Source organism: Stegodyphus dumicola, chromosome 3 (genome assembly GCF_044657685.1).
Source record: "Stegodyphus dumicola isolate Sdum_Otavi_A_Nest chromosome 3, ASM4465768v1".
Classification (NCBI taxonomy): Eukaryota; Metazoa; Arthropoda; class Arachnida; order Araneae; family Eresidae; genus Stegodyphus; species Stegodyphus dumicola.
The window spans coordinates 165,421,702-165,482,649 of record NC_140770.1 but is presented as its reverse complement, the minus strand read 5'-3'; the positions used below and the strand labels follow the sequence as shown (position 1 = coordinate 165,482,649).

The 60,948-nt window shown below is 34.2% G+C and overlaps 1 protein-coding gene across 1 annotated transcript; it reads right to left on the bottom strand.

Annotated features, from left to right (window-relative positions):
• Nucleotides 1-498: 498 nt before the first annotated feature.
• Nucleotides 499-51,624, bottom strand: LOC118193536 (uncharacterized). Its single transcript, XM_085813580.1, has 4 exons — nucleotides 48,660-51,624; nucleotides 33,697-33,772; nucleotides 2,971-3,034; nucleotides 499-935 (listed from the first exon to the last, which is right to left on the bottom strand). Exon 1 carries the CDS (start codon nucleotides 51,402-51,404, stop codon nucleotides 49,620-49,622), a length of 1,785 nt encoding a protein of 594 aa, XP_085669706.1. The 5' UTR covers nucleotides 51,405-51,624; the 3' UTR covers nucleotides 499-935; nucleotides 2,971-3,034; nucleotides 33,697-33,772; nucleotides 48,660-49,619.
• Between the last annotated feature and the right edge of the window lie 9,324 nt (nucleotides 51,625-60,948).

The following is a 60,948-nucleotide window of genomic DNA, read 5'->3' as shown; positions in this document are numbered from 1 at the left end:
AGAAATTCTTATGTGTAAGGAAATTAAAATTATTTCCTGTAAAAACCATTTGTCACGTAAAATTATGCAACTGCTTATATACTCATGCACAAATACTCTTTTAAACAATTATTGTAAATTCAAAAATGATAGCTTTTCTAAATATTCAGATAAAAGAAAACTAAAAACACTTGCTATGTAAGCATAACAAACAAAGAATATATTAGAAATGTACCAATATAATTTTTTGGCCTGAAAATAATTTTAGTGCATTTCACTTTTTTAATTTTAATTGCTCTCTAAACATGCATTAGTAAATATATGTGTAATTTTATTATTTTTGTAATTTAATTTCTTGTTTCTGTATTAAAATATTAAAAATTATGGAATTGTATTTAAATATGTTATATAAATAAATAATTTTAAAGACTTCATTTGTTGTACTGTATTATTTTATATAGGTAACAGCAATAGTTGTCCATTACATACCAGCAATTAATTTAGATTTATGTTAATGTTTTTCACATCAAAATATTTTTTCATTTAAAATATAAACTGTATGCTTGGATGTTACTTTTAAGTAATCTTTGTATATTATTATATATATGTGATATATTAGAAGTTTGTACGATGAGAAAACTTAATAGGTACTATGTGTATATATTTACATGCATGATATTTTAATCACAGGGTTAGAAATATGGATGCGTAAACCCAGAAATTCGGAAATATAATTGAATAATTTGGAAAGATCTTGAATTTGGGAGAACAGATGAACTTGGGGAGGGGGGAGAAAATAAAATTTAGGATAGTCAATTTTAAGGTTGCCAATTATTTCTTAACATAGCCATCATATTTTATTATATCTTACATATGTAATTATGTGTTTGTAGATGCATCTGAAGAAGCTGTTGGAAGCACCAGGATGGGAACCTACATCCAAATTGGTTTTCATTCTAGAAAATTAAGGTCTTATGAGCAAAATTATGCAATTACTGAATTAGAATGTTTTGTATTGGTGATGCAGATAAATTTTATTAATACTTACTCAGTAATTATTTTACTGTACACACTATCAGTAATTATTTACTGATCACGCTGCTTTAGTTTGGCTTAAGAACATTAAAGATCTTACAGGTAGGTTATTTAGATGGTCTTTAAAATTATCTATGCATGATTTTGATATAAAATATGAAAATAGTTCTACTAATATTGAAGCTGATATGTTAACTAGAAATCCTATTTGTCAACATTTAAGTTTGGAAGTTAATTTATTCTCATTAGAAGAAATTAAAGAGCATCAAAATTTAGATAATGTATATAATCCTAAGTATAAAGAAATTAATGATGTGTTAACTATTAAAAAGCAAGGATTATACAAAATCATAATAGCAATCTCTCTTTGTACTAAATTACTTTAAAAGGCTCATATTAATCTTGTCAATATTATTGGTCAGGAATTGTCTGTCCAAGATGCTAAAATTTTTTGTAAACATTGCGAAATATGTCAGTTTAATAAGAAAAGTAAACAAAAGAGATTTGGTTTAATGTGAACCTTTTGAATTATTATCTATTGATACTGTTGGTGGTTTAAACTATTATAATTATATTAAAATGTATATTCACTTAATTATTGATCATGCTACTCATTAAATATGGATTTTTTGCTTCTAAAAGTGTAACTACAGATAGTTACATAAATAGTTTAAGACAAATTTTTCAAATTCAAGTACCAAAGAAAATTTTAAGTTATAGAAATGCTGCTTCTTCCAAATTTAAGCACTTTTTAAGAAATCATAATGTAAAACAATTATTAACTACTAACGGGCCTCAAACTAATGGTAAAGTTGAACGAGTTACTCAAACAAATATAATTAAACTGTAAATTAAATTCTTATCAGGCTAATATTGCATGGACAAAATTGTTACCTCAAGTTACTGAATAATGTAATAATACACCTCATTGTGTTGCAAAATTCCCGCAATCTTATTTAATGTATGGAAAATTGCCTTATGATCCTCTACTTGAAAATCAAGAAGTCTGTCCACCAATCCTTTCTTAACATAGCCAGAGTATTTAATTATATCATATATATATATATGTTATAATTTCCACACATTTGAGAGTATATTTAAGACTAATAAATGTAAATTTTCCTTGATGAAATTTTAAATTCTGATTTTCAAGGAATATGATTTTATGAAAACATGATATGTCTATAGATGAGATAAAAACAGCATATCAGAAATTTTTAAGATATTGAGGAGTTTTGGTTTTCAGAACTAATTTTTAATTGAATGATTTGAAAATTCAGCATCTACTAATCGTTTTATAAAGCCAAATTCGATATTCAAGATCAAGTTTTGCTGGACTAAGTATCAAATCTTATTGCATTACATATGAAATTTTAATGCATCTTTAATGAGTTTTATTGCTCTTGCATTGTAATGTTCAAAGATATTCCGATAGTAAAATAAATTTTTTATTGCGGAAATATAGTTTCTGGATTATTCTGAGAGTTCATTATTTAATGCAAATTCATACTCGTATGCACTGAGAAATCGCTATCGGAAGTTCTGCCGTTTCATATTATACGGCCTAGTGCTCGTGACGTCACAGACCAGTCCGACGGCTTTATATCTAGGAGGCACTGGTTAAGCTAACTAGCGTCTCAAAACAGGGATGGCTGTGAACGGCTCCCTATGAGAAAATCTTTTGAACGATCTGCGCATGCACCGTTTCTTTTTATCGCCAACAAATGATGGTAAACCTATTGTAATTTCTCGCCAGCGTTTCGCGTTTCATTTGAATTAGGGTAGGTGTTGTCAGTGAGATTAATAACAACGATAATAAAAAAAAGTCATTTCAAATGTTTACGCAAGGAAATATTTTTTGCTCTTTTTCACACTATATATGCTATCATCGATAGAATTCAAGAACTTTTAGTAATTAGGTCAAAATTAATTTTAACGTGTAAATTTCAAACTCACAAATTTGAGTACAGATTTTCATCAGATGTCTGAAGGCAGTTACTATATTTCAGTACAGCAAATCCTGGAATATAAAAGAAAAAAAAAATTAATTGAAGTCTATTCTTCAGCTTCATTCTAATTCCTATCGATACATCTCTCTAAAACAGTTGTAAACTCTAAAACAGATGTAAAAGAAGTTCATAAAAGTATTGATCAATGAAATTATTTCCAATGGTCAGTGAAATTAGTTGCAGTTTCAGACACTGTTGTAGAAGTCTTCACATACAATTGCTGTTTATTGTGCAAGTAATATTGAAACTAACTAAAGTGCTTGCATAGATTTCTGCATCTTGGTGGAAAAAATGGAACATTAGTGGAAACAAATTATGTATATATTGATACTGTAAAATTTGGGAGGTTTCAAAGACCCAGCAGAAAATATGGTGGCATTGATATCAGTTGCATATTTACTTTTCCAGACTATTATATCTGAAAAGTATGAAAAGCATTTCATCTACACCATCAGCTTCTTACAAAAATAACTGAGGCTCATCTCAGTTATTTTTGTAACATAGTATGTACGTATTAGTAAAAGATGCTGTCAATGTAATTTGCTGTACAAGATAATAAACATGAGTTTTGTCAGGATTTCTAAATATATGTTTAAACAATTATGTACAAAACATTCCTTCAAATTCACTTGAAAGAAATGAGGAAACGAAACTGACAAAATTCAAGAATCAGTAAAAAGCAACGTTTTTTTTTATATTTGGATGATATTTTCTTAATGCTATGTTTAAAATCACAATTTCTTAAACTGTTTGTTTTAAGTATACATTTATACTTCTTTCAGGGTTAAAGTGGCCCTAAATCAACATAATTTATTATATTATAAATAATGAAAATTTGTCATTGTACATTACTTATATAAAGAGAAACATAAAGTGACATAGTATGTTAAGTTAGGTTTGTAAAGGTAATTTTCATTGTAGACTTATACTTCTAAAATCTAAATTTATAGTTGATGAAAGCATAAATGAAGAAGTACGTCATACTCAATTAATCACACTACATAAGAGAAACATTTACGAAAGTCAGTTAACTTGTATTGCCACTATTTCATTATTTTTTTTTTAAATTTGCATTTTTAAAATTCTCTAAAATGGGGCATAAATAATATAACAATAGAAATAAAATGACTGCATAATAGGTGTATAAAGCGGTTGAAATCTGATGTAAGAAAGTTAATTTTATTATATTATGCAACGATGAATTTCAGTCATGAAGTTGGAAGGTTTGTTTAGAAGGAGATTCTGATATAACCCTAGAGCTTCTGTGGAAGTTTCTATTGTTGGTCGTGAGGCATCCCTCCTTAAGGCAGATATCTGTAAAATACTTTTACATAATCCAAATAATCCTAATCTGTTAGTTCTCAGTGAAGATATTCCTTCTGTTAGGTAGCTAGCACACATTTCATCATTCTCAATTAAACTAGCAAACCTCTTTAAATGTAATAGCTTTGATTCCCATAGAACATTTTAAAATTTAGGAAAATATTTTTTTGTAATCTACATGAGCATTAAAGTTATATATGAATGGAAAATACTCAAATAATTATTCCAAAACTAAATAAATATGGTTATTAGAGAAAAAATTCTGAAATTTGTAGGGTTTTTTTTTTTTTTTTTTTTTTTTTTTTTTAGTTTGTTAAAGATGTCTTCAAATCAATCCATAATAAAATTATTACTTTCAGGTTAGGTTAACTTCATATGGACTATCTGCCTAAGGGAAGGGATGCTTCCATGGAGGACCTTTCTTAGGGAAACTAGCACCCAAAATATTTATTTTTATGACAGGAATTTATCTTATTTTGTTCTCAGAAGCACTATCATAATATTCGAAAAATGTCTCTTCTGCCTAGTGATGACTAGGAAACTGAACGTGAATGTTTTCACGGAAAGAATTTTAATATTTAACTGTTCAGTTTTCATTGTTCGCAATGAACTCTGTCTAAATAGCAGATCTTTCATTTTCAGCATTTAAAACAGTTATCATATTCGTGAAAAATATTATTTATATATAAAGTGAAAAAGGAACCACTCTCACATCCGAATTTTCCGATAATTGACAGAAACAACGCCAAGTGGCGCATAATAGCCAAATGTAGTAGCCCAATGATCATTTGAAAATAAATACATTTCACAATGTCCGTGAACATGCGCATAACAGGCCTTCCATAAGGAGCCGCTCACAGCCATCCCTGTTTTGAGCCGCTAGTGTTAAGCTGACAATTTCAGTGTAATTATAATTTGATAAAAGATTTTACTTTCACTTCTGCCATTGCACAAAAAAGGGGGGGACAGTTCTAAATCTCCCATTCTACTGGACCGAATGTCAAAATTTAACTTACGTTTTTCATGTCTTGAAAGTGCAACTTAGGATATATACAGTCAAAAGTCGTTAATTCGGACACCCATAATCCGGACCTCAAATTGACGCATGCGCGTAAGACCTTTACAGCAGCGAATATGCACGTGCGCATGCGCATGCGCATAATATGTTTACGCATGCGCATTTAACGTATAACGGACGGTATAAACAAAGCTAAAATTATCTAATTCAGTTAATGTTGCAGATCGCATTGTTCCTTAATCTTCGAATTGGATTCGGCTTATTATTTTTTGCAGACTGTTAGAGCAATTTTATAAAAGTAAGCTTGAACTTTTGATTATGTCAAATAGGATTTCCGATATATATTTACTAATATGTAAAGGATCTACAAAGCGAAAGTATGTTTCGAATTGCATTAAACAAAAAGTGGAATTGCTGCAAAAAATGGGTAAAGGCATATCATTTGTTTCTCCAACCATTCCGAAATCTGTTTAGCAATTTTATGCTGCTCTGCGGCAGATGTTTTTATTTTATTTGGCTTATAATTCCTTACTAAATGTAGTATTTCATCTCGATGTACTCCGTCTTTGATATGATTTAAATCAAATTCCTCGTCATTATAATTCGCTTCCGATAAAGAAGAAAGTGACACAGAAGTTATTGAAAACAAAAAAATTTCGATTGATAAATTAGTCGGTATTCTCGACACAGCAATTATAGGACTTGAACAGCGGAACTTTGTAACTAAACAAAAAATTATATCTGTTTATAGAATTAAAGAGAAAGTATTATCACATAAAACGAAGCAATTTAAACAACTTACATTGAAAGAAATGTTTAATAAAGTAAACAAATAAATATTAAGCTTTTTTTTTTTTTTTTTTTTTTTTTTTTTGTAAGTTTTGATACTCTTTAGATCATAATTGCTCTTTATTTCATAAATTACAGTTTCATATTTTTAATTTTATAATTTCTGCATGCCATCTTAGTAGATTTAAACTGATGATCTATAATCCGGAATCGCCGAAGTCCGGATTAACGACTTTTGACTGTATTAGATTTATATATAGCATTATTCTACTATAGGTATTTTGAAAAATCAGACTTTTTCTGCAATAAAAGTCCAATTTTTTCCCATATTTCAATTCTATGACTCAAATTATGCCTCAGTGCCAAGTTTTGTAAACGCACGAGTAGTTTTTAAAAATTTAGCTGTCAAAATTTTAGCTCCTCCATGTTAATTGAATTTGTGATTCTTCCTTTCAGATTTTTAAATTTATGTTCATTCCCACTTTTAATGATTTATTTTTAAATAATTTTTATAAATTTTTCAAAACAAATTTTGAATTATAACCTATAAAATTTTTACCATCATCTCATTTTTACCATCATACAGGAGTATTTCTAAACATACCTGGAAAAAATCAGAGTTTGTATTCAAAATTTCCTAAGATACATGTGAATTTACATATTGGCACAGTTCTGAAATTTGATACATTTGTTATAAGCGATAATACCGGCAAATGCGGTTTACGCCCTTTGTTAAAATTATTTAAAAGTATGAACGAGGGCCTTTTTTTCCGCTCATGTCCAATGGAAGAAAGGAAAGGAAAATAGGCTGCTATAAATTAAGAAGCTCAACAAGTGAATTATTCTTGGTGCAAAATAAAAAATACACCAAGATAAATTTTTAAATTTCTATACCCAAAAATTACAAAATTTATAGGCATAATTTGTCGTAGAATCAAAATATGAAAAATAATTGGTATTATATTTCAGAAAAAGTTTGATTTTTCATCAAAATACCTATGTTAGAACAATGCTATATATAAATCTTAATAAATATGGCAAAGCGATGCAGATTAATAACAATAAGCAATGGACTGTATTAAAACGCAATTTTATTTTCAAGCCCCCCAAAAAAGTTGCACTCCAAGAGCTTCAAAGGAAAATACAAGATAACTTGAAAAATTGTAAGAAAATAGTATAAAGACACAGCATAAAAAAAATTGTAAATAATCAAACTTAACAACGTAAAAAAGGCTGAGGCTGCATTTAGACAGGGGCATAAAGGGCATAAGTGGCTAAGGCAACCAGTTTGTGCTACATCACAAAATCTGGTTTAGGGTTTGTGGCTTAAGGTTCCAAGTGTTCAACTTTATGCCGAATTTGGGATAAGTATTGACCAATCAGAGCGAAGCGGCTTTCTGCAGACGATTTCGCTGCCACATCAAAGGGGACTTTTTTTTTAATATGAAGCACATCGTATCCAAACAGAATAATGAGTTGATCTCGCAAGAAATCTACGATGATGACATGCATTTTTTAATGAGTTTGCACAATAAATTGAAAAATATGGATGAAACTCTTAAAGTGAAAGTTAGGCTCAGTATCATGCACGCCGTGTATGATTGGTCCCATCCATTACTTTTCATTTTATGATGAAAATTCTTTAAAATATGCAAAATTTCATTTTTTCTGTGTAAATTATTAATTTTACTTTCTGTTTATTATTTTTGTATAAATTATTAATATCATTTTCTTCCTGTTTAATTATTTTTGTATTTAAAAACAAAATTATTGAGAAAGCTGGAAATATTGTATTGCTATTTGCTTCAAATGATGATTTTCTTTTCAAACTTCATGAATTAATTTTACTAAAACATCAAATCAATATCAAGAATCTGTTCCCCCCCCCCAGTAAAAATATTACTTAAAAAAAATTATTTTCACTTATTTAAGAATAGTCACAATAGTCAATTCAATGGTATAAGCTTTGTATAAGTAATAAAAAATTAATCTTTTGAGAAATGAAGTCCAAGAAGGAAAAAATTTAGTGAAATATCCTTAAAACTACAGTCAACAGTCTAGACAGTTTTGTCTCCTGATGATGTTCTGTTCTGTTTTCTAATTATGTTCTCCATGAAAGGAATTTACTTTTAATGAAATTGAATAGCACACATAATTCATAACACGGATTATAATCCAATAATTATATAACAGTTAACGTATATATTTCGTTCATATTATAACTCATAATGCACAAAATTTATTTTATCATTTAATGAGTAGAATTATCTAATTGTTGCCACATGTTCTATTCAAATACTATAATACAGCTAAAACGATGTATGAAATAAATTAAGCAAACAAAACAGAAAAGTAACATTTTTCACAGACAATTTAGTATTTCTCATTCAATTAATTCAGTTCTCACTTCCCGAGAAGGCAAAAATACATAAAAACTCAAAATATCTATATTAAAAATTACGAAGTAAATCTCAAACACTTTTTTCCTCGAAAAAATTCCAGAAAGAATTAAGCCTGATTTAATTGGCAATAATAAATGAATGCGTTATCTTTGTTGTTGCGAAGCTAAGTTTCTCTAGGTTGGCAACAAATCCGCTAGTCTCCTGTTTCAAATGTAACCATCAATGGCCGCCATTAAAAAAAGGCTTAGCGGCAATAAAACAGTTTTAAAATTGCTGATAATTCTAAAAATATTGCACACAGATTTACTAAAGGCATAAAATCCTTAACCGGAAGATAAAAACATAATTCAATCATTTTTAAAGCAAAAAATGTACAATTTACAAACATATAAGAGTGAAGAAACTGAGATCACTGAGCCGGGTAACAGAGTGGATATATATATAAATATATTTATATATGTTTGGTGCGGCCGATTGCAACCAAAGTACTAGGTGCACATCTACAAGTTATAGCAGTCCTAAATACAAAATTTTAATGTTCTGAGGTTACTCGTTTTTGAGTTATGCGAGATACGTACATACGTTCGTACAGACGCCACGAAAAATTCTCTTCAGAATTAATTTTGAAGCAGTTTTTTATAATTTTTTGAAGGAAAACAGTATTTTATTCTGTCCTTACATACAGATATCACGCAAAAACATCGTTAAATTGCATTCGAAAGCGGTCAAAGTGGATATTTTCGTTTAAATATGCTGCCTGAAACTTTTCGCGATTACAATGCTTCCTTTTTACTTCGTACAAGGAAGTAAAAAATGTATGGTAAGTATTGTTTTCCACTTAACTGCTTTCACACCTGCAAAATGGAAAAATATTATATACGGCTATCTGCCACTTATCGTCAAGATTTTTTTTAATTGGGCATATTTAGAATATTGTATGGTAAAAGTATAGTTTAGGGTACCCCTTGATGATTTTTGGCGGTACATGGATACCGATTTTGTGCAATTCTTTGAGTCGTTATTTTGGCTTGCGAAGCGGGCCAAAAATCGCTGCTACACAACGCCAAAATAACAAGACATGCAATTGCACAAACTCGGTATCCATGTACACATCGACTTATTTTCACTTAACCCCCCCTGAATTGCACAAAAATGGCATAGCGCACTCCTTTGACTTTATCCATATACACATCGACCTTTTTTCACTTAAAAAAAAAAATCCCCGAATTGCACAAAGATGGCATTGCGCACTCTTTTAACTTTATCCATGTACACATTGACCTATTTTCACTTAAAAAAAAAATCCCAGAATTGCACAAACTAGCATTGCGCACTCTTTTTACTTTGTGCATGTACACATCGATATATTTTCACTTAGAAAGTCAAAGGAGCACCAAAGTCAACAATATAGGCAAACAAAAAATACATAATCTCAATAAAATACATTTTAAACCAAACAATAAAATAACATAAAAAAGGGAAAACATGTTATACATTTAAGCACTACCAAAAGCAAATATTTACTTACCATGATTTTCGAGTTCGCTTCGTACACCCAGAGCCCCGTAAAAATTAAAATATCAATCATACTCAAATGACTTTTTTCAAACCAGGTATTCTTTGAACGCTTCACATAGTGACCATCTGAACCTTTCTTTCTACAAACCCATTCAAACCCATCTAAACGGTTTTAACACACACCACAGAAACGCTTACAAATCATCCCATGATTCAAAATTTCCCAGAATCATGCACCCAATTACGTCACAATAGGGTTTCCGTAACATTCAACTACTCAGGCTACCATAAATGAAACAACAACTTGGCGATAAATTAAACAACAACTTTGCCATAATATAAGGGGTACCTTAAAGTCTACTCTACCCATATCGTATTTCTCCTAAGAGAAAGTACATATGAAAATTGAAGAAGGTTTTTATATATACAAATATGCATGTGCATGTTTATAGTATAGAGAATACTACAGTGCAATGCAAAAATATTCCATACTGCTTTGCACAGATGTGGTGGTGGTGGTAGTAGATTTATGGCGCAAAGCTCAATAGGCCATATGCGCCAAACACAGGATTCTCTTTTAACATATAAACTAAAGGAAAAAAATATAAAGACAACAGCACACTTTTAAAATCGAGGCAAGTAAAAAGATATTTAAATGATGGGATGAAAATGCTGATTATGACTTTGATAATGAGATATGCAGTATAGATATAAAATCCTAAAACATCTGATTAATTAAAATTCCAACATAAAATCTCAGGACAAAAATCAAATTAAATAATAGAAACTTGTTTCCTTGAGGTAGTGAAACAAATTGGTATTGACCTCTCTTCCGATTAAACGGTCGAGAGGCAGGTCGCAGCTATTAAAATACTTCTCGGGAAGACTATTAAAACAGGGTTGCCACTCAAACAGGAGAATGAAATTCCCTGACTTTTCCAGGTTTTCCAGGTGTGTTTCAAGAAAATTCCAGTCTATCCGCGTAATGTACGTTGGCTGTGCTAAGAGGTAAATTAATTATGGTATTACTTGTATTGTGTAGCAAATTCACTTAATTATTCAATAAATCCCAGACGACATTTATTCTTAATTAATCTTGGTATACTTTGTTTGATAATTTTGTTTAGTTTTCCACTTAAGAAACTTAATAAAATTTAAGATATATATATTGGATAACAAATGTATGTTTTATTTAATTATTACTCATGATCATCACCAGTTCAACACGAGGCTAATCCGGTCCTTATAAATCACAACGCAATGCTAAATAGTTAGGTTAGATTTTAGGTAAATTTAGTTTGCGTGAGGTATGTTCTTAAAACCTTAACACTTGAAAACACAAATATAATTATAATAGTTGTTGTTTTCTCCACTGAAGATTGAGATTAGAATCTTCCCAATCTGGAATAAAATAAGGCTTTTTTTGCAAACATTCTGCAGCTAAACGAAAGAAAGAAATCTATTTTAATAAATTGAGGTATTTTATATTTATTTTGCAGCATACATAAGGAAAAAATATGTGCATTAAATTTCGTAATGGTATGTCATCATACTGCTATAATTAATTTCAGGATTATGCCAGAGAAAATTTCCTGAAATTTGGAAATATTATTTACTAATAATAAATAAATTTAGAGGGAAGAAGCATCATTAAATTATACGAATAACATAAAAATAAAGATAATTACTTAAAAATTGAATTAGAATAATCATCTATATTTTAGCGAATATAGTTATATTACATGGCTCTAGATGACTGATTACTATTTTTTTATTTTACTGCAAAATGGCAAGGTATTTATTAAAAAGAAAAAAAAAAGGGTTAAAAAAGATTTTGCGATAAAATTCTAGTATACGGTAAGGCTTTGGCACGATTTTGAAAATTGTCACCAAGACCAAAATGACCCGTTTACTGCGCATCAAGATGTCGCCAAATCCCATTATTATTCTAACCAAAGAACGTCTATGTAAAGAAGAAAAGGTTCCATACAAGTAAAATGCTATTACGCCGCTAGAATGCGGAGGGAAAATTTGCCAAGGGATTTGGCGACGGAACCTGGCGGTCAGAATTTCCCTCTCCGCGATGTGTACAGGAAATTGAGAAACACGTGTTAAGAAGAAACGCTCTTTGACAAAAAGAAAACTACGAAAATCCGTTTTTAAATTATTGCGAAAAATCCAAGAAGAAACGTTTTATCAAAGGACGTTTCTTCTTGGATTTTTCGCAATAATTTTAAAAACGGATTTTCGTAGTTTTTTTTTTTTTTTTTTTTTTTTTTTTTTTTCTCTGAAAATAACTAATCCATGAATTAATTTACTTGCGCCAAAAAATATTTTCTTTTCCTTTAGAGTTTAACCTCTTGCGCTAAGACTAAACTTCACGGTTGCGGTGCCGTGCGCTACAATATAACAAGCGGTAAAGTGTCTCATTTACGCCGCTCCGCATCTGCGAGTGCAATCCAGAGCTGTAACTCGAGAAATAAACAATCTCGTTGTTAGGCGACATGTGCACCACGTTATTTTCATTTTTGCGATAAATGCTTATCGACGTGGTGTTCACATCGCTCGCGGTTTGAGACAAAAGCATCTTGACGTGCGTGGCACGTCTTTTTAGCGCAAGTGGTTAAAGAAATTTTAAACGATATTCATTTTATGAACTCTTGATAACGTGACCTTCGAACTTCGACACCGGTTTCGAGCTTTGGTGACAGATATATCAGACATGTACAGCTGTTTCCCTCTATGATGGAACGGAGCCACAGCCACGTCTGTTGCAGAGACGTTTTCCTTCTTTACAATACATATTCTTTGATTCTAACCTCCATAGTACCGTATACTAGGATTAAACCCATTTTGTTTTATACGAGAACAGGTACTTTCTTTAGTTCATGCACTGCACATGCGATTCTCGAGAATACTGGAAACCAAAAGTTGCGGGAAAGTTGCTTTGCCTTTCTAAAAGACAATCAAATTGGAGCTGCGAAAATTGGCTCTATGCCAGCTACCCGAATGACACTCACATGATACATAATTCGCCAAAAAGTTACCTCATCCGACGTCGGCGCAAAAATCGCTTTTTTTGGCGGGATCGTTGTATGAACTTCCCTGACTTTTCCAGATTTTGACAAAAATACTTAAATTCCCTGACTTTTCCCTGAATATTTTGGTCAATTTTCGAATTCCCTGACTTTTCCCGGTTCTCCCGGTTTTCCAGGTAGCGTGGCAACCCTGTTAAAATGTGATAGACTGAAAGACAAACATTACAAATTGCACAAACAGGCTCGTTCTCAGCTTTCAGAAGGTAGTTATGTGTCACTCTACTGTGACCAATTCTAAGGCGAGTCAAAAGAACTTCCTCCCTGCGATTGCTAGTAGTATCCCAATGCTCTATTTTAGGCTTCACCCTTCTCAACTTGTTGTGAAGTTGAATGTACCAAAGTTGCTGCCATTTCTTTCGGATCTTCGTTTTTATGACACAACGGATATCTTTAAAACGGATGAGGCGACCGGACATTTCAACAGCAGATTTCGCTGCGATGTCCGCCAGCTCATTGCTCTTTATTCCTGTATGTCCGGGGACCCAGCAGTACAGAAGTTCAAATCCACCACGTGTCAATTTAATATTCAACTTGAGAACATCCACTATCACAGGATTCTCAGTGCTAGAAAAGGATTCTAAAGCTTTTAATGCACTATAGGAGTCCGTATATACAATGAATTTTCGATGGTGCAGCGTTGAGATGTACAAAAGCGCATAGTATATGGCAGTCAGTTCGGAGGTTAAGACAGAGGAAGCGTCGTGTAAACGTCTGCCTTCCATGTGGTCACCAATTATAAATGACATGCCAACATGGCAAGCTGACTTAGATCCATCCGTATATATGGAAAGATAACTCCTGTAACTATGCCTGTTCTCAGCAAAATTTTGTCTGTAGATGCTCTCATTAGTAGTTGTTTTTCCGTAATTGTGAAAAATGTCAAGAAGGTGGATTTGTGCATTTCCCCAAGGTGCAATTTCAAAATGCTGTACTGCCTGTGGGTAATTATCAGACAGGGAGAATTCTTCAATGAGGGTATAAACTCTGACAGGAAAAGAAGGCATGCAGGATGGACGTGCCTCAAATAAAAGGTCACAGCTATTGTCATGTATACACAAGTTATAAGGATGGTCAGGTTGAGATAAAATATTTAAATACTGTAAAAGAGACAACTCCTCACGCCTCAAACGGAGTGATGGTTCGTAACAGTCAACATAAAGGCTTTGGACAGGAGACGTCCTGAAGGCTCCAGAACAAATCCGTAGAGCCTGATGATGAACAGGGTCTAGTTTTAACAACACTGAAGACCGAGCGGATCCATAAACAGCTGAGCCGTAATCTAGTCTAGAGCGAACAAGAGCTCTGTAAATGCGAAGCATGGAGCAACGCTCTGCACCCCAGGAGGTGTTCGCCAGGCCTTTTAAAATATTTAGCATTTTTGTACACTTTTTTCTCAAGTTCAGGACATGAGGAAGGAAAGTCAATTTTTGGTCGAACATCACCCCTAAAAATTTTACTTCAGATGCTAATAGAATCACAGACCCATTAAGATATAATTCAGGCTCAGGATGGAGACCTCGCTTTCTACAAAAATGCACACAGACAGTCTTCTGTTTCGAAAACGTAAATCCTTGTCTTTTTGCCCATTCCTGGATCCTGTTCAAAGCGATCTGGAGCTGTCTCTCTACATGTCTCATATCCACACCTCGACTGCTAATTTGTAGATCATCAACATATAGAGTGAGTGAGTGAGTGATTATGGCGCAAAACCAGAGATGATTATGACGCGCCAAACGAAAGATGAGATGATTACAATTGATGACATTAAAATTCAATAAATAAGAACAAGTAGATAAATGTACCAAATCCAGAGGATGAAGTCATATAAACACAAGTTAAAAGCACATATTAAAATTCAAGAGACAGTCTTCAAAACAAATTACATTTGGTAATAAAAGCCAATATCTTTTAAATAATAAAATAAATTAGAATTGACCTCTCTTCCGATTAAACGGTCGAGAGGTAAGTCACAGCTATTAAAATATTTCTGGCGAAGACTATTAAAACATGGACACTCAATTAAAATATGACGAACAGATAAACAAACATTACAGTTAAAACAAACAGGCTCATTTTCAGCTTTTAAAAGGTAGTTATGTGTCACTCTAGTGTGACCAATTCTGAGGCGAGTCAAAAGAACTTCCTCCTTACGATTTTTGGTTAATTCCCAGTGCTCAATTCTAGGTTTTACATGTCTTAATTTATTTTGAAGCTGAACATCCCAAAGTTGTTGCCATTTTTTTCGGATCTTTTGTTTCACAACACAACAAATGTCTGCAAAAGGGATGAGACGACTGGACAGTTCAACAGCACATTTTGCTGTGATATCTGCCAGCTCATTCCCTTTTATTCCCACATGCCCGGGAACCCAGAAGTACAGGATATCATACCCACGATTCATTAAGTTTATATGTATTTTGAGAATATCCACTATTACTGGATTTTGAGTATTAGGAAAAGCTTCTATTGATTTAAGAGCACTATACGAATCTGTATAAATTATAAACTTTTTGTAGCAGCCTTGAGATGTATAAAAGACTATAATATATCGCAGTTAATTCGGATGTTAAGACAGAGAAAGCATTCTGCAAGCGTCTGCCCTCCATGTGGTCTTTAATTACATATGCCATCCCCACATGATCTTTTGACTTGGACCCATCTGTATAAACTGGAAGATAACTGCTATATTTGTTCCTGTGCTCAGCGAAGAGTTGTCTGTAAATAATCTCGTTAGTGCTTGCCTTCACATGATACTTAAAAACATCAAGAAGCTGAATCCGTGCATTTTCCCAAGGTGGGATTTCAAAATTCTGTACTGCTTGGGGGTGCATATCAGAGAGGGAAAGTTCCTCAATGACAGGGCGAACTCTTAAAAGAAATGTAGGAACACAAGATGGACGTGTTTCAAATAACGCGTTCCTCACATCATCAAGTAAGCACAGCTTATTTGGATGTTCAGGTTGGGATAGTATATTAAAATATTGCAAAAGGGACAATTGTTCACGCCTCAGATAAAGTGATGGTTCATTACAGTCAACATACAGGCTCTGGACAGGAGAAGTCCTGAAGGCTCCTGAACATATCCTCAAACCTTGATGGTGAACAGGATCCAGTTTTAACAAAACAGATGACCGAGCGGATCCATAAACAACTGAGCCATAGTCCAGTCTAGAGCGGATAAGCGCTCTGTAAATGCGAAGCATGGAGCAACGCTCTGCACCCCAGGAGGTGTTCGCCAACACTTTTAAAATATTTAGTGTTTTGAGACACTTCTTTCTCAGGTTTAAAACATGAGAAAGGAAAGTCAATTTCTGGTCGAACGTTACTCCTAAAAATTTTACTTCGGGCGCATCTGGAATAATTGTACCATTTACATATAACTCAGGTTCAGGATGGAGACCTCGCTTCCTACAAAAGTGCACGCACACAGTTTTCTGTTTAGAAAAAGTAAATCCCTGTTTGTCTGACCATTCTTGGATCTTATTCAGAGCCATCTGCAATTGCCTCTCTATGTATCTCATGTCTGCTCCTCGACAGCTAATCTGTAAATCATCTACATATAGTGATCCTAAGATGGTGGGAGGAAGTTCTTTTAATACAGAATTTATTTTTAAACTGAACAGCGTTACACTAAGCACACAGCCTTGAGGCACACCCTCTTCCTGTTGAAAAACATCCGAAAAAACAGAGCCAATCCTTACTTGAAAAGTTCTAGCGTTCAAGAAATTCTGTATGAAAATTGGTAGGTTGCCGCGCAAGCCACTCTCGTGAAGATCCCGGAGTATACCGTATCTCCATGCCTTATCATAAGCTTTCTCAATGTCGAAGAATATTGAGACAAGGTGACTTCTTCTGACAAAGGCTTTTCGAATAGATGTCTCTAATAGAAGCATATTGTCTACGGTCGTTCTCCCCTTTCGAAAATCGCTCTGATAAGGCGATATAATATTATTCTTTTCCAAGAAGTAGACTAGGCGGCTGTTTACCATCTTTTCAAACAGTTTGCAAACACAACTGGTAAGGGCAATTGGCCGATAGTTCGAGGGATTCCTCGGGTCTTTCCCTGGCTTCGCAATAGGAATGACAACAGCTCTCCTCCATGCACTGGGAAATGTAGGCTCCTTCCACACTCTATTGTAAAGTGTGAGAAGGGCACTCAGTGACTTATAGGACAGATGCTTTAGCATTTCATAATACACGCCATCCAGACCCGGACAAGACCTATGTGTCTGCAACAAAGCTCTCTTTAATTCAACCATAGTAAAGTCTCTATTATACGGCTCAAAGTTGGAAGAGTTGAAAGCGATGGGATTTTTCTCAGAGCGTTGCTTGATAGAAAGAAATGCAGGTGAGTAATTTCGGCTGGAAGAAACGGCAGCAAATGTCTCACCAATTGTATTTGCAATTTCTTCTATGGAGCTAATCACTCGGCCATCTTTTTCCAGAAAGGAAAGTGAGTGGTCTTTATACATTCCGCATGCTTTTCGAACTCTTTCCCAAACCCGCTTACTAGGCGTAGAGGATGTTATTGAGGACACATATGAAATCCAGGAATCCCTCTGGCTCTGCCTTCTTACTTTCCGTGCATTTGCTTTGGCTCTTTTAAAAACTATGAGGTTTCGCAGAGTAGGATATCTACGAAAAATACCCCATGCTTTTTTCTGTTTTTTCAGTGCTTCATGACAGTCGCGATTCCACCATGGTTTTGAATATTTTAGTAGTTTTCCAGATGTTCTAGGAATGGAGAGCATAGCTGCCTGAATAATAGTATTAGTAACAGCTTCAACAGCGTCATCGATATGCGCATCTTCTACCATTTCATCTGTGAGCTCTGCAATGGAAGAGAAGAGTTCCCAGTCTGCTCTGTCCAGTATGAATCGAGGGGATCTCGACATGGGGTTTGCTCCTCTTCGTGCAAGAGACACAAAAATAGGATAATGATCGCTGTTGTACAGGTCATTTCCGACACTAAAAGTGCAAAATGGCAACGGAGATGGTGAACAGATGGCAAGATCGAGAGCGTGGAATGTCCTTGAAGGCTCATGGAAGTATGTATCTTGCCCATTATTTAGGAGACAAAGGCTGTGATCTTCGATCATCTGCTCAATTTGTCTTCCTCGGCAATTTGTATCTTTGCTACCCCAGAGTGGACTATGGCCGTTAAAATCTCCTATTATAATAAAAGGCTCAGACAGCTGCTCTATTAGATTATTTAAATCTTGCTGATAAATGTGCTCATTTGGAGGCAAATACAAAGAAACAAATGAAACAACAATATCAAAATTTATTTGAGTAGCGACAACTTGGAGGGATGTCGTCAAAGGAAGTACATTTGAGGGATAATCCAGTGAGGAGAGGAGACCTACTCCTCCACTGGCACGCTCACCTGCAAGGTTATCCTTCCTGACGAAAGAAAACCTCCGAAGTTTTGCATGGTGTTCTGGTTTCAGATTTGTTTCCTGTATTGCTAAGCACACAGGATGGTACGCATTTATTATAGATTTGATGTCAAGCAAATTTCGGTGGAAACCGCGACAGTTCCATGACACGAGGGTGGCCATTAGAATGGTTTTTGTTTTTCCTGTGCTGTTCTTTTGTTTTTCGTGGAAGTAGATGCCTGGGAAATTCCAGACCCTCTTCCACTTCCATAAAGTCTGAATCCGCAGATTCAGAAATCATGTCATCAAGAGAGCTATTGCTGCCACTTCTATTTTTATTTGATATTTTTTGTGTGGCAGTTTTCGGCTTACTTTGAATAATTGTTTCTTTCTTTAGTACTATATGAGTTGCATTTTCTTTTTTCTTGATGGATGTAAACGGTTGGGTTTTATTTGGTAGGGTCTGTGTGCCTATTGATGTTTGGGTGGCAACTGTACGATATGATTTAACAGCACTGGCGTATGATGAATTTGGTCGAAGCTGTGTGCTCTGGACTAGTCTTCTGGCTTCGGCGTAAGAGATGTTCCTAGTAACTTTTGTAGTCTGGATTTCTTTTCCCGATTTCCATTTTGGGCACAAGCGAGAAAATGCTGGGTGGTCACCCTTGCAATTTATACACAAAGGCGCAGCGGTACAATTATCAGAATCGTGGCCAATCTGTGAGCATCGGGCGCATGTGAGGCTGCCACGACAAGACGTCTTAGAATGGCCGAAACGCTGGCATTGGAAACATCGCATAGGGTTTGGAATATAAGGTCTTACAGGAATATTTAGATATCCGGCCTTAATATTCTTAGGCAGATCAGGCGTGTTGAAGGTAAGGATCACGTGTTTCGTGTCTATCAACTTACCTTCTTTACGCATCTTGATCCGCCTTACACCGCAGACATTTTGTTCGGATAACTCAGAAGCGATCTCTTCTTCAGAAACATACAGAAGGTCGAATTCTGAGATTACACCACGACAATAGTTCAGTGACTTATGGGGTGTTACAGTGACATTCGCTTGCCCAAGTTTAGTAATCTGAAGTAAAGAAGCAGACTGGGTGGCTGAGTTTGTATCAATAAGCAAGTCTCCGGAGCGGAGACGCTTTATGTTTCTCGGCTCACCAATACAAGACTGGATGTATTTATTTATTACGAAAGGAGACATCTTATGCATTTCGCCAGAAGGACTAGAGATGACTAGGAAACGGGGACTATTGCGATGATTTTCTTTATTTGCATCTGTCCGTAATTTTTTTGCAGAATTTTCAGAACTAGGTTGAGTGACAGGTTGAGTGACTGGTTTAGTAGTAGACGTTTCAGAGCTAGGTTGAATGATTGGTTTATTAGTAGATGGTTCAGAGCTAGGTTGATTGACTGGTTTAGCAGTATACGTTTCAGAACTAGGTTGAGTGACTGGTTTAGCTGTAGACGTTTCAGAACTAGTTTGAATGACTGGAGTTACCTCGAAATCTTTAATTAAGTAGATATGAGAAGAAGCCATAGTGAAAGAATAAAGATTCGGGTCCGACGGCCCCGCCCACCACGGAGCCCAACAAGGGAACACAGATTCCTGTGTTAGGGCTAGCCGGACCTATACGTAAACTGAAGCCCCACAGTCGGCTTTCCCGAAAGCAGGTACTCCCGAGAGCTTGACCCCAAGCCACTGACACAGGACTAGTGACCAGCCGATTGACACCCGTGAGGACGACTAAGGTGCCTCCCGTTTAGCTGAAGCAGAGGCCAAAGTAGTGTGTTGGGGACAGTACCTCGCCCCTCAACTACCAGGACCCTCCTTTCCAGCGACACGGGTCTCCACGCACGGCAAACACGTGGGCAGTTTTCTCGCCACTCGAAGACTAGAGACAAGGTCTGTTCCAGTCTCTCGTGACGAGCCCCAAACTCCGTAGCGAGAAACCACAAGGGGGAAGGGAAGGGGAAAAAGTTCCAGCCAAGAGGAGAGGAGACGGAAAAGAGGAAAGATCACTGGGGCTCCAGGATAGTGACACCCGTCTCACCAAGAAGATGATCCCCTGAAGGGCTAGGGTACCTCGGGATTGCCACACCCGTACTCACAAAAGTGAGCCCCTGAGGGCTCATCAACATATAAAGAACCTGAAATGGTGGGAGGAAGTTGTTTTAATACAGAATTTATTTTCAGGCTGAAAAGAGTTACACTGAGCACACAGCCTTGAGGCACACCTCTTCTTGTTCAAAAACATCCGACAAAACAGAGCCAATCCTTACTTGAATGTTCTAGTATTCAAGGAATTCTGAATAAAAATTGGTAGGTTGCCGCGCAAGCCACTCTCGTGAAGATCTCGAAGTATACCGTATCTCCATGCCTTATCATAAGCTTTCTCAATATCAAAGAATACCGAGACAAAGTGACTCCTTCTTACAAAAGCTTTTCGAATAGATGTCTCTAAAAGGAGCATATTATCTACGGTAGTTCTCCCCTTTCAAAAACTGCTTTGATAAGGCGATATAATATTATTCTTTTCCAAGAAGTAGACTAGGCAGCTGTTTACCATCTTTTCAAACAGTTTGCAAACACAACTGGTAAGGGCAATTGGCTGATAGTTGGAGGGATTTCTTGGATCTTTCCCTGGCTTTGCAATAGGAATTACAACAGCTCTCCTCCATGCACTGGGAAAAGTACGCTATCTTCCACACACTATTGTAAAGTGTGAGAAGGGCAGTCAGTGACTTATAGGACAGATGCTTTAGCATTTCCTAATACACGCCATCCAGACCCGGACAAGACCTATGTGTCTGCAACAAAGCTCTCCTTAATTCCAGCATAGTAAAGTCTCTATTGTAAGGTTCAGATTTGGAAGAGTTGAATGCGATGGGATTTATTTCAGAGTGATGCTTGATAGAGAGAAATGCAGGTGAATAGTTTCTGCTGGAAGAAACGGCAGCAAATGTCTCACCAATAGTATTTCTTCTATGGAGCTAATCACTCGGCCATCTTTTTCCAAAAAGGAAAGTGAGTGGTCTTTATATATTCCGCATGCTTTTCGAACTCTTTCCCATACTCGCTTACTAGGCGTGGAGGATGTTATTGACGACACATATGAAATCCAAGAATTCTTTTGGCTCTGCCTCCTTACTTTTCATGCATTTGCTTTGGCTCTTTTAAATGCTATGAGGTTTCGCAGAGTAGGATATCTACGAAAAATACCCCATGCTTTTTTCTGTTTTTTCAGTTCTTCATGACAGTCGCGATTCCACCATGGTTTCGAATATTTAAGTATTTTTCCTGATGTTCTAGGAATGCAAAGCATAGGTGCCTCAATAATAGTATTAGTAACAGCATCATCGATATGCGCATCTTCTACCATTTCATCTGTGAGCTCTGCAATGGAAGAGAAGAGTTCCCAGTCTGCCCTATCTAGTATAAACCGAGGGAGTCTAGACATGGGGTTTGCTCCTCTTCGTGCAAGAGACACAAAAATGGGATAATGATCGCTGTTGTAGAGATCACTTCCGACACTAAAAGTGCAAAATGGCAACAGAGATGGTGAACAGATGGCAAGGTCGAGAGCGTGGAATGTCCTTGAAGGCTCATGGATGTACGTATCCTGCCCATTATTCAGGAGACAAAGGCTATGATCTTCGATCATCTGCTCAATTTGTCTTCCTCGGCAATTTGTATCTTTACTACCCCAGAGCGAACTATGGCCGTTAAAATCTCCTATTATGATGAAAGGCACAGGCAGCTGCTCTATAAGACCATTTAAATCTTGCTGATCAATGTGCTCGTTAGGAGGCAAATAAACAGAAACGACTGAAACTAGAATATGAAAATTTACTTGTACAGCGACAACTTGGAGGGATGTCGTCAAAGTAAGGGAACTTGAGGGATAGTCTAGTGAGGTGAGGAGAACTACACCTCCACAAGCACGTTCACCTGCAAGGTAATCCTTTCTGACGAAAGAAAACCTCCGAAGTTTTGCATGTTGATCTGGTTTCAGATTTGTTTCCTGTACTGCCAAGCACACGGGCTGGTAAGCATTGATCATAGCTTTGATGTCAGGGAAATTTCGATGGAATCCGCGACAGTTCCATGAGACGAGGGTGGCCATTATGTTTGATGTTTGTTCTTCCTGTGTTCCTTTTTAGTTTTGCGCGGAAGCAGATGTTCGGGAATTTCCACGCCCTGTTCCACTTCCATGCTATCTGAATCTCCTGATTCAGAAATCATTTCATCAACAGAACTAATGCTGGGACTTTTATTTTTCTTGATTGATTTTTCAGGGACATTTTTTGGTTTGCTTTGAATAACTACTTCTTTATTTTGTACTACGTGTGTTGGATTTTCCTTTTTTTTGCTTGCAGGTTGATGGGTTTTATTCTGTGCTGTCTGTGTACTTATTGAGGTTTGGGTTGCAATGGAACGTGTTGATTTAACGGCGCTGGCATATGACTTGTTTGATTGAGGCTTTGCACTAGTTTTCTGGCTTCTGCATATGAGATGTTCCTAGTGACTTTTAACGTCTGTACTTCCTTTTCTGTTTTCCATTTTGGGCATGATCGGGAAAATGCTGGATGGTCACCTTTGCAATTAATACACAGTGCTGCAGCGGTGCAATTATCACTGTCGTGGCCAACCGACGAGCATCGAGCGCACGTCAGGGTCCCACGACAGGACATCTTGGAATGGCCGAAACGCTGGCACTGGAAGCATCGCATAGGATTTGGAATATACGGTCTCACGGGGCAATTAATCTTAATTGCCCCGTGAGACGAGGCAATTAAGATTCCAGCCATGAGACGAGGGTGGAAACAAAGGCCTCGAATTCATACTGTGTTACCAAGGTTGTGAATTCGGGATCAAGATCGCTGCTCCCATTGATTTTCAAAGATGATGCTTCATAGATTTTACAGCAGATTCCTCCAAAATGTGGTGCGGTTGGAGGAATGAAATTCCATTTAACATTTTCTGAAGTCAGGAAAGAATGAAGATGTTCATTTTTCTGACATAACAAGAAAGCCTTATGTATTTCCTTGCTACCACGTCCTCCGTCGCATGTCACATGTATTTCCTTGCTAGCACCCTTGAAGTTTTTCGGCAGTTTGATATTCTTCGGCAGATCAGGCGGCTTGAAGGTCAGGATGACGTGTTTCGTGTCAATCAACTGACCTTCCTTACTCATCTTGATCCGCTTTGCAGCACAAACCTTTTAATTAGCTAACTCGGAAATGAACTCTTCTTCAGGAACAGACAGAAGGTCGACTTCCGAGATTATGCCGCGAGAATAATTCAATGTCTTATGCCCTGTTACAGTGACAGTTGCATTACCAAGTTTGGTTATTTCAAGTAAGGAAGCAGACTGGGTGGCCGAAGTTGTATCAATCAGCAAGTCTCCAGAGCGGAGACGCTTAATATTTTTGGGCTCACCAATGCAAGAATGGATATATTTATTTATAACAAAAGGAGACATCTTTTGAAGCTCGCCAGAAGGACTAGAGACAACAAGGAAACGGGGACTATTCTTAGGATTATTAACAGTTGCATCTGTACATACTTTTTTACAGGATTTTTAGGAACTAGAGCTTAGAGTGACGGGACTGACTTCGAAATCTTTAATTAAGATTTTAGAATTAGCCATATTTAAGAAGAAAAGATTCGGGTCCGACGGCCCCGCCCACCACGGAGCCCAACAAGGGAACACAGATTCCTGTGTTAGGGCTAGCCGGACCTATACGCAAACTGAAGCGCCACAGTCGGCTTTCCCGAAAGCAGGTACTCCCGAGAGCTTGACCCCAAGCCACTGACACAAGAACTAGTGACCAGCCGATTGACACCCGTGAGGACGACTAAGGTGCCTCCCGTTTAGCTAAAGCAAAGGCCAAAGCAGTGTGTTGGGGACAGTACCTCGCCACTCAACTACCAGGACTCTCCTTTCCAGCGACACGGGTCTCCACGCACGGCAAACACGTGGGCAGTTTTCTCGCCACTCGAAAACTAGAGGCAAGGGCTGCTCCAATTTCTCGTGACGGGCCCCCAAACTCCGTAGAGAGAAACCACAAGGGAGAAGGGAAGGGAAAAAGTTCCAGCCAAGAGGAGAGGAGACGGAAAAGAGGATAGATCACTGGGGCTCCAGGATTGTGACACCCGTCTCACCAAGATGATGATCCCCTGAAGGGCTAGGGTACCTCGGATTGCCACACCCGTACTCACAAAAGTGAGCCCCTGAGGGCCTGCTTTGCACAGAAATATGTGCCAACCAAGTATTGGTCTTCCAAAAAAATATCTCTAAACCATTTCGTTCTTTTTTTTTACCTTCTTCCGTTGCCTCTTGGCTAATAAGGGCAGATAAAAGAGCATTCTGTTGAGCCAGTGAAACTTTGTGGTGAGCTGAAAAAGCCATGACACAAAATAAAGAAAACAAGCAGAGCGAACGTAGAAAATCAATCGAGAGGGAAAACAGCCAGCGAAAGGTGTACACACATTCACGCATGCACAAATTTAGCTTCTCTCATTGGCCACAGCTTAGACCCCCGTCTCGCAGGTGTGAACGGAACTCCCGTATTTTATGACCTTATGACTATGCCCTTTATGCCGCCGTCTGAATGCAGCCTAATGTTCTAAAGAGTTCAAAGTTCATAGTGTTTGACAGGCAAAGGACTGAGCTTAACAATAGGTCTTTTAATTTCTCCATTGGCAGTTCGAATATCCACAACTCAAACTTTATTATGCGATCGGGAATACACATGAATTATTCTACCCATTCTTCCACTGAAGAGGTGGTAAGTTTTCTTCCTTTCTGCGGCTGGAGGAATGAAATTCCATTTAACATTTTCTGAAGCCAGGAAAGAATGAAGATGTTCATTTTTCTGACATAACAAGAAAGCCTTATGTATTTCCTTGCTACCACGTCCTCCGTCGCATGTCACATGTATTTCCTTGCTAGCACCCTTGAAGTTCGTTCCACAGTCACTAAATATTTCTTTTGGTTCAGAACTAAGTCGTTGACAGACATATTTTCGTGAGATTTCTTCCACTTATTTCAATGTTATAACTCAGACAAACATTCTCGACTCCATTTTTTCCAAAAATTTTGGAAAATTAGTAGTTTCATTTTCCATCGATTAAAATATTTTTCGATTCTTCTAAATTTTCTTCGGGCAATGATGCGAGAAATGTACGAACGAATGAGGAAGTGTTCAGGTGTGAGAACACCAATGTCATTTGGATCATCAGATTGTGGAAACAAAGGCCTCGAATTCATACTGTGTTACCAAGGTTGTGAATTCGGGATAAGTCAAGATCGCTGCTCCCATTGATTTTCAAAGATGATGCTTCATAGATTTTACAGCAGATTCCTCCGAAATGTGGTGCGGCTGGAGGAATGAAATTCCATTTAACATTTTCTGAAGCCAGGAAAGAATGAAGATGTTCATTTTTCTGACATAACAAGAAAGCCTTATGTATTTCCTTGCTAGCACCCTTGAAGTTCGTTCCACAGTCACTAAATATTTCTTTTGGTTTTCTTCTCCTGGATATAAACCATTTTAATGCTTCCCCACAAGCCTTAGAAGATCTTCGACAACTTCAAGATGGGAAAATAAATGGGAGCCTGCTATAGTTTTAAAAAAGCATTCAACTCCTAGATCATGTTGGATTAGAACAAAAGATAATAGGGTAATTAGACAGAATAAATTCCATATAAGAAAAACTAAAAATCAGAAGAATTTAGTGATATTAGACTATTATGATCTATATGTAATGAGAATGGGGAAAATATAAGTAGTGAACATCCAAAAATATATAATAATCCTCACCATCAAGATAATAGCAATAATATTAATCGTGATTGTGTATATAAAACAAGAAGTGGTGGTAATGTATATCGACTATCCAAATATGATAATTATGTAATGCATTGATTCCTATGACTCTCCCAAAAGAGGGGAGATGTTGCATATATGTGGCAACACACTGCTGGTCGAACTGAAGTGAAGTAATTGTCAGTTGATGTTGGTTTGGAATAAACGATGTGCTATGTGAGCGTGTTGTAAGGAACATAATTATAGATCAAATATTAATATGATTATAACAAGGCCAACATTATTCTAGACAGTTCACTATACTTTAAAAATTCCATTAGCACCTTTCAGTTTTCCAGGTAAACTTCACCGAGTGCCAGTCTTAGATGGTTTTATAACTTTATCCAAACTTTCTAATTGTAAACTGCAAAATTTAGACTGCAATTTATCAGTTGCAACATCAAAATCATCTTTCATACTAAAGTAAAACTGGAAATCTATTCAAAAAGTATCTTGTATCTATTGGGAGACATTTTTCTAAATAAAGCTGCAGCATTATCCGATGCAGTGGCAGTTTGTGTTCCAGTAAAAAGGCAGAGAACAGGCATTCTGTATTAAAAACCCTTTGGTCCTTTGTTTCCACAAAAAAATTTATTTATTTATTTATTTATTTATTTTCAATAGAGCTTAAGTTGTCCTTGTATTTTTGTGTAAGCACATGTTTGATAACATTGGCCCCTTTACCGTGCGAAATCGAAAAATCGCAATGACAAATGGCACACATCACAAATGTATTACATTTCCTTGAAGAAATAATAGAAGGAAAGTCATCTGTATACAATTTTTGAAAAGTACACAAGTATTTTACCTTTTTTGCAAACATAACTAAAACAAAAGATCGTAATTTCTTAAACTATTTCTCGAAAGCATGTACACTAACACCGCTCAGTGACAAGATGAATGAAATAACAGCCTTGATCTTGCTTTGTGCTCATTTGCTAATATATGCCAAATAACATGCAGTAGCGCTCGATGCCAATTGGAGAACTGGTGCACGACATTTTAGAACACATGTGATCTCACTCACAAAGCAGAAGTGCGCCATAAATTCTCAGATGTAACGACCCCGGTTTTCTTTTAGATTTAATCTAGAGAAAAACTAAGTGACACCTTTTTTTGGTGCAAATAACGAAGTATTAAGCCAAGATACATAAAAATAGTGAAAAATTTTAAGTATAAGAAAAAATCAGGAGAAATATGTCGCAAATAGGGTTGGCGGGAGAACAGTCAGAAATCGGGAGAGTTGGCATCTCTGCACAAGTCTTAAAGAAGTATATTTGCAAAATAATAACTGGAGCTAACCAGCCTAAGGGGTCAAAGAGTCTGGCAACTTCTGACAGCACATTCCTTTTAGTGACACCTGAAATTACAGAAGGTAGAATGTTAAAATTTAATGTGCAACTTTGGGAAATGCCAGTTTATTCCTAACACCTTCTTTGATTGTTCCTTGAAAATGTCTAACTGAAGTGCATTTTCTCTAAGTTCTTCTGGTATTCCTCCTAATACACCAGGCATGTTATATCACCATTTCCAAAGTATGAAGCCTCCTCTACACATAAGATTATCTATACCATGCATTAAATTTTTGGCAGCAGTTCTTGATGCAGCACCATTTCCAAAGTATGAAGCCTCCTCTACACATAAGATTATCTATGTCATGCATTACATTTTTGGCAGCAGTTCTTAATGCATCACCTGTTAAAAGATCATCCACATAAAAACCAGATTTGATAACTTCCAAAGCCCTTGGAAAATCCCTTTGTTCATCTAATGCTAATTGGAGAAGAGAACGGGTTGATAAGAAGGGTGCAGGGGAAGTTCCATATATCACCATTAGTAGTTGATATTCTTGAATTGGTTCATTCACATGATTTCTCCAAAGAATGCGCTGAAAATTTGTATCTTCTTGATGCACATGAATTTGTCCATACATTTTTTCTATATCTGCACAGATAGCAACAGCATATGTTCTAAATTGGATGTGAATGTCAAGCAACTCTGGTTGAATTCTAGGGCCTACGTGTAGCAGATCATTAAGTGAATATTCACTGGATGTTTTTGCTGATGTGTCAAATACAACTCTTAATTTAGTGCTAGTCCTTGATGGTTTAAATACTGAATGGTAAGGAAGATAATAGACTATTGTAGGGACAGGTTCAGAATCAGGTATGACTTCCATATGTTGCAAATGCAAATACTCATCAAGTAACCCCTTATATAAGTTATATAGTTCTCACTAGTCTATTTTCCAAAAGTAAAAACCTTACAGCTTACAATTCCCTTGAATTTCCTAATTCTGATGGCGATTTCTTGAATGGTAATCTTAATACATATCCACCTGTGTTGACTCTGTTATGAGAAGTTTTAAAATGTTCCTCACATCTTACTTCGGATTTTGACAGAACAGTTTCTTCTGGAAGAAATTGTTTTGAGAGTCCAAAATTTCTTAACTAATTCATCAGTAGTTAACTCTAAATTATTTAATGATATGAAAGAGTTCACATAAAAATTAAATAATGCTGTTCCTGAAATGATCCAACCTAATTTTGAATGAACAACTGTTGGAAGTTCTTGGTTTCATTTAATTGGTTCCCTAGAATATCTATTAGAGCAAATTCATAAAATGTAGGATCTGCCAAAATCAGATAATTGAAAGAATTTAAAATATTCGATGGTAATGATATATGTGGTAAGTTTCCACAAACCTTGTCCATAACAAAAACAGATGTTGTAAAGGAAGAAAGTAATTTCCAGTTCTCCATTTGTTTGAGATGTTGTTGAGCCTAGGTACGATATCTGGATCTTTGCTTTTTTCTATCCAGATGAAGTTTTGAGAGACAGCTCTCAGTAATGAAGTTTGCCTGTGAGCCAGAATCCAACAAGGCTTGACACTGTATGAAATTACTTAGCGCATTAGCGCATCGCGCAAGTTGATTGCTCATCATCAATTGCAGCAGTTCACAATAAAACTTCCTTGCTTATAGTTCCACTATTCACAAAATTAGAGTGTATCTGATTAAAATTATTAGAAACGTTATGGGATAGTATTTCCTGTGATATTTTGAACCCTTGCATGAATGGACAATGTATTTCAATTATTATTAGTAGCAGATAAAAACAGTAGCTCGAAATTTCGGGAAACGGAATAGTGATTATTATGACATGTTTTTCATCTACTCAAGCTTTTACAAGCCTTAACATTATGCACATTAGATAAACAATTAAAACAAAGTTTATTAAACTTCAAAATTGAATCTCTTGCTGACAGGCAATTTACCGAATTCATCACACTTATATAAGTAATGATCTTTCTTACAATAGGAACAATTCTAAAACCAAAGTTTCTAAACCAAAGATGTGACTTTAGAACTTATCCGTCTTTCTCTCAAATTGGTCACGTTTATTCGAAAATCTATCTTTGAGTAAATCCCAAGCAATTTTATAATTTTAATCTGAAATAGGTATAGCTTGAATTATTTTCAGAGCTTCAGCCTTACAAGAGCTCTTAAGATATCTGATAATTTAACTTGAGCATGTGATAATTTAACATTGTGTACACTGGCCTTAAAAGATCGCTAAATGTAAGCCATTGATCTAAATTTCCATTAAAGGTAGGTACAGTTAATTTTGGAAATTTTACTTCTGTAGTATCTGATTTAATACTAACTGAACTAACATTATCAAGGTGAGAACTTTTTTGTTCTAAATCCAAATAGAGATCATCAATTATATTTGATATTATTTGATATTCTTCAATATAGGTATCAACTTCTTTTTCCTCACATGTTACATAAATGTTATCAAAAATACGTGAAACATCTGCACTTAAAATATTGTTTCTTTTTTAAAAGTTCAATTTTTGCCTCATTGGCTTTAGCAATCTCAGAATTCATTTTATCTTTAAATTTCGTTACATTGCTTTTAGCGACTCGTTTCTTTACTAATAGTGATTTCATTTCCAATTATGAAAAATGTAAAATTAACTTACCCTAAATTGATACAGCATATGTTTTTTTTAAATGAGTCAGCAACAGTTGATAGCATCAAAATTATTTGATTAATACGAAAAATATATATTATCCATCAGGAGATGACAAATAAATGTTCGTTGCAGAGATTAAAACACAAGATGCGAAGCTTTGTAAACAAATCTATGAATCGAACATACTAAAAATGGCTTATGCTGCGTTTGTAGCATACAAAAACAAAATTGAGCAAAAGGAATTATTGTTTCCAAACTCATAAATCCTCCAGTGAAACAGTACCAAATAATAAATATGGCAAAGCGATGCAGATTAATTATAAAAAGCAGTGGACTGTATTAAAATGCGATTTTATTTTCAAGACAAAAAAAAAAAAAAAAATTGTTGCAAAACCAGCTAAAATAAAACAGAATATCTACTCTCAACTCCAAGGCACGAGTGGTCACGTGATTGACTTAATAAATCTGCTTTCGTAATAGTAGTGTCATCTACAAAATTACATTTAATAATAACAAATCTAATATATATCCCAAGTTCGTGCTTTCGAGACATGGGAAAACATAAGTTAAATTTTGACAACTGGTCCAGTAGAACAGGAGATATAGAACTGTCCCATTCATTTCTCAGGGTTCGTACACATGTCTCCACATGGAAATTAAGGACCTAAGAGCAAATGGAAAATGAATAAATTCAATTAAAAATATTATCTATGCCTGAACGTCCCTTTTGTGATACCATCTTAAAAATAAATGGATCCGTAAATAGGCTGCATTATTAAACATAACTTAATTTACATAATTATTAATAAGTTAGAGAATAAAATAAACTTTATGAAATTCAGCTAGTAGTATTAAATATTTTACACTTATAATAATTGGACAAATTTCTAAAGTTACTAACAGTTAGCTTTATGTTGATTTTTTTTAATGTCTCATTTTGTCACATACTTGCTCAGTTTAAAAGCTTGGTAAATAGCAGGTAGACTTTATGTCAAGCGGCATAGGTTAAAATGAGAAGTAAAATCATAATCAGCACGATTCATAACAAAAGACTGGCTGTTTGCTGCTGCTTATCTAGAGAGAGACCTGCTGATTAGAACAAACCTGAAAGGCTTGATGTAGGTATGGTTGGCAAGTCTTAAAAGTTCATCAGGCTTTGTTTGATGCAGTTAGTGTCATAGCTTTGTGTAGAGTTCCAGGGGTTGTAACCCAGTTAATATACTTTACAGTTCCAATAAGCCACTAAAAGCACCAGAGGTGATAAGTTGTTTTGTATTATTTTAAGTCTCACTAGATGTGAAGAATAAGTTTTACATAAATTTTTACGTTTTTGTGTTTTATCTTGTGACTACGGTAAGGATCAATGAAAGGCGATAGCTCATTTTAATATGCAGAGATAATTTTTAAGGGTAAACAGTTAGTTATAAATAATTAAATTCGGTAGTTAGATAACCTTAGTCTTTATGGATTTACATAGCCACTATTAAATTTTATTTATTTTTTACAAAATTTGTTAGAAAAGTCAAATGTCGGCAGCTATAACGCAGAGATGAATAATTACAAATTATCAAAGCTGGCAGGAACTAATGCAGCGAGCTAGTGGAGGTCAGAAACACACTCTGTCTTACACTCCAAAAACCTCAGTTTAAAAACTATCTTAGTCATTTGCATTCTGGTGAGAAAACGAAATGGGAAATTATAGTAAAAGGCTGAAATTATAAACAACTGGGTAATTTACATAATAATAACTGTACACATCTTTGAAGAATAATTATCTTTCTCTTTATGTATTCAGTTTCTTTTTTCAACATGTTTCCCTTTCACTTTAGAATTTTTTGATTTAATTAAAGATTTCTGTTATTCTAATCTCTACCTTAAAAATTTGTAGATATATTTTTTAACATGACAGAAGTATTCTGCATTTCTAGAAAATTAAATCTGGCGAATGAGGAGTTGGATGAAGTTGTTCAAGTACTTTGCAAAGGAGCCATTCTTTCACAATTTTGTCATAATATTTCAGACTTTTATTCTTCTGAAAAATCCTCTAGCTTCCAAGTTGTAAACAGATGCCTGTAAATAACCCTGCAATATCTTTGGATACTTCTAAATGCCTATTTACCTTCAATGAGCACTAATTTAACAACACCGGGCAATAAAGTTTCAAATCATCATCAACCCTCCATCGAACCCACTTCTTGGAATGGTATTTTCAGGTTTCATTTCTTCATGTTTACTCTGATAAACATTTCCATGATCATCAAATCAAAAAAAATGTTACATCTATTCACATTGATAAATTATGGTATTCCAAGAAGCAATGAGTTTCTTGAAACTCTAGAACAGATAATTTGGATTTTTCCTAATTGTTTTCAGAACACTTTAAATTTCTCAAGGCGACCACTACAGTGCATGTAAAAAATTCAAAACATTTTGGAGAGCAACAGTTGATAGCATTTTCTGCTTTGTTACATGATATAAACAGCCAGTCATCACAGATCACTTTGAGGTTACCATGTAAAAGCAAAACTGGTTCTCTATTGCAATAATGGTAATGAGGGTTTCAATTTGATAGCTCATTGATTAAAAACAAACAACTTATAATTTTTTTGCAAAAGGAAAAAAAAATTGAGGTCTTTCTTTCAGTGGTAAATCAGATATAAAAATTGTTTGAAACAGTTAATTGTCAGAAACAAATGTATCTATGACAGCAGTCTGAGAAGTTTGTTGAATAATGTGTAATTAGTTGCCCTGTAATTACTAAAAACAGCTTGGACCCTAGAATGACTGTTTCCAACAATTTCTGAAATTGCTCCATAGGAATTTTTCCTTTTTTGTAAATATATTTCAAATTTTTGGTGTTAGCAGATAATTCCTTAGATTCAACTTTTTATCTGGAATATTAATGAAACCTAATAATAAACAAAAGATTCAGTTATCATCAGAGAGATGTAATTATGGTTCATTTTTGCTTAAGTATGAGCAAACCTGATTGATGCAGCTTAGAACCATACTTTTATGATGCAAGTTTTAGAGATTTTTACATATTCATTTTGATTTGTTTGATCTTTAGCAAACATTATTAAATTCATAATATGCAAAGCTACTAAAGAAGGAAGGAGATGTTCTAGTAAGAATGGGTACATTTTAACAACAACATATTCATTTTTATAACTGACTGTATGTAAGACAAAATTTTCACATATTTAAATCTTCAAAATTCTACTGACTACTTCAGATGGACATGTTTTAACGACTTTTGATATTAATACATTAGATCTTACCTTTCTTCAGGCATCAGACTTTCTGATTGACTATCCTCTCCAGTTGTTCCAGCTTGTGTACAGTTAGATTCACGTGCTATTTTTTAAAAATATTAAATTAAAATGCTTAAATTAAGATTTAAAAATTAGACAAAATCGCATAAAAATAATTTATATTCTATGAATCCTTCTAAATAATTGAACTTTTGTTACCTGATGAATAATTTTGCAGCAAAAGGGTTTCTTTCTGATCACATTATACATGTTCAGTGATATTAAAAATTTTAACTTGATACCAAATATAAAATATGTCTTCTTTTTTGTAAAATATTACAGGCTTATACATTTAAAAAAAAATAATGCATTTGTAAACGGGAAACTATGAAAAGAGTGTCAAGTTAAAATAAAACATGTTCTAAAATTATCTTCAATTACCTCTCATTAAATCTAAACTAGCAAGGTTCTGCTTTTTTGCAACTCAAAATTTCATTTATACTCAAAACGTTTTGTTTATTTTCAAGCACAAACCACACATTATCTGTAACTTATAATGGTTACCAAAAAAAAAAAAAAAGAAAAGAAAAGAAAAAGAAAAGAAAAGAAAAGATCCAGTGTAAAACATTATTCAGAGATAAATGTGCGATTTACTATATGTTCAAATGAATTTCCAAACAATATTGAAACATACACAATAAACAGCATTACATTTTTTTCTGCCAGAAAAGAACGCTTGGAGGTGGAAAATGGACAGCTACAATGCATAATTTGATAATTTATGCAATACAAAACTGTACTAACTAGAAATTCCAAAAGAAATAAAAATGTATTTTAATTCGATAGCTCATGTTATATCATGATAAAGTACAAAAAATTGTGTCTAGAAGCTGTACACTAAGTATACATTCAAAGCTATACACTAAGTATACATTCAAGATGAATATTTTAAATCTCAGGTTCAGTGAAGATCAGTTCAGTTAGTACAAGTATTAAAAATTCTCCACCAGTGAATTTCTCACAGCTTGAAATGCCCATCAGCGGTCAAGTGGTAAAGTCGCTGAACATTGGTAGCGCGACCTGGGCAGCTGCAGAACCAGTATACTATAGTGGCAAATCTAATCTTGAAGATTACATGATACTAAAATATTACAGATTAGCATTTGAAACAGTTACAGTTTTTTTATACATCCCAATAAAATATTCATTCATTATATCACTTTTTTTCCAATGATCAAATTCTATTAAAACAGAACACAACATTCTGTAGGGCATTCCTCAACACAGATTGTTGGGAATTATATTTCAAGATTATGCATCAAGAGAGTTTCTGAAATTAATTGATAATGAAATGAAAATCAAGTTAGTCAATTTAGTCTTTATAACTAAAATTATGTTAATTTTGATAATCAGAGTAACACATTCAGCACTTAGCTAAGATTATACTTAATTTTAGTAATAGTAAAAAAAAATGGAAGTAAACAGTAGTATGAATTAATTTTTGGTACTTTTCTGTTTTGCCGGCACAAACGATAAAGTCGAAAATAATGTTACAACTGATGCCAAATGGAATATCTTCACTGGTAACCTTTTACCCTTCATTTTCAAAACAACTCGCAGCCATTTCTTATCAGATTGATTGTTTCTTTCAATGCTGGCATACAATTACATAGAATTTTTACTATTTAAATTTTATGCCCCAAGACCATTTGCAGTAATTAATTAGGATGCAGTCACAGCACTCACCCGAAGGCGAAAATATAGAAAAGGCAATTTCAAGGGTTAAATTCATCAAATCTAATGAGAATGCACTAGCGAAGTAAAGCACTGTGGTTTTACATAATTTCTGAGTAAGCTATTCGTACGAATTGAAATCATTCTTGCATTTAAACTTGTATTCCACAAGATTTAATTTAAGATTTAACTTGAAATTAATGTAGATAATTACTGAGAGAATTAGATTTTTGTAGCATAGTTTACGTGAGATAAGATCACGTGATACGAACTGGCGAATCAGGATGTTGAACCATGAAAGCATAGTAAATTCTTAAATTAATGCCTTTTTACAAATTTACTGTCTTTATTTATTGGCTTTTTAAAAAATTTTAAACCATATTAAAATGTTTATGCTTTCAAATTAGAAAATTCTCAGAACTAACATTTGTTAACATTTTTTATGTGTATGCTGTCGCCAACAAAGTCTGCTTGGCGAGATTTGCGCCGAAGAAACGGAAAAGTATCTAATTTTTTTAAAATAATATTTTAAATAACCTAGTTGACATTGTTTGCAATTATGTTAATTCTACCGAATAACACACATCAATTATTTTAAAAATCTTGAAGTGAAACTGAATTTATTAATATAAAAATTTGGGGAAAGTGCAGAATCACCCACTCCTTGCGCATTTTTAAGAATTGCACATACTCAGTATGCGTGTACACATCGACCTATTTTCACTTAAAAAAACATCCCAGAATTGCACAAAAATGGCATTGTGCACTTCCTTGACTTTATCCATGTACACATTGACCTATTTTCACTTAAAAAATCAAAGAAAATTGACAAAAATCCAATTCTTCTTACTTTTGTAAAAAGTGCCAAACAAAGAAGTGGGCGATTCTGCACTTTACCCAAAAATTTAATACAGGTTAATCACATATCCCAAAGTTAACAAATTATGTAAATTTAAGTAATAAAATGTGAAACACACACACCAATTTTTTTACTGTAAAATAACATTTTACTTCGTTCGAGATCACAAAGTCATAAAAATGTTTCTTTTGTTATTTGAAGTTCCTCTGAACAAACACATCTAACTAGTAATCAAATTATGTGAAAATAAAACCAAGAATATCATAAAAACTTATTTTACTTATAACTATGAAGGAAATGGAAGAAATAAATACATATGAATGTGTACCGAAATAATTAAAAAATAGAGTTTTGAAAAGAAATACCAGGTTCTGAAAAAAATCATTCCGAAAAATAAATTTATAACAATACATCATTCAATATACATAAAACAACTATAATGTTTCAAAACAATATTGAGGAGTTAAAAATAACACTAGATTGGAAAAAGTAACATTATAATGTTCTTGTTTACTTTAATAACTACATTATTTATATCTGAAAGAAATCTAAAATGACCAGTACTACAACAATTACATTTGAAAGGGAAAAAATGAACAATTGTTTAGTAGCAGATGGAAAATAGAGCCAAGTGTTAATAAAATTCTATCAGTATGAGTTGCATAAAGTAACAAGGGGAAAAAAAAAAAAAAGGGTTATAGTAACTCTTTTTCTTCTAAGAGCAATTTTTATCATGTGCATTATTTAAAACATGAACTTTTATCAGATAGAGCAGATACAGATGATTTATCTAAACCTTTAACTATTCTGACATAAAAAAAATCTTTACTTTCCCTAGCCATTTTATACTTTTCTGTCATTCTAGGTGACAGGGAACTCCTCTCAGCTAGAATGTACTAACTATAAAAAAAGACCACCAAAAAAGCCTTAACTAAAAAGAATATTTGGGATTGTTTCTGTTATCAGGACCGGATTCAGAAACGTATGTATGTGCATATATTACACACACGTGTATAATATATGCAGAGGTATACACACATACATCCGTACATACATAAATTTCTTTATCTGGTGCCCCCCACCCCTGATAACAGAACAGTACCGAACATTTTAAAATATGAGGTGTGACATAAAAAAAAAATGAGACTGGTCCAATAAATCATTGTACTTGCAGAATCAGTTCTCTGTAACCTTATCACATTCAAAGTAGTCCCCTTCAGCATTCGGTGCTGCCATTGATGGTAAGTTCTGGAACGAGGTTTTTGGAAGGCCCTTGAGGAAGTTCTCCGTTTTTGCCTGAACCTCTTCAACTGAGGTAAAGTGGCTTCCTTTAAGCAAGCTTGAACTTTAGGAAATAAAAAAAAGTCGCATGGAGCCAAATCAGGTAAATAAGGAGGGTGCCCCACCACAGTAATGTTTTTGCTGGTCAGCAACTGCCTGACAGACAGGGCCATGTGAGCGGGTGCATTGTTCTGGTGTAACAGCCATCCATCACTCCACAACTGTGGCGGCTAATCTTTGGAATATGGAAGTGAAAATAGGTTGACGTGTACATGGATACCATGTATGTGAAATTCTTAAAAACGCAGCAAGCAGTGAGCGATTCTGCACTTTGTCCCAATTTCGCACCTAATCTTTGTCATGATTAAGCACTTTTGTTCCATAAACGTTCTAACATAAGCGTAATTCAGCTAGCAGATTGTTGGAAAAAAATGTTGAGTAAAAAAAAAAAAAAAACATGCCTTTACTTCGTGAAAACAAAAATGGCGTCCAAAAAAAAAAACTAGCAGGTTGCTGTAGCAGGGTTGGTTGCCAAATTTTCGCAAAAAAATCGCCAAGTTACCATAATCTGAAGATTAACCACAGTGGCCTTTTTTCCCTAATTTTTTCATACAGTCTTACTTCAATGTAGTAGTGTTGATTAACAGTCTGACCACTCAGAACTCATTTAATCATTACAATTCCATTAATATTGAAGAAGACAATTGAGAAAATTTTGATTTTGTCATGTGTGCTTTGTCCCTTCCCCCTGAAAACCTCTTATGCCATTCAAACACACATGCACGAGACAAAGTGCCATCTCTATAAGCATCAGTTTTGGGGGTCTGATTAATATGATATTTTTATTGCACATGCCTGAAGAGGAGAACTCGAAGCACCGAAGAAATGTGGGGGGCAGAGGTAGCTCCACAAGTTAAGATTTAAAATGTTTCCGTGGCTGATTTCTTCAGTTTCACAAGAAACTTGATGTTGATTCACTGTTTGGGTTTTTTTTTTGTTTTTACATTAGACATAATTTTAGGCAGAATGCAGTTTCACATGTTCACTCAATGACACAGTACTCCCAAATGGTGCGATCGGTTAAGTCGAAACTGGCCGCATGGATAGAGGAGATGTGTGGGATGACATCACCAAAACAATTGCTGCCAACTCCACTCTTTTTTCAAGCTACACACTTAACTTTGTTTTTTTGGGGGGGGGGCTGTGTCGCATCTTGTATTTTTTTTATTTCAAATACATTGAGACAATATAAAAGTACACAGATTTCCATGCCACCCAAGAGGTACTGTGTGAGCTCGTTACCATACTGGTTCCCTAAAACTAACATTTTTACATAGCTACTTTTTTGATAATTGTCATCTCTGGATATAACAAGAAAATTATATCAGCTAGTTGAAATAAAAATTATTAAGGCCTATAATAGAAACTATTTTACAAGGCTTTAAACAGCCAATCTTGAAGCTAATTACCATCAAGTGTTAATAAAAATAATGAGACAATTAAGACCAATTTTTTGAGGGATATACCTTTTGGAATAAAATTTTATAAATACTTAAATTAAGGTTTAAAGTAAGAAAAATATGGAAATTTAAACTAGATGCATCCTTCGAATTTATAAGTTACTACAATAAAATATTATACAAAAAAAGCTCAGGGCACAGGATTAAAAAAATGAAATATAAAAGTACTACCTGCATAAGTTTGATGCCACACCAATATACCAGGAAACAAAAATTAAATACAGTCAAAAGTCGTTAATCCGGACTCGTCAGTACTTCAGCAATTCCAGATTATAGATCGTCAGTTTAAATCTGCTAAGATGCCATGCAGAAATTATAAAATTAAAAATATGAAACCGTAATTTATGAAATAAAGAACAATTATGATCTAAAGGGTATCAAAATTTACCAAAAAAAAGCTTAATATTTATTTGTTTACTTTATTAAACATTTCTTTCAATGTAAGTTGTTTAAGTTGCTTCGTTTTTTATGTGATAATACATTCTCTTTAATTCTATAAACAGATATAATTTCTTGTTCAGTTACAAAGTTCCGCTGTTCAAGTCCTATAATTGCTGTGTCGAGAATACGGACTAATTTGTCAATCGAAATTTTTTCGTTTTCAATAACCTCTGTTACTTTCTTCGCTATCGGAAGCGAATTATAATGACGAGGAATTTGATTTAAATCATATCAAAGACGGAGTACATCGAGATGAAATACTACATTTAGTAAGGAATTATAAGCCAAATAAAATAAAAACATCTGCCCTGAAGATAAGTATAGTGCTGACAGATCAACTTCCAATTCATAGCACGCCGCGGCGTTAAAGATAAACAAAGGATATGCTTTTATCCATTTTTTGCAGCAATTCCACTTTTTGTTTAATGGACTTCAAAACATACTTTCGCTTTGTAGATCTTTTACAAATTAGTAAATATATGTCAGAAATTCTATTTGACATAATCGAAAGTTCAAGCTTACTTTTATAAAATTGCTCTAACAGTCTGAAAAAAATAAGCCGAATCCAATTCGAAGATTAAGGAACAACGCAATCTGCAACATTAACTGAATTGGATAATTTTAGCTTAGCTTATACTGTCAGTTATATATTAAACGCGCATTCATAAACGTATTTATTTGAGGTCCGAATTAACGACTTTTGACTGTATTAAATATTATTTAATATTAAAAAATTATGTATTTAGCAGTTCCCACATTTTAGATTTTTCACAAATCTATCTACCTAAATTTGTAAAAATATAAACATCCTCAAGTCACATGAATTGAAATTTTCTGCTAATCTGATAGGCAATATTACACATGAACACTCCACAATTCATGTCATTGTTATAAATAGTATGACTGGGAAGCAAATAACATCAATGGTCACATATGTCTAAATTATTATTACGGACATATTGCCACAAATGAATTAATGAATACACAGAATTTTGAACAGCATTAAAACCAAGTGGATCATAAACTGAAACATTTTATCTTTAATCTTTGCAACAGGCAAAACCCAATGATTATTATCGATAAGAGCTGGAATAAAAAAAAGAAATCAAACGATGCAAACTCATCTTTTTTTTCCCCCAAACATTATTTTTTGTTTTATTGCCTGAATGAAAAAAAATACGTATGGTGACATTTGGCTGCTTTGAAAGAAGAATTACCAAGAATGGTGAAAAAAAAAAAAGCATCAATAATATTGTCACTAAGCCATCCAAGCTGAAAAATATTATTTACAGCCTTTAGAGCTAAAATTTCTTCATTTGAAATACAAGGAACCAGAGATATTACATCAAGAAATGTTAGAAGAGTTTCCACACCTTGTAGAACACATTTTGAAATATCAGCTACATTAAGCTCAGAGGTGACATATTTAAATCACTATCCTTAACATTAGTTATGGTATCCTCAGATTACAGGCATAGCTAGGGTTTCAAGCACCCGGGACAACTGAAGACTTTGCACTCCCTTCTGTGTGCCAAGAATGGAAAACATTTCATTCTTAAATTTTTTAACATCAATTTAGCATCTCCTGAATCCTGCCCCTGGGGACGGATTTTCCCCCTTGCTATGCCAAGTGCAGTATTTACATATAAGCTATACTAGCTATAGCTTAGGGTCCCCACTTTCTTGGGGACCCCAAAAATTAAAATATAGTACTATAACAGACTTATATAAAGGGACCCATATTTTAACTAGCTTAAGGCCTCATTAAATCTAAATCCGGTTCGGGCTACGCCAATGCCATGATTTATCATCATCCACATTATAGTTATTTGATAATCCTGCTAATCTTTGGAATATGGTAATAGGTAGTTTGGCGACATTTTGGTAAGGCAATAGGACTTTAGCAGTATACATGGATAAAGTCAAGAGTGTGCGCAATGCCATTTTTGTGCAATTCTGGGATTTTTTTTTAAGAGAAAATAGGTCAATGTGTACATAGATGATACCGTGTATGTGCAATTCTTAAAAACGCAGCAAGCAGGGGCGATTCTGCACATTGTCCCAATTTCACACCTAATCTTCGTCATGATTAAGCACTTTTGTTCCATAAAAGTTTAGCATAAGCGTAATTCGACTAGCAGATTGTTGGAAAAAAAAAATGTCGGCTAATCTTTAGAATATGGTAACAGGTAGTTTGGCAACATTTTGGTACGGCGATAAAGGTTACTAGCTAGGACTTTAACAATAATCTGAGAAGTACACAGTTCGAATCACAGATTATTTTGTCTCAGAGAAATGAGAGATTGAGACATGTAATGTGACATTTTCCGGAAAATTCTGATCGTGATTTTAGCTAATAAGCACTTAGAAACAATTTCGCTGCTAAAGTGCAGAATCGCCCACTTATTTGTTTGGCGCTTTTTACAAGAGTAAGAAAAATTGGATTTTTGTCAATTTTCTTTGAATTTTAAGTGAAAATAGGTCGATGTGTACACAGATAAAGTCAAGAGTGTGCGCAATGCCATTTTTGTGCAATTCTAGGATATTTTTTTTAAGGGAAAATAGGTCGACGTGTACATGGATACCGTGTATGTGCAATTCTTAAAAACGCGGCAAGCAGGCACTCTCAATTTCGCACCTAATCTTCATCGTAATTAAGCATTTTTTTTCCATAAAAGTTCTAGTATAAGCGTAATTCGGCTAGCAGATTGTTGGAAAAAATGTTAAGAGAAAAAAAAAAAAAATGCCTTTAGTTCGTGAAAACAAAATGGCGTCCAAAACAAAACTAGCAGGTTGCTGTAGCAGGGTTGGTTGCCAAATTTTCGCCAAAAAATCGCCAAATTACCATAATGTAAAGATTCACCAATATGTCTTTACTTCGTGAAAACAAAATAGCGTCCAAAAAAACTGCCAGGTTGCTGTAGCAGGGTTGGTCGCCAAATTTTAGCCAAAAAATCGCCAAGTTACCATAATCCAAAGATTAACCGATAATCCTAACAAATCTTCCTCAACACCTTTTTTTTATTACGAATATTAGGATAATCTAGAATTTTGTGTTTTATGCCTTTCGTAGAAGTTGTACAAAACAGAGTTTGATGTGATAATTTTAAGTTTGTAGCAACCTGAATAAATGGCATTTTATCAGAAAAAAATCTTTCAAATGGTTTGACTTTATTGCAGTTTACAATTAAAAACTATACCTTTTAAATACTTTGTTATACTAGGTATTAATTTCTTTTGGCCTGTCAGATGTGGCAACATTACTAATAATTCAGACATTAAAGGGAAGCACTTCTGCAGAGAAACTGGTAAATGTAAACATCACCAACTTTGGCGATAATAGTTCAAACTTGATAACCCATCGGATTTATCCTATTCGCTTGTTCGAAGTGTGCAACCATTCCTCTTGCGTTTATTTTGTTGAATTAACACTGTCGTTGTTTGCATTTGCAGATTTATATTATTCTTCTCTTATTTATTATAATTTTTTCTGAATTTTTAACAACAAATAGATAGAAATATTTTCGTAGATAGATGCCAGTTCTCAGTTCGGGATGAAAGGAGGGGGAATGCTAATTTGTAACACGGCTGTTCACGTTGTGTTCTTAATGAGGTTTCCAAAGTCTAAAATAATTTGATTTCGTAGACCGTAAAAATGTGCATGTGCATTTTAAATAATTAAGTAATGCTTTTATTTTTATTATTGGTTATTGTCATCTAAAATTATAAGAATAAATCAATTTTTATGGCGTAAAATTTTAACAAGATAATATATTGTTAATGCTTTTCTAACAATAACCTTTCAGAGGATGGCAGGTGTGACATAAATAGATGATTAAATTGAAATAAAAAAATATTATTGATTATCTAAGATGATAGAATAGTTTGATGCATCACCATGGTCATCAAAATTAGCAAACCACTGCTGGTGTAAGGAATATATTGTTTCTGTGTTAACTGGAATTTAAGACAAATTTTTTTCATATATCACGTTTAACAGGTTAATTTCAGTATATTAATACTAATTTATATTTTTTAATGAATTTTTATTTCCGTTATAAATGCTTATATATTGTCTTATGCTTAAGAATATATTCCTTTCTGTGCTAACTTGAATCTAATACAAATTTATTTTACTACCATATGCTTAATATATTGTTTTATCTGCTAACTTGAATTTAATGCACTAAAAATCACGTTTACGGCTCGGCTCATCGTGGATGAACCGCGAGCTTGGCGAGTAAGAATGCAACGGCGCCAACGGGTTCTCTGCGGATGAAAACCCCATTAAAGTCCTGCATTTTAAATAATTAAGTAATGCTTTATTGTGTTATTTTAATGCCTCCCAAGTGTTAATTTTATGTTTGGTGTTACTTACAACAATATCTAAAATAGCATTAGATTTTTTAATCGATCTTAGAGGGGAGGAGTTTTCAGTTTTAAGGATATCTGTCACAATTACGGATGGACTTGGCTGCCTGCATATAACTGAATGTATTTTATGCATGTGTGAATGTATTTTATGCACTGAGTGCTGAAGTCTGGACAGTTACAATTATATAAATGATGACACAGATTTTTAGACAGGAGAGGTTAATACACTTTGAATAACAATGATCTCTTTCTGGACATAGTTCATGCAAATGCTTAGCTATATATAGAATATTATCTGTTTGTCTGTGATTTTTTAGTCCACAAACAAGGATGTGTTTCTGTTACATTGCTATCAGATATTTTTATTCCAGATTATTGTCACTTATTATAAGTTGGCGGGCAGATGCTCTCTTCACAGTTAATTTCAATTTTATACTTATGAGCCATATAACTAACTCTTTTTCAATTTTTAAAAGCACATCAATTAATTATCCAAGCATCTGTTAAATTTACATTTTAAGTACACTGCTCAAAAAAAAAAAAAAATGGGACAGTGCTGTATCTCCCGTTCTACTGGGGCGATTCACGAAATTCAAATTGCATTCTTCATGTCTCGAAAGCGCGACTTAGGATATATATTAGATTTATATATAGCACTAATCTAACATAGGTATTTTGACACAAAATCGGACTTTTTCTGAAATAACATACCAATTTTTTTACATATTTCGATTCTACGACTCAAATTATGCCAGAATACCAAGTTTTGTAAAAATCGTACGAGTAGTTTTTTAAATATTAGCTCTCAAAATTTTAGCTCCTCAATGTTAATTGAATTTGGCAAATATTTATTTATATCTCTTTTTTTATTAAACTTTTTTGATTTTTTCTCTCACATTTCGAAATTTAGGTTCATTCCAAGTAAAATTTACCCATTTTTTTGTGTTTTATTTTTTAAATTTCTATTTTTAAATAATTTTTATAAATTTTTCGAAAAAAATTTTGAATTATAACCTATAAAATTTTTACCATCATCTTAAAGTAGGTATATTTTTAAGCATATCTGCAAAAATTTAGACTTTTTTATTCAAAATTTTCTAAGATATACACAAATTTACATATTTTCGCGTTTTGAAATTTGGCAAGTTTTTTTTTGAGCGATAATAATGCCAAATGTGGTCTATGGTTTTTTGTTACACTGTAATGCCACAGCTATTTTTAACCTTAAGTTTCAAGTAAAATTTTATGAAGAATTAATTATATGACATTTTTTCCCTCAATGATGCATAATAAATATTTATTAATACTATATGAAAAGCTATTTTTTTAAATAAATTTTTTAATATTTTTTTTTATTTCGCTCTATCTCTTTTTTTTTTTTTTTTTTAAATAAGAGTAAATTTTTACCTTCGGCTTTTTAACGTCTGCTACTTTACTTCGTTTAAATCGAATTGTCTAAAACTGAGAATTTTCGTTTGATGTTTATTTGAATTTTATGACATTAACTGCACAATTTATTTCTAAACAAAATGATGCTTTTGAAGTGGCTGAAAGAGCGGCTGGTACTATCATCCATATTTTTAAAGCACAGTATATTTTTATAGAAACATAAGATTTAGAATAATCATTTTTATAAAAGTCAAATTATGATATAAATATACAACCCTCTAGAGACTGAATTAATGGAAGTTCAATGGTTATGTAGAAATGATCTGCAGCTACTTAATCGCTGGATAAGTCAGCAGATTCCGTGGACAAGTAAGAATAATTATATAAACGACACCCAACATTCTGAATTCAATTAACAACGAGGATACGATGTTTATTAAATGAATTCAAGAAGTTTTAAAACATAAAAAATCAACTCATTTTTTATTCTAAAATGTATTTTTGTGCGTAGCGTATTTTCATTATTCTAATTTAAAATTATAATAATTCTTAAAATTCTAATTTAGAATGTAATTGTCAAGAACTGATTCCTAATCATCAGTAATATAATAAGTAATTATTACGGTTATTAATAAATCCTTCTTATAAAGTAATTGCAAATATTTCAAAAAACTTTCTGTCTGAATGCAAATATTTTTAATTTTATATTTATCAAGATTGCACACGATATTATTTATTTGCACTTCAATTCTTAATGCCAGTTCTAGTAGAAGTTACAAATCAATTACATTTAATTAAGGATTGGATTAGATTATCTAATTATGGCAAAGCACACGAGGGCTATCTGCCTAAAGGGAGGGATGCCTTCGGGGAGGACTTTCTAAGGGAAACTGGCTCGTATACACGTTACACATCGGGAAAACCACGAAAACACCCATGCAACCAGCCTGTTCGCGTGATTCAAACCTCGGACCGAACTACCTGTGATCAGCGTCTTTACCGCTCGGCCGTTTATGAAATGAAAGGCGATAACTTTATTTAAAATTATTGTAAGAAATACCAAAATGTTTCGAAAAGTTGGATACTTTTTAATATACTTTCAGAATGCTTAAAGAAAAAGAGAAGAAAAATAAATTTTTTCGTAAAATTTAGTATTTGTATTTTTTAAATTTAAAACTTTTCAATGTTATGATATTTGATTCTTGCGATTTCAAAAATAAAATATTTGACTAAAATATGAATAACATTTTAAGAAACTTAATGTAGGATAAAATTGTGTAAAGCAATGGGCACAATGATAAAACTGTTTAAAGCAGTGTATGCAAGTCATCCTAAGTTAAAATGTCGGTTATACATCTCTCTTATTTATATATATCTTTTCTGAACGGAACATTGAAAGGCGTGTAAAACTGTGCTTTACTGTATTTTCTCTTTTAATATAGTATGCAGTTTTCAAACTCATCGTAGTCTGGGTTGCAAAGTATTCTTCCGAAAGAAACGCAGTTCAAATAAATAAAATCAAATTCTGGAAAATTGAAATTAATAAATATATTTAAAATGCTCAGTTTGAAGGAATAAATAGAAAATTTTAAAACAATTATCTGAAGAGACAATTCAACACAAACAATTAAAATAAAAGTATAAAAATTTAAAAATTTCCTAAAATAATAACTATGACGAAAAATATATATAAAGAAAACTATTTGAAAAAAATAAACGCTGCACCTTTATTTACGCAGTTCAAATAGGTAAATAGAAATTTTTAAAACAGTTATTCGAAAAAGACCATGCAACTTAAACAATTAAAATGGAATTCGAAAAAGAAAAAATTACTTAAAATAATAAGTTATAATTAAAAATATAATATAAGGAATATTATTTGGAAAAAAGGAATGATGGTGACTTTTTTTCCTCTCACGGGAAAGGAAACTAGGTTGCCATATATTATGAAGTTCGCCAAGTGAACTATTCTTGGCGCAAACTGAAAGAAAAGTGTGAACATAAATTTGTTAATTTCTCCATAAATTTCGCTCCAAATTTTACAAAATTTTATATTTAGGCGTAATTTGAGTCGTAGAATCGAAATATGTAAAAAAATTGGTATGTTTTTTAAGAAAAAGTCTGATTTTGTGTCAAAATACTTATGTTAGAATAGTGCTATATATAAATCTAATATATATCCTAAGTCGCGCTTTCGAGACATGAAGAACGCAATTTGAATTTTGTCAATCGGCCCAGTAGATCGGGAGATATAGGACTGTCCCATTTTTTTTTTTTTTTTTTTTTTTTTTTTTGGAGCAGTGTACATAGTTTTTAATTTATCGTGAAATGACTCGCAATACATGTTGGTATCAGTGGACGTATGAGGGAAGTTTCTGTATGCCAATGACCACAGATTTGCTCGGCAATAATAATATTCCTTAAAAATAATTTTAAAATGATCGTGCAACAGTTCGAAACTTTGGAGGAAATTATCCATCATGAAATAAATAAAGAATTAGTTTCTTCAAGCAATATTACTAAATTCAAATAAATTTCAACCCTTGATTTGAAACCATTAGAATTAAATTACGTTGCCATACACTATGTACATATCATTTACATAGTATATGTTTAATATCTGGACCAAATGCTTTGTGATATGCAGGATGCATAGTTTTTATCATCTGTCATTAAACAATTAGTATTAAGCTCAGATATTGCACTTTTGATACTAAGAAATAAATTGTACATAGTAACCCTGATCTAACTAGTTTGAAACAAAATGCATCACATGCTAACTACTACCAAATTCATCTGTGACAATTAAATTCAGGAAATCATACTTATTTGCTTTGTGAGTAGAATCAATACATAAAAGTTCTGCTACAACATCATGTTTTTCTTTTTGTTCCTTTGCCTGAAATCTTATTGCAAAAGACTTATTTGCATAAGGCAGTGTGTTAAGGCCTTTTGAACCACACAATATTGGTTTTCCCTGAGGTTTGTAAATAAGAATAGGCTGATATGATTCCAGCCTAAATTTCTCATTATGGCAGCAACAGAAAGTGAATCATCCCCTAAGAAATGACGTCATTACCCGCTTTACATAGTAATTTATAGTTCTATGAAAGGTGTCAACCTTTCAATCTTAGCCAGTGGAAAGCAATGAAACTCATCTTCATACACAAGTGGATTCGCAGACAAATATTTTTTTTAATATTTAATCATAGAGTCCGCGATTACGAGTATTTTCATCTTTTCAGACAGCGTAGACATATACATAACTATAATAAGATGGTTAATACAGAAAATACCAGCACTAATACTATGTATTTAGCTACTTCGGATGGCTTCTTTGGAATCTGAAATCGTATGTTTAGATTCTGGTATCTATTACAAAGAGTACTTGCCAGTAATTATTATGCAATCACGTAATTTTTAATTTAGATAAAAGGTGCCCCAAATTTGCACCCCATCCTGGAGACGAAAAAATGTCAAAAGTGGCAAAGCCATGAGTTTGAGCATGAGTTGAGTAGAAACACTCTGCTCTATCAGTAGTCCATGTTGAATCGTAGGAGCCAGTCCAGTGGGAGGTCACCCTCCCAAGAGACGCTGCTGTAAAACAGGAACCCTGTGAAGAAAAAAATGAGAAAATTTTTGAGAAATGAAATAAAGTCTTTTATTTTCATCAGTTCATGAGGGAATTTTCTATCTAGTCTTCTTCCTCTGCTACTTTCATTATATACATTGCTGTTCTGAAGCCTACTAAAATTTTTCTGCTAGGGTCTTAGCTCTTCTAATTTTCTCAATGTACTTAAGAAATCTTGAATCTTTTCATCCTTTAGCCAATTCATGGCTTCGTTAACTTTTTTTGAAAATAATGGTTATTTTTCTTTTTACTTTCTCAGTGAATACTTTCTTTACTTCTACATCTGCTGCTTAAGTGAACTGGGGGAATTTTTCCATCTTTTTCACAAATTCTTTTTGTTTCTGAGAGGCTGGTTTCTTCTCAAATGGATTCTTTGCCAAAACGGTATTACTACTTATACTTACAAAAATTACATTTGGCTTCATTGTTCAATTTTGGCGCAAAATACGGTAACCTAATAGTATTTGTTACGAAGATCACAGAAAATATATAAATCAAATATATTTAAAACAGTTCGTTCAGTTGCGGGCCTGCCTCTACCCGAGGCTGGGTGCATTATGAATAAAAACAAAAAAAATTCTTAATAAGTCATTCTTTATTTCCATCAAAGCAGTATCACTCTTCCGAGATCAGCTTTCGTTCCGTCTACAAGTAAAACATTCGAAACACTCAGCACGCAGGCTGACGTCACAAACAGCAGCGCCTCGCGCCGGGTATTACTTCAATTCATTTCACAACATCCTCCCCCCCTTTGAGACTCAGGTTGAGTCTCAAACTCATAACAAACATTATTTAAAAGATCAAGTCTTTTTGGAACTTTTACAAGTCGTCCAGAGGAGGAATATTGTTGCATCACCATTTTATCAGGTGCAATACCCTTTTTTAACGTACACCCAGCACTAGAATTAGATTCCTCTGCACCCAGTTTCTTATCAGGAATTATGTTTCTATCATTGGACTGTATCTCCAGAGGAAAGATGCGTTGTATTGGTCGTATAACTATTCCATGCCGGGTCTTAAGTTTAACCGTACGAATCTTTCCATCACGTCCAGGGATCAATTCTGTAATTCGGGCTAAAGGCCAAAATAAACGTTTTCTGTTATCATCCCCCATCAGTACTATTTCTCCTACTACAGGTTCCCGAGATCGTTTTTCATTATGCTTTTGAACCAGTTGACTAAGGTATTCTTTTCTAAATCGTTGTCTCAGATCATTTAACAATTTAGTTCTATACTTTAATCTCTTATTAAGACTTGACGAATTTAATTCATCAAGATCTTCAACATTGGAATTTCTGTTCTCGATAAGAAACATGGCGGGTGTCAGAGGTACTAATTCTTGCGGATCTTCAGAAACATAAGTTAAGGGTCTAGAATTAATTATAGTTTCACAATCACAAATAATAGTATAAAGTTCTTCATATGATAACACTGATTTACCTAAAGTACGTTTCAGCAATTCTTTTACTGTACGAACCAACCTCTCCCACCAGCCACCCCACCAAGCTGCAGTAGGTGGAATAAATTTCCAGATTATCCTTTCAGTTCCTGTTTCCTTTAATACTTTAGCCCAATTTAGTTTTGATAAATCATTAGATGCACCCCGAAAATTTGTCCCGTTATCACTATAGATTATTCTAGGGCGTCCGCGCCTAGCAACAAATCGTCGAAGCGCCAGGAGAAACGCATCAGTAGAAAGAGAATTTACGAGTTCAAGGTGAATGGCACGGTACACAGCGCAGGTGAACAGCGCGATCCACACCTTCCCTCCATTTTTTAAAAACAGCGGTCCAGCCAAATCAATCCCTATGATTTCAAATGGCGCACAATCCGTAACTCGGTCTGGCGGCAAAGGTGTCGGTTCGCTTGACATGGCCTTAGTTTTAAATCTTTTACAAACGATACAGTTAAAGAGGACATTTTTAATGGCCTTTCTAGCTCTGACTATCCAAAATCTTTCTCGTAATATGCATTGCATCATCTGAAGACCAGCATGACAGTTCTTATTATGCACATTTCTGATTAATAACTTAGTGAAATCACATTTTTCTGGTAACAGTATTGGATACAGAAAAGATTCATAGTCATCTCTATTTAGTATTCTCGTTTTAACTCTTAGAATACCATCATCATCAATGAGCGTTTCAATAAAATTATAAGATTTCTTATCAGTCAGATAATAATTTTGAACCAAACGAATTAAATTTTTCTCAGAATTTTCAATTTCATACTGTGAAAGTTCAATGTTTCCATTCTTTTCAGAACCACCTTTACAATCATTTACAAATCTAAATATCCATGCAAATACTCTAATCATTTTATCATAATTGGATACACTGATTCGATGCCAAGGGTGTGCGTCTTTTGATAGATCAATATTCACTCTTTTTATCTTTTTTCTCTCCAATTCTACTTCTTCATGCAAATAAATAATCTCACCAGTGGGCCAGTTTTCAGGGCCTTCTCGTAACCACAAGGGGCCTTCCCACCATCTAGACCGAAGCATTTGCTTCGCAAAACATCCGCGCGACAACAAGTCGGCAATATTTAGTTTCCCTGGGATATGTCTCCATGAATGACCTCGCGTCAACTCTCGAATCTCTTTAACCCTATTTTCGACGAAAACGGACCAATTTCCTTGCTCTGTTATCCACCAAAGGGCAGTGGTTGAATCAGACCAGAAGGTAACTTTTAAATCGGGCAAACTGAGAGCTTTGATAATAGAATTTGCTAGAACCTATACAACAGGCCATTAATTCTAAGCGAGGAATGCTTAAAGATTTCAAAGGCGATACTCTAGACTTCGCCCGTACGAGATTTATTTTTACTTCAGAATTAAATATTGATCGAACAAAGACGCACGCTGCATACGCCCCCTTGCAAGCATCCACAAATACATGTAGTTCAGACGTGTCATTGATAAACAAGTATCGAGGCAAAGTAACATCTTTCAAAACATTAAGTTCTTTAAACCAGTTCAAAAATATTTTACATCATTCGGAGACAATTCATCATCCCATGCAATTTTCACTTTCCGCAATTTTTGCAACAACAGTTTTGGAAGCAATGTAGTTGGCGTTAATAAACCAATAGGATCAAAAATTGTCTGCACAATTGCCAAAATTGTCCTCTTTGTGATTTTTGTATCACAGGTCAATGTATCTGTGTCTGTGCAGCACCTCAGCGTATCATTATCCAAATTCCAAATTACCCCCAAAACGGAAGTATCCCCTGAATGTTTGTCAACATTTGTACCAGCCACATTGCTTTCAAAACCGCCCAAGTTAAAACATCCATTTGACATGATTAATTTGGAATGTTCAATAAACATAAACTGTTCATCAATACTAAAAACACTAGATAAACAATTATCCACATAAAATGACGATTTCAATTTTTGAGCAACTTCACTATATTGACGTGGACAGTTTTCTAATAGATGCATTATAGATGCGTTCAACAAGTAGGGGCTCGAAGAAACTCCAAACACAACTCTGCAATGCCTATAAATTAATTGCTCTTCATTGCATGGGAAAAAAAATCTGAGAAAATCTCTATCTTTAGATGCGACGGATAACATTAAAAAAGCCTTTTCAATATCGGCAGTAATACCAATCGGATACATTCTAAAACGATCTATAATATCAGGTATTAATTCAATAAGATTTATTCCTTTATACAAACATTCGTTCAAAGAGAGTCTCCCTTTCTCAGATGCAGAAGCGTCAAAAACAGGACGAATTTTCGTGGTTTCACTTCCTAATTTGATTACAGGCCTATGCGGCAAATAATGACATTCATTATTCAATTCGTTTTCTGGTACGCGTTCAATAATATTCAACCTTTCCCATTCTTTGAACGCATTTTGATAATCATCGAAAAATTTACTACATCTGAGTTTATAGATCATCTTTTGATACCTTTTCCAGGATAATTCTTTATTATCGGTTAAATGTGTCGTATCACATTTCCACGGAAGTTCTACTTCATATCTTCCATCTGGAAGAATTTTCATTTTGTTCTCAAATTCAGATAAATTAAAACTTTCATTCATTTTAACAGTTTCGTTTGGAGCGCATATTCTTATTTTTTCAAGTTCCCATACTCATTCAGAGGAATTCTCCTGACATGCATTGAAAATGTTTTCAAAATATTATCCTTTTCACCCGAATTTCGTTTGCCAAATACCGTCCACCCAAGTTTCGTTTCGACAGCCGTTACCCCGGACTGTAATTCAATAGAATTTCCCGTCAATAACTTTCCTATAACATCTGCTCCGATTAAAAGGTTAATTTCAATTTCTTTTCGCAATGGATCAGAAAATTCGATTTCTTTTTCTTTTAATTCATTCAAAATCTCTTTATCTTTAACCTTAGGAATAAAACCGCAAATCTTTTTTTCCGATAATGCCTCAAAACTACATGCGAATGTTCCTTTTAAATTGCTGACCTCGACCGAAAACACTTCATGCTGTTTAGGTTTCGTTTCGTCCCCCCCAAACAGTGCATGTATAACTGTCTCCTCCCGAAGTGGAGATGCTTTAAGCTGACTCATCATATTTTCACTAACGTAGCTACTTTGGCTTCCGCTATCAATTATGCAGCGAATAATTTTCTCGCGACCTTGACACCGAATTCGAACGCAAAGCGTTTGCAAAAATACAGTTTCGCTTCTGCTACAGTTAGAAAGAGAACTCTCTTTTGAAACATTTATCTGATCATTATTTTTTAGCTTTTGATTACACATTACATCAAAATGATTACAACTTTTGCAAATAGAACAACTTAACTTACCTTTGAAAGGACAAAATTTACTAATATGACTCGCTCTTTTCAGACAAGAAAAACAAGCACATTTTTTCAACAACAATTGTTGTTTTTCAGCTAAAGTCATTTTTTTTGCAGAGTAACATTTTTCACTAAAATGTTTCTTTTCACAAAAATTACAGTTCGGAACACTCTTACCTGAATTCTCAAGACTTACTAGAGCTGATGCTGTTACGGGATCATTTTGCTTTACCTGTTCGTGGTTATAATCTTTCTTTCGATGGTTCTGTTGGGAAGCGAAACCAGTTCTTGCGAGGAGAACCATCTCTTCCCCCTTAACTTCCTGTTTTAAGAAATTCATTAAATATTTCAAAGATCGATTCCCTTTAGTTTCAATGGAGTCGTGATTTCTGCTTCTTTCCCATGCCATCAGTACTTCTTCTGGTAAGCAACTTTCCACTAAGGGGATCAAAAAATCCCCATATTTTTCTTGGGTTCTTCCCAAACTTTCCAACGCTCGCAATTTTCCTTCTAGTTCATCATACAGGGAGGGTAGATCCGTTTTTGCTCTTCCGGTTACAGCGTTCTTCATCACTAGGCTTAACAAGTCTCTCACATAGATTTGCACAAGTAAATCTTCGCGTCCAAAGCGCTCTCTTAGTTGTTCGATGGCTTTAGGATAATTAGCTGCCGTTGCCGGGAAGCTAAGGACTATGCGTTCTGCTTTCGATTTGGGTTCCATGGCCTGCAATAAATACTGCATTTTATCTTCATCGGCGATACTTTTGTCATCGTGGATTTTCTGGAACTGACTCCAAAAAGTCAGGTAATCTTTAGCTTCACCACTGAATTTTTTAAGCTCAATTTTAGGCAATTTAAATTTCCTAGATTCGGAATTATTTGAAGGAGAGGAGGCTTGTATTTCCGCATCTATTTGAGCACACTGTTCTAGAAACTTATCTCGATAATTCTCCGCTTCTTGAAAATCATCACTAAATAATTTTTCTCCATCTTCAGTCAGTAGAATTTGCTGCGATAAAGCACTCTGGCATACGTCAAGTCTCTGGAATTTATCACAAAGTTGACACTTCAAAATCGAAAGTATTTTTAAATCTCTTACTTCTTTAGTTAATTCACTTTCGGTTTTTCTTGAGGTTTGCGTAAACGCAATTCTAAGTCCTTTTCTTTGGGCCTTTAAAGCGATCAAATCCATCTTCAAAGTATATTCAAAATCGAAATTCAATATCAAAAGTTCAATCGGAAAATTCTAATTCAAAGCACCCGTCCCACCGAGGGTACCACTATGTTACGAAGATCACAGAAAATATATAAATCAAATATATTTAAAACAGTTCGTTCAGTTGCCGGCCTGCCTCTACCCGAGGCTGGGTGCATTATGAATAAAGACAAAAAAATTCTTAATAAATCATTCTTTATTTCCATCAAAACAGTATCACTCTTCCGAGCTCAGCTTTCGTTCGTCCACACGCAAAACATTCGATAAAAAACTCAGCACGCAGGCTGACGTCACAAGCAGCAGCGCCTCGCGCCGGTTATTACTTCAGTTCATTTCACAACAGTATTGCTACAGGTTGCCACTAACTTCAGAAGTGTAAACCTCTCCGATTGTTTCCACAAAAAATATTGGTAAAAGCGCAGAATAGGCTGCATCAACAAAGTTCAGTATGAGGAGCTGCGTGACGTCATTAAATGGGTGGGACTAAGCTTATGACGTCACAATGTAGTCTCGCATTTACACTACGTGTACTTTCTATTTTCTCTTAAAAATAACAATAATAAATTGTTTATTATTGTAAATTAATATCAAATTCCTTACTTTTAATTTACATTTATAACATTTAAGTTTAGGCGTTACTGATAATAAGTATAATAAATCGTTTATAAAATTACCATGATACAGTGAGCGAATTCTACCAATTATTAAAACGATAAACAACGTCGCAGTCTCTAAGAATCTGTCTGATATCTGAGACCCGACGAAGGAGGCTTACCCGGATATTTACCGGCCTCAGGGCAAATACTCTCGACACACGAGTGCTATTGACGAATGAAGGGTTATTGTAATTGGCTATTTATCGCCGTACTGGTTATTTTTTGTTATCATACTTTTACGTATGTTGTAATTGCCATGTGAATGGGTTTGGGGAAGTTTTTATAAAATATTTACGACTCTTCTCTTTAGTGGTATAGTTTGTAGCAAGAACTTAAGATTATCATTATACATACGCGTGCATTAAAACTAATCAGTCTGCTCAAAAAATGCATTAGATATGTGATTTTACTCATGCATTATTTCTTCGTACATACACAAATAGAAATATATATTTCTGGCATATATGTATATAATATTTGGAGTGTGCAGTAGTTTTTAAAATGCATGAAATTTATGAAATGATATTGAAATCTGTGTTATATTTTATTATCTATTTAATGGAGAGATACTTATTTATTACTGATTTAATGGAGAGATACGTTTTATTATATTACGTTTTTATTGTCAAGTGGAGTAATCTTTGAAATATTATAAAAACTGTATAATGGATTGTTTTGCTAAGCAAGTTTTTTCCGAACATTACGCTCTGTTAACTCTTTGTTGAATATGTCCACTGTATTATGAAAAGAAACCTGACATTGTATTAAAAACATATTTCCCTAAAAGATTTAAGGAAGGCAATTATTATTCATTTTCTCAAATATTTGTTTTTATATATTATGTAATGAATGTGGAATATTTATGATTGCAACCTTTGAAATCAATCAAAAATAAATATTTAGGTCAAAAGAATTGTGTATGTAAAAAAACTTGTCCACATATATATTTTCATGTTAACAGAATTTGTTTTTATATATAATGAACAATTATGTGAGTTCATCAATGCAGAGATTCCTTATTGATTTCTACAATATTTGTCCTTGTAATCGTAAAACTGCATATTTGCAAAAAGTATAGATATATTTTCTTTGAAAATAAAAGTAAGACTGTTAAGTAGTGTCTTAGATATCAATTGTTTTATCTTTATTTAAAAATTAGGGCGTAATCAGCAAATTACTGAGAAAATTTAGATGACTAAAAACTAAAGAATTTTGAATGCAAGAATGTTAGATAATTTTAGATATAGATTTTATTGCTTATTACTATATTTAACTACACTTATTATTGCAGCTTATGTAAAATTTACTGTTTCTGTTTAAAAAGTTGTTCTTTTTTACATCCTTTCACTTTTATGAAGAAAGTTGGAAAGCAGAATTATGGTGCAACATTTATTTCATATAATGCCTGCTGAAAAGTAGGACCAATTATGATGTAACAGGAAAAACAAGGAAACCAACAGTTTTAAGGAAGTATCTGCAGATATCAATTTTAACAGCTAGTATCCTAAACATTAGTCAAAGTGTAACAAATTTTTAACTTTTTGACCCATTTGGGCACCTAAATTATAGACATAGTGATCTTATAGATTCAAATAATTAGATATTAATAAGTGGTCTTCAACCTGTCTCCTATATCTTGCACAACCAGATATTTCACAACTCACTTTACATTTTTGAGTTTTTAATTGTTGATCAGGTTTATGCGCGTTGTCAAATGGTTGTAACTGTCGTCCTAACACGCCTCATGCATATCACTTTTGGGAAAAAAACTGAAGATCTGGCAAGCAAAAGGGAGGTTGTAATATTAAACAGACATTCCTTGGAGGCGTTGGCCGCATGCAGCTGGCTGTTATCTTGCTCAAGGATGATCGCTGACAAATGCCATAGTTTTGGCAATACAGAAGTTGGCAGATCTTGTCCATAAATCATTGGGCTCTTAAAGTGCTGCGAAAGATCAGTACAAATTTGGTTATTATAGAATTTGGCTGCCTAGATAATAATGCCAGTATATACAGAGTTATGGTTGTTTTACGTTGACAAAGGGTACACAGCTCACTGTGACTTCTATGCTGAATTAAGGTAAGCCAATCTTCTTTCACGTATGAATCCCAAGCTAACGAAAATCATAATTCATCGCAGAACATGATCCAGTTCTAACCCGATACATTCGAAAATTATCAGCCGCAACACCAGAATAAACGTTGCTCTCAATGCCCCCTCTCCGGGGATCTACGTCGGAAAATCGGGAAGCTACTGTCTAAGATCTATACATAAGCAGTTTCGGCCACATATAATCAGTCTTTACAGGACTAGAACCTACGTTCATTCAGAGAATGTTTCAGGACCATATGGCATCATTCAGGACCTGCAGGGACCATATGACACCATTCAGAACCTGCACGGACCATATGGCACTGTCTTGTCTGCCTATTGACTGTAGGTCGCAACATGATTAGATATGAGGCGTTTTCATTGGGTCATTGGCTCTTCGGTCCTCTGGTGCACTTAGTAGATGGAACAACACATCAAATATAATCATTGAAACAGGACTGGTACCCAGCTGGAACTTTTATTGACTGAGCGTTATCTTTCGTCCAATGTTATATATATAAAGTCCGTAGGAGACCGCGTGAGTTACGTCCGCCTGAATGGTCTCCTGCAGATCTGAAGATTTTTTCTGAAAGTTAATCAAGGGCAGGAGCTCGTCTCCAGTGTTCTGTTCTGCTCTCCATGCCTAGGAGTTATGGATATTGCAACAGACGCCGAAAATTCAAACCACCTTTCCTTACAACACTGTTTTTTAAAACTACACGTCTAGAGTATGTAGGTAAGTGATGCTGAATGGTAGAAGCTTTCAACTAATTTGCAGTAACTCTTGCTATCCCACGATCCTTCCCAGAAACTGCCATTCTAGCTCTGCGTCTGTCCTTTTGGTGATTCTGAATGCCTTATTGTAATACTTAGTAACAATACAGTTCTAACTGTATTACACTCTTGTCAGAATTCTGGTTCTCAGGTCAGACGATGCATCAGTAAGATCAGTCCATTCCCACGAAAGTGGTAATGCAGTCACTGTCGAATTTATTCATTTGGATTATATTGAGTATTCGGATACATTCTCATTAGCTAATGCAAACAAAACTGTGAAATAAGTAGTCAAAGTTATAGAACGTTGACACGTTAGTCGATATGCTTAACTGAATAAACCTTGCTCAGGCAGTTTTAAGTAAGACAAGAGAAGGCTTATATAAGCACACTGTTTTTTCGGGAAATGAGCTTGTCCTCACCTACACTGCTGGCCATTAAAATTGCAACACCAGGAAGGAATGATGCGACGAACGGTAAAAGCACGTGAAAGGAAGAAGAGATTTGATATGCAAATGGATTAGAATTTAAGCGCATGCAAGGAGGGAGAAAAGACATCTGACGTATTGCATAAAAAAAGTTGTATAGTGGATTTCTCATTCGGAACGCGCTTTGTACGGCCAGAGTTTTCTCAGAATATCGTGTTATGCCTCAAATATTAAGACGAAATTCTTACCAGCAAGAGTCGGAATATGGTAGAGGCAGGATTTTTTCCCATAGAGAGTGTGGATTATCGTTCCGCGATATCGCCCGTCGCACTGCTCGACATCCAATCACTGTCATGCGAATATATAATCAATGGGTTGCTGAGGGTCATACTGAACGGCATGCAGGATCTCAACGCCGTCTCCTGACTAACGCTCGAGAGGACAGACATATTGTGAGGTTAGCCTTGAAAAAAACCGCACAAACACATAACGAACCATTAGTTAGGAAATGGGTATGTTTGCAGTACGCCGAGTATCCGCTCGTACGGTGCTTCGACATTTGCAGCAGAGCAGTGCTTAAATTGCACCAGAGCCCTAAATAAGAAGGCTGCGGCAATTCTTTTATGTAACTGAATAACAATTTCCGTAGAAATTTTAACTCGAAAATTTTATTTTTAGCAATAAAATTATATTAAAAATCGCTTATGACATTTTAATTTGTCGCTTTACAATTATTTTAGTTTTAATTATTTCAATAAATAATAATTAATTATCCAATAATTATCAATTAAATTATAATGAATTATATAATAATTGTTAATTGAATAAAATCTATAAACTTTAATTAAATAGCTATTAATTAATTTTATTATAATTAACTGTTTAATTTTAAAATTATTAATGAGTTTAATAGTCATTTAATTTATTTATTTACTTTTATTGCTCTTTGCTGGCGGTCTTCCATAGGGCTCTGGCACTTATAATTTTAAAATTTAAGCCCTGCAGCGGAGTGAACTATCAACAGGATGACCGCTACTTTGGCTTCCCTTGAAAATGCAGCATAGAGAGAGACAGTGATTCTGGTGCACCAAACGACAAAGCTGGATAAAAGAATGTCACAATGTTGTCTTTTCAGACATGTCCCTATTCGGCGTGTGATATTCTGATGGCCGTATATGTGTCTGGAGGCAGCGAGGAGACTGCACGTCGTATGCCATACATATCTTTTTGCAATAAATATCTTTTTTGTATTTGCTTTTCTTCACAGTGTTGCTATTTTAATGGCCAACAGTGTACTACTGAAGTGTTCCTAACTGAAACATGTTTCGTTGAAAACTGCGTCTCGCCTAGCTAGCGAGATAATTTTATACTTAAACGAAAATGTTTCATTTGAAGCACTGTTTCTCGTTTGATTTCTCCAAAGAACCAGTTTTCGCATAAGTCAACTGATCAAACAAAGATTATATATTCGACGTTGTATGCATAGACGTTCTTTCTGCACCTTCCCACGCATTGACTGTATTCTCAAATTGCACATTAATTCTTCTAACACTACATTTCCTGAATGTTTACGCCAGCCCAGAAATTTTACGAGTCATTCATTTTAAATAATATAGTCTGCTTCTTATTCGATCTATTATTTTTCTTCCAGTCTTTTTTAAATTGCTAATTCTTCATCGATTTAATACATAGCACTGTTGATTTATGTCATAGTGAATGAACTTCATTGCGTTTTTCTGTGATTACATTTCGCTTATTTTGTGACATTGCGTCCCCTTTTTTTTTACCAGAAACAATGAACTGTTTGTGTTTTCTGAAATATTAATGCTAGATAATTCACTGCTATGCAGCAACTTGATCAATATGGTTCAGAAGAACCGACTCACTTGTGCCAAGATTCGAACTTCAAATAAGCTATTTTTTTACTGTTATGCTTAAGTACATTAAGGACACTTGAAATCTGTCAGTCCAAAAGTGCTCTGATGTGGATGATAGAAAGCAAACAAAAGGTGTAAACCACAGGAATCTGTCTTTTCGGGTTTTATGTATCGAATCTAAGAAATAATTACCTATACTGCTGCAACATAAACTCCACAAG

Coding starts and splice junctions, on each gene's coding strand:
- LOC118193536 (XM_085813580.1), bottom strand. CDS start 51,404: ATGCTTCGGTCTAGATGGTGGGAAGGCCCCTTGTGGTTACGAGAAGGC.